The 71,630-nt window shown below is 39.6% G+C and overlaps 4 protein-coding genes across 6 annotated transcripts in view; 3 read left to right on the top strand and 1 right to left on the bottom strand.

Annotated features, from left to right (window-relative positions):
* The first annotated feature begins 20,317 nt into the window (after positions 1-20,317).
* On the top strand, positions 20,318-24,137 carry ppifb (peptidylprolyl isomerase Fb). The gene is made up of 6 exons (XM_046069218.1): positions 20,318-20,591; positions 20,815-20,845; positions 21,166-21,254; positions 21,340-21,436; positions 22,703-22,778; positions 23,640-24,137. The coding sequence occupies exons 1-6, from the start codon at positions 20,439-20,441 to the stop codon at positions 23,773-23,775; spliced, it is 582 nt and encodes a 193-aa protein (XP_045925174.1). The 5' UTR covers positions 20,318-20,438; the 3' UTR covers positions 23,776-24,137.
* Positions 24,138-24,714: 577 nt separating this feature from the next.
* LOC123983092 (zinc finger CCHC domain-containing protein 24-like) lies at positions 24,715-39,045 on the bottom strand. The gene is made up of 4 exons (XM_046069217.1): positions 38,647-39,045; positions 37,264-37,464; positions 27,677-27,841; positions 24,715-26,365 (listed from the first exon to the last, which is right to left on the bottom strand). Exons 1-4 carry the CDS (start codon positions 38,857-38,859, stop codon positions 26,252-26,254), a joined length of 693 nt encoding a protein of 230 aa, XP_045925173.1. The 5' UTR covers positions 38,860-39,045; the 3' UTR covers positions 24,715-26,251.
* Positions 39,046-41,178: 2,133 nt separating this feature from the next.
* anxa11b (annexin A11b) lies at positions 41,179-49,394 on the top strand. 2 transcript variants are annotated; one of them, XM_046069390.1, is made up of 15 exons: positions 41,179-41,319; positions 43,282-43,663; positions 43,751-43,788; positions 43,965-44,108; positions 44,216-44,303; positions 44,442-44,536; positions 44,640-44,753; positions 45,000-45,090; positions 45,556-45,635; positions 46,199-46,255; positions 46,376-46,469; positions 46,623-46,718; positions 47,183-47,241; positions 48,010-48,132; positions 48,251-49,394. In XM_046069390.1, exons 2-15 carry the CDS (start codon positions 43,291-43,293, stop codon positions 48,308-48,310), a joined length of 1,512 nt encoding a protein of 503 aa, XP_045925346.1. In that variant the 5' UTR covers positions 41,179-41,319; positions 43,282-43,290; the 3' UTR covers positions 48,311-49,394. The 2 variants fall into 2 exon arrangements, with proteins under 2 accessions (XP_045925346.1, XP_045925345.1); XM_046069389.1 differs by lacking the exon at positions 41,179-41,319 and adding an exon at positions 42,124-42,147.
* Positions 49,395-53,552: 4,158 nt separating this feature from the next.
* The window catches only part of LOC123982903 (disks large homolog 5-like), a 32,467-nt gene continuing 14,389 nt past the window's right edge, over positions 53,553-71,630 (top strand). Inside the window, exons 1-16 of one of the 2 annotated variants that reach the window (XM_046068861.1) lie at positions 53,553-54,315; positions 59,829-59,897; positions 60,597-60,750; positions 61,105-61,248; positions 63,802-63,985; positions 65,663-65,919; positions 66,268-66,580; positions 67,207-67,437; positions 68,717-68,901; positions 69,049-69,174; positions 69,419-69,551; positions 69,644-69,768; positions 70,212-70,387; positions 70,524-70,627; positions 71,040-71,132; positions 71,443-71,630. The exon at positions 71,443-71,630 is cut by the window's right edge and continues 775 nt beyond it. In XM_046068861.1, coding sequence (XP_045924817.1) covers positions 54,018-54,315; positions 59,829-59,897; positions 60,597-60,750; positions 61,105-61,248; positions 63,802-63,985; positions 65,663-65,919; positions 66,268-66,580; positions 67,207-67,437; positions 68,717-68,901; positions 69,049-69,174; positions 69,419-69,551; positions 69,644-69,768; positions 70,212-70,387; positions 70,524-70,627; positions 71,040-71,132; positions 71,443-71,630 — 2,780 coding nt within the window. In that variant the 5' untranslated portion in view covers positions 53,553-54,017. Of the gene's footprint in view, positions 54,316-59,828; positions 59,898-60,581; positions 60,751-61,104; positions 61,249-63,801; positions 63,986-65,662; positions 65,920-66,267; positions 66,581-67,206; positions 67,438-68,716; positions 68,902-69,048; positions 69,175-69,418; positions 69,552-69,643; positions 69,769-70,211; positions 70,388-70,523; positions 70,628-71,039; positions 71,133-71,442 lie in introns of both variants that reach the window. The other variant, XM_046068860.1, reaches the window with a different exon arrangement.

The raw sequence follows: 71,630 nt of genomic DNA, 5'->3' as shown, positions 1-71,630 counted from the left end.
GCTGTTGTAACGACAGTCGTCATGGTCGTTAGAACCACTCGTGGCCAAGTCTGAACGACCATCGTTGGCATCTTCGGCTTCGCTGCTGTCGCTGAACAGAACCACGATGAACCAGCGGTATCGACGATCTTAGCCAACGATCCCACAGAGGTTAAACAGCTGAGTTTCCCTTCCAGTCAGTCAGAACTGAAGACGTCTCTTGGATGAGGGATGAAACGTCTTCTAGTTTTTCTTCTACAATGTCCAGTTGGCCATGACCTCAACCTTCGTTGGATAACTATGACCTGGATGACTGAGAACCTTCACAGACATTGTTGTGTATGTATTGTGCCATGCACTATTAGTATTTCTACAATAGTCAAAAACACTTTAGAAGCAGACATTACTGTTTTTTAGTTAAAGACTACAGGAAGAATGTGAATGCTGCTTAGAGGCGTGGGCTTTTCGCCTTTTCAAGATGTTCTTGTGTTTGGTATTGGGAAATCTATATTTGTTAGTGACACTTGGTTGGATATAAGGGTGATTGGCCAGGCCATTACCTGGTTGGAGAGAACAGCCTCCTTTACCTGGCAGATTCTCCCTGTGCAAGTGGCTGACCAGCTGATTTACACAGTAATGTGGAGGAGACCCAACCATGTAGACACTCTTGTTCTGTCTTTGACTCTGGGCAAAACATTAATGAGCCCCACAATACATTTTAGATTAAAAAACAGCCTATTTCTATTCCTCTCTCTCAACTAACATCAAAATATTTTGCACCATTTGCTAATTTATTTCATTAATTTCACTCCAGAAGAAGTCAATTGTGGAAAAACTAACTGTAATATTGAAAACATTGCATGTGCAAATGTACACTAAGATTATGTATGTGAGGTCAATGTTTTCTGGGTTTGAAATTCATTACAGTGCTCACACTAAGCATCCATTCCAGCGTCCATACTCTGTCTTGAGTGCATGTTAACATGCGGCCAGGCAAGTAGGCAAGTGATGGTAGTCACTTAACCCCCATTTGCTCCAGTGGTGCTGCTCAGTGACCAACAGATTAGACTTGCACTGGGTTTCTGGATGTGAATGTGTGTAACTGTGTGAGTGAGAACAGGCTGTTCCTGAAAAAGAACATCCATGCACAGTAAACAAACCCTGAATAAATCAGTTAAAAAATAATCACCATGTAGTCCACCACACCAGTTCAGTTGTTTTCAGTAATGCACCTAGAGTAAGAGTTTGCCAACCAACTTAAAGGGCCCTATTTAAACGATCTATAGCGCTTGGTCTAAAGTGCATTTAGGGAATATCCAACTCCACATTTACTCCACATTATACAGCGCATAATCTGGACCCAAAGTAAGGCCAGTGCTTTGCCCTGGGTGTAAGATTGGGCCCGAAGGCACTGAACTCCACACATTCCTTGACATGACTGATGTAATCTGAATTCAACCTAAAACTCTGAATTTATATGCAGTGGTATTTATATGGGCATGGTTAGGAAAAACAATGATTTGTATTTTTGGAAAAGCAACTATGAATATGATTAACACATGACAGCATAACAGAAAACAAATGAAATACAGTATATTAACTTAAACAGCTGTTCCTACAATCACATAGGTGTACTCATGCACAATTAATCAGAAATAATCTTTAAAAAATAATCTTTGAGGTTGATTGTTGCTCTTGTTCTCATTGCATCAATTTTACTTTAGCAATGTAACTCTAACAAACCACTGTTTAATCTTCACAGATATCGGTTATATTAGTTTAAAATGAAAATATTGGTATTTCTTACAAATTGAATAAGGCTGAAAACAAGATCATGTCACATTATAGGACAGCAGGATAATTTGCTTTAAGAAAAAATCTGCAAGGTTATAAGGTAGCAAACAATATTTCAAAAAAAGCTTCTCTCTGGCATGTAAAAATAAGAAAAACAAACACTGAAGGTAAGAGGAGGATTTTTATTCTTCCAAGGGCTTAAAGCTAAAATGTATCTGTCCTTCCCCTAAATGTTTAATGTTTTCTTCATCAGGAAACAGTCTAAAATATTCTGAATAATGTGAACCCCTAATTTCTTTTTTGACATTTTACATATCTGAAATTACCTCACCACGCTGGCAGTTTCACAGAAGACTAGAAGACATCCAAGAAAATCTTGCATGTCCTCTGCAGACCAGATAATCCAGAGCAGAAACAAAAACATAAAAAGAGAAATAAAGAATGATGAGCTATGGTAAAATGGTGGGTAATCAGGGTATTGTCAGGAGAAGAAGAAGGGGGCAATTTCTCTGAGAGTTGATTCAGTGTTTTGGGGCTTTTGGCTGGTATCCAGGACTGTCTCTACTTGCAGGATATGTGCTCTAGATATTTGCTACTGTCTGACTGTGAGCAGGGCAACGCAGAGGTGGGTTCATGCTCCCGCTTTACAGCCCTCATATTGCCAAATTGGAATGCGATGTGTGTGTCCTTTCTGCATCTCTGGCAACTGCAGTTGTATCTGTCACTGTTTGTGAGTTTGAGTTGGCGGATTGCGCTACGTGCATGAGACTGACTGTCTCTGTGTGTGTGTGTGTGTGTGTGTGTGTGTGTGTGTGTGTGTGTGTGTGTGTGTGTGTGAGTGTGTGTGTGTGTATGTGTGTGTGTGTCTTAGTTTTACAAATCCTATCTACCAGCTGCAGAAGGGAAGTATTCCTCCCTGTTGAGGTTTGAACCACCTGATCTCAGCAAGAGATGACACCCAACATGTCCGGGAGATATTCTTAATGACTGGAAGTTGTTCTCTCCACATGAAGAGCCCTCCTCTACCTCACTTGAGGAAGGGGATACACTTGATCTTCTTACTTCCTGTGACGGCTCTCTGCTGTCATTGAGCTGTTGCATTGACTCCCACAATGGCTTCCCAATAATGCCAGCACACTGCCATCCAAGAGGGACCCCTGTTTTGGTTTAGTCAATCATCCCTTATCTTCCCCCTGTGGTGCCTTAGCCCCCCCTTCTTCCCCCAGGAAATAATGGGGTCCACGGTTCAGTGGTGTCTGCAAACACACCATCCATCATGACGCCGTGCTGAGCTATATTGTCTGCACTTACCCAGCACGTGATGTGTTAGTGTTATTATGGCTTATGCAAACACTCACAGCACTCTGGCTGCTCATTGCAACATTGCTTCTGAGTTTGAATGAATTCTGCTCACACTCATACATAATTTTAATTTCCTCACTTTTCCAGATTTTTTTCTAGCTGATCTGATTTTCAGTCTTGCTTTTCTGCGATTGTGGACGACCGATATGGGTTTTTCAATGGCAGATGCTGATATATAACGGGGCAGCCAGTGGCGGATATATAATGCATATATAAAATGCATATATCACAACAAAGAAAAGTCATGTATATTTCCATTATCCGGTCATAGTACAATATAATATACATGGTTATCTTAGCCAGTAAAATTTTGTTTTAGATCGAAGTAGAAAAACAGTTCGTCAGAAGTGACGTCATTCTACTCCATTATTCTCTACAGTATAACAACATATATTTAACACTAACCCATAATGGATTTAGATTAGATTTGCTGCCATTTAGGATGGGAGAAACGCATTAATGTTTAGAAAAGACAATGGTGACTGATGAAATCTAGGGTTCAAAACTAACTTTTTCACCACCTTCCCAAAACTCACAAGGGGGAGCGGTAACATCGTTCAACAGCCACACTGGCAAGGCTGCCTGCAGATGGGTCCACAGACACTTCTGGGTTGCAACTGGAAGCAATGCCGGTTATCTCAAAATGCCAGATATTGGTCGAACTACAGAACTGGTCAGGACCCTCAACTGCTGACAGGATAACCACATTACATTTTTTGTAATTGACATTTAAACAATTTAATTAGCATTTGATTTTACTTTGAGTTTACTTACTTTACGAAAAATAAAACTTGAAAGTGTAATAATGAGACTAGGGTCCATGGCACATGATGGAGAGTAGGGCACATGCGGCAAAAGTCTTTTCTGAAATATGTCATTGGCCAAGTTACTATATTTCCTTTCAGACATGAGGTGGAGAATATCTAAACTCCAAATGCTGGGTAGCTCAATGAATGACAGTGCATCATATTTGGTGTGATGCATTTGCATTATATTTAGATTGTATTTTTTGGATTAAAATTTTAAGATGAAAAGTAGTTAGTAAAAATAGATGTCAGTGGAGTTTAATGTACAATAAAGTAACATATAACATCGCATAACTTACAATTACCACAAAGTGTACTTAAGTACAGTCCTTGACTACATGTACAATTCTTAATTTCTCTTCACCACTGAACTGTTCCTGCAGGTGTGTCATAGTAAAACCCATAGCCCGGGCCTAGTCATTGTCCTGTATCCAATGCTTTTATTCTGAAGCAACACTCCTTTTGGTCATGTATCGCTCATGCTGTTAGATACACTCAACACAAAGACAGGGTTCTGGTATTAAAAATCACTTTTTGACCTAAAAGACAATGCACATTGTGTGTTTCTGTCACATTTAATTAAAGACAATTTGGCCAGATGATGTTCGTTCAGCACCCCAGGAGCTGAAACTTCAGCTGCGACTTTTTGTGAATTACAATTAAGACAAAAAGGTCAATGCACACCTAACCGTGACCTTACATCTTCACATTTGACTGACTGATGAGTCAGTTTACTGTTGTAGTCATCTTTGGGTTCTCTAAGTCATTGTACAGGAGGTCCACCTTTCAAACAGCAGCCGCCTCAAGGAGGTGATATATCAGTGTTCAGCGTGGTAATCAGTTTCAGCTGCATGGTCCAACATCTTATGTAAGACTTGTTTAGTACTTTTTCAGAGACGCTATCTTACACACTTAACACTGTAATGGGCTTTCTCCATCCCCTTTAAAAAGACACACTGCTTCTGTGGTGTGGCCTATTCTATTCAAGTTATCCTCTGTTATGACCAGACAGAGACTGAGAATACGGAGAGACAGAGACGAAGATGGGGGAAGCGTGTTGAATAGCTGCAGGCTGCGGGTGTGATATTTTTCTGGCTTGTAAAAGTTAATTGAAATTGTCTGTGGGAATGTGGTGCGACACCAGGTTGAGCAGCGCAGCCAAGGCATCCAGCACTGAGCTGACAGCCGTCACTGTGACTGTGGCAGTGGTTAGATTACCTGACCAACCGAGGTGTGGGCTCTCACACACTATCTTTAGTGTGTTACATTTAGACACACTATCTTGTGTCACTGGGTAGGACATTTAGCCATAATTGCTCTGATTCAGTGTGTGTGTGTGTGTGTGAGAGAGAGAGAGAGAAAGAGAGAAAGTGACAGAGAAAGAGATCAGACATACAGAATTATCAAAGAGAACGGCACAATAGTTTTGATGGTGAAAGTTATTTTTCTTCATTACCCTAAATTATCAGCATCGTCACAGAGTTCAGTTTGTTTACACGTTACACGCTATCTATGCGGAATGCTTCAAGTTTAAACCCAGTTTAATCCCAGCAGTCCCAGCAAGTCAAATGTTCAAAGTCAAGTCAAAACCTGAGCACTGCTCATGCTTTGTGTGTGTGTGTGTGTGTGTTTACACAGGGATGTATGTTTTACCCCCTCATGTGGAGAAATTAGTGATTTTTAAACGTCACAGCATTTATTTACCAGAAATATAATTTGGCCGTTTTTATACTGTGTTGCTGTTTATCCAATTTTCCTTCACATTTAATTCATTGTTTCAGGTTTTAGTATTTGTTTACTAATGTTTGTGTGTGTGCGCGCGCACGCGTTACTCCATTCTCCAGCACTGAGAGGTGCATTGCTGGGTGGCAGATCAGCCTCTTGCAGCTGCTTATCTGGCCCAGGTGGGTCACGGCTGATACCTGCCTGAGCAACGCAGAGCAGCTAACCTGGAAATTGATGTTTCACATCAGCGACCACCTCTCCCTGCTCCATTGCAGGGACACTGTAGGAGTGAGGACGGGAAATGCTTACGTGTGTGTCTGTCTGTTTGTGTATGTTGCTTGCATGTGTGTCTGTGTGAATGCATTTTTTTTGTTTCTCTGTGCCCCTTTGAAGATGTACACGCATGCGGCAATTGCAGATATGTTGTTGCTGTTACACAGATCTCTACTCCTCAGAGAGTGCTTTTATACATAAAAAAAACGACTTTCCGAATTACAGAGAAGATGGAAGAAATTAGAGGAAACAAATGAGAAAATGAAATGTCAAATAAAACTCTTAATGGTCTTTGAAAAGCAGAAGGTTACCGGTCTCAAAGACCACTAGAGATGATTTCAAAGCTTTAAAAAACATCTCTTCCTGGGACATGCATAATGTTCTCAATATTGCTTGGAAAACGAGTTCCTGCTGAGAGAAAGAACCTGTGTTCAGAGCACTTTAATCACCATATTTTGCACAGCCCGGTTGTTGCCAGCCGTTGACAATTCACATGCAACCCATTTCCTAATTTGTGTACGATCACTGGCCAGAATACCTGAATATATTCTTCTTTTCCTTTGCATTATCAAGTGCTGGGATGTAACTTGTGGCAGTACAGCAGTACAGCACTACAGCGTTTCCAAATTTTTGTGTGTTTTATATACCACAAAGCCTGATCAGTTCCAGAACAGCAAATTTGCTAAACCCTGTTGGAATGACATGCTGGATCAGCTTATATTAGACGCCTGCAGTGTAATATTGGTCGTCTGAGGCTGGTGTGCATTCCATGAAGAAAGGTTATATCGTCCTTGTCTTGAAAGCTGACATTTGTTCTCATAAAGGCCAGGGTGCCGGTGCCAGATAGGATTAATTGACAACTGGGGTGCCTGCACTATGTCTCCCATTTACACACCAGTCTCTAGCTGAACTGTGGTTGCTTTTGTTTACTGGTGTCTGGATCTCCTTGTCTTCTCCACTGGTAGAGAATAATCCCGCTCATTTACTCCCTCTCACCCTGGTTACTGCTCTGGGTACGTCACCATGCAGTGCGAGGTGATGTAACTCTTGCCTTTTAAGTGTAGAAACATATGTTGTAAATTTAGTGTTTGCACTTACTATCTTTTTGATACCTAAGTATGTGTCAGTCTTCTAAATCTGTGCATGTTAGGTGCAGTGATAGGCAGAGAAGGCGTCTGTGCTTTGTGTACATTCATATGTGTTTATGTGTGTGATTTCGCACACTTGTGGAACAGACAGAGTGTGGTATAGTTTAACTTCTCTCTCTTATCTCACAGCCGAGAAGGTGTTTGACATTTAACAGGCCTCCTTAGAAGAGCGGATCTTTCTGTTTTTTAAGGAATAAGGAAAGCTTGTCTGTGGTCTCTGAATCTTTTCTGCTGTCTGCCATTGTGCATGTGAGATACTGCCGTTTTTCGAATGATTTATTTTCCATTCCATTTTTTGCATTCACACTCACACAAATTAACATACAAAATACCTAGTTGCTTTTATTGTACCTATACCCAAACTTGTCATGGTTCTTTGGTGATGGTGATGAGAGTGCTGCATGTCAGCTTAAGGAGCTGCTTTTCAGTTGAAGGAGAGAGAGGGTTTGTGCAGGACAGTGCAAAAGTGGGTGAGTGAGGGAGGGAGAGATGAGTCCAAAACTGATCAACCGGAGCAGCTGTCATTGCCCAGCTCTCCTACTCACCTCCCCTGTTTTTTCTGCTCCTCCCGTCACTCTGTCCCTCTCTCCAGATTGACCAAGGAGGTCAATTGCCAATTTGCCAGTGCCAATGTCTTTGTCAGGAAACAATATTAATATTGGCTAATTAGGACCTGAAGCTAATGAGCGCTACAGATAATGAGTTCATTTATAATCCATAAAACAAGTGTGGCGTGTTATGGGATAAAAAAAAGCTGTAATGACTGCAGTCGGACATCAGATTTAGGCAGCAGCATAGCGAACAATCTGGACACACGCACACACCATGCGCTTTAGCTCACTCACCTTCTCTCTCTCTTTCTCACACAGCACACACACACACTTAGACTCTGGCATGTCTGCATTGCAGTCCTCTGCTGGTCAGCTTGAGTACATTTTAAGCTGAGGTTTTCGGACAGTGACCATCCTTCCCCCTTAATTCTTCTTCTTGTATCTTATCTCTCTGTCCTCTCTCTCTCTCTCTCTCTCTCTCTCTCTCTCTCTCTCTCTCTCTCTCTACCCCAGTATCTACTTGTCTCTCTCTCTCTCTCCTTGCCATCTTCCATCTGTCTCATGGAAAACAGTGGAGCACCCCTGGTAAAGGCAAAGGAAATAGACAAGTAGTGAGAATGTCAAAGAAAGGGAAGGAGATGGGATAAGGAATGGGAGGAGGGAAAAATCGCAAAGGGGAGGGAAACATGAAAGGAGGAAGGTAGAAAAGGTAGGAGGAATGGGCATAGGGAATATGGGCAAAAGAGAGAGGGAGAAAAGGATGGATGCAAGGAAAGAAGCCGGATAATTGGATGGGGAACTGGCAAAAACTGTGGATGTGAAAATGTGGATGTGGAAAGTGAAACACACGGAGAGATGGGAATAGATATTTGCAAGGGGGGAGATGAGAGTGAGAGGGGCTTCACAGCAGATGGACATACGAGAGCTAGGGAGAGAATGATGAGGAAGATAGAGATGCTCTAGGGACTCTACCCATATAGATAAAGTCCAGCTGGCCTTGGACTGGCCTGGCAAATCAGCCAGCTATGGTGAGCTGAGCTGGACCAGACCAGGATCAGACATGCTAGTGTAGCGTCTGGGACACAGTGCAATTCTACAACTATACCATATGGACTGGTGAGAAAACACTATTACAGATATCTTCCAGTGGAGATCAGCAAGCCTGCATGCCACCACTAAGTTATCTATAAAAAGGAACAGGAAATGAAGTAGCAGCTACGGCTTGATGCTAGTCTACGTCCACTTGTCAGTGGCAAGTGGATCTTGCTGTTAAACTTTACTTCTTGCTTGGCCAAGTTGTCAAATCAATTTTAATGCTGACTCTGAATGACATGTGAGGAAAATTTAGGAAGGTATCAAGACTTACACATTTTGCCCCATAAATGAGATTGTACCAGCCATGTGGTGTCGTCTGAGATGTTCCTGCACATCTGCTGATTGAGAACTGGCTGCTGCAACAACAGCAAGTCAATTCAAATAAATCAAAGCTAGCCAGTGTATTTGTAAAGTTTTTCTGCTCGCCCAAAAAAACAAGTGTTAAAAAACAAACCTTAGCGCAAGCATCAAAGGAACAAAGTGTTGCTGAAGAACAATGGAGTGAGAGAGACAGAGAGAGAGAGAAAAAAGAAATTGAACTGAACTTAACTGCCTATAGCTGATTTTAACAGTAATAACTATTTAGGAAGTCCTGATACTGGCATTGCCATTGGAGCCATTTTGCTGCAGAAGTAGTGCATATAGACAGTACACTTAATGCTACTTGCAGTGTTTGTTAAGTCAGTCCACCCAATGAGAGTTCAGACTTCAGTGAACTCTCAGTAATGAGATTATCTGACATGAAATGTTGTGGCTTTAAATATTGATGGACTAACACATTCTGAAATAGCTCTTGTAACTAATAATATAGTCAGTCAGTATAACATAATAAATGTTTAAGTTGTGTTAAGGGAATTCTTCCCCCTCCCTCCTATGACTTTTTCAGCTGATTTGCATAGGGTGACAAGCACTACTACTACTACTCCTTCAACTACTATTATTACAACTACAGTTACCATTAGGCATGTAGTGCTAAGAACACAAATCAAACACAAGGAGATTTTGGAGGTATAAACATGCTAGCAAACATTAGTAATAACAAACCTGTTAAATAGAAGATACATCTGAAGGTATAGTCACATTATGTAAATTGCCCCTTTGCCTGGCAGATACAGCCATTTTTAGGGTTCAAACTGCGAAGCCGTAGAACCCTTCTATGTTTGTCTGTTTTAGTTATTATTATTATTATTATTATTATTATTATTATTATTATTATTATTATTATTTGATGTCTGCCCCACCGGCTCAAATTTCTGTGAGCTGGAATGAGCTAGAAACATAAAACAAAAAACGCAAATCAGGCTACAAATTGCAAAATGTTTGTTCAATCAACACAAAACTTTCAGGATATGTCTACATAAGCACCTCACACATACACTGCTCATTCAAATCGACCACTAGGAGGCGCTATAAATACATAATAACTGGACGTGGAATTAATCAAACCAAGCTATAGATCAGAAAATGCTTGTCCAGTCGTTACAAAACTTACTGGATGTGTTTCATAACAATGTTAAACCACATGTATGATATTTTTTTGAAGTCACTACTGTAAAAATGGTTTGAACCTGCGAATCGCCACTTGCAGCTATATTCTTCTTTATGGATTCCTCGTCCGAAACAGGGAAACCACCATTGGTGTCATTTACACTAGGGACGCTGGGGACATGACCCACTACTTTTTGAAATGGCTGATTTTGTCCCCACCACTTTTTTAAAGCATAATTTATTAAAAAATGTTGTGAAATGTAGCTTGCAGTTAAATAACAAATGAAAATGCCTTTAGAAAGGTTTATTTGCACATCAAGAAAACACGAAATGCGATTAAAATGTAGTAGAAACAAATGTGCATTGTCCAAAAAAAACAAGCGACTCATTATAAAATGACCCAAAATGTGAACTTTAACAACTTCTTGACACAGTTTCTTTTTGGTTAAGTTTTCCGTTCTCTCCCTGTGAACATGAAAAAAGAGGAGAGAAGACTAAACCAGGGCTACATACTGTATGTGTTGCCTCAGCAGGGATGATATTACATGAGAAAAGTTGATCTACAGGAGAAACAGATCTGAAAGCAGCACAGAATGCCTGAGAGCTGCGCTGACTTAGTTTCTGTTATATTTATATATTTTGAAATGTGATATACCACCTGAATTTTGTGTTTCCACCATAAATAGGTGCAGAAACTTTCACCAGAATCCAGGAAATTAAGTCTTTATTGATCAAAATTTCCTGGTGGATGTTCCCTCAGATCCCCCGCTCCTTTATCTTGATATCTTTAAAACACGGTTTAAGGATCTTTTCGTCTCGTTCTCGTGAACCTAATATTGCGTATCGTGATGTCTCGCGAGCCAAGTGTGTCTTCACACCCCTAATCTGAGCCCCTATGTCCCCACCACTTTTCAACACATAGTGACGCCCATGGAAACCACTGCCCTTTTTTTCTCAGGCGATACTCCACACTCTCTCTTCAAAAATCACCCAGGACTGGAGGTCAACTCTTAGTTGCCAAAGCCTCATTCTTGATCCCCATCTACATCCTCAGGGCTGAAAGAAACAACATCAGCCCTATATTTCAGTAACACCTGGGCCAAATGATAAACATGTAAACAGGAGAGAAAAGGGGAAAGGCCAAAAGGGAGAGGCTTTGGTTTCAGTCTATGTGTGTGTGTGTGGCGTCGCAGTGAAGGTGGCATGTTCCATTACCCGACCATGATTTAGCTCACTCTCAGGTAATAGTCAGCCCTGGTGAGGTCAGCAGAGGGCCAGTGTAGGAGAGAGGGAGTGTAGGGAGGATGAAAGAGAGAGGTAAATAACAGAATAAGAATGGGATTAAAAACTGAGGTGAGGACCAACACTGGATGAAAAGAACTGGGCAGGCGTTACGAAGTGCCAGTGTTGATGGACATCTTGGCATGCTTGGCAGGAGTGGTGCAGTTTGGGACGGGCGTTTGCTTTTGTGACAACGACAGGCCAGACTGGCTCAGCCGTCACTCCAGCAGCCTCAGTAGCACACAGCCACCTGTCCACTCCTATCAGCGCTGCCTGTGTCCCTCTGTCTGGCCTCCACAAGCAGGACGGAGCGTGACGACAGGATGACAAAAACGAAAGAGGGTAGAGTTGGGGAACAGCAAGACCGTGATGGGATGGAATAGAAAATAGCAAGAGCAAAGAGCTTTCATGTGTGATCGGAGAGAGTGAACGGAACTGTGTGTGAATTTGCGGTGACAGGTCTGCCTCTCCTCAGCAGTGCGTGGGATGACTGTCCACTAATGTCCTTCACTGTCCTCCGACTTTCGCAGTGTGATTGGTTAGTCACAGCCTTGTCATTCGGTGTTTTCATCACTTCACCATTTGGGTGTATTAGACAGCCAATCCTGGACATCCAATCATATGCCTCGTCCTCCCCAGTTCACTTTTGATTGAACTGAATCCCTCTCATTGTATGCAGGGCAAATTAATGATTCATATCTGGACAGCAAAGTCCAGATATTGAATATAATTAAATATATTCTGATAACCAAATGTACCGATGTATTTCACACAGTACAAACACTAACATTTGTTCTGCAATATTTATTATAATATTAAAATATACCTTTACTTCATTATATTATGTATTCATAGTATAGTCTCAGGTGACGTACATCACTGTAGAAATCCTTTCTGCAATATATGCTTTGTTCTGTTTTTCACAAGGTTAAAGCACAATGAGGTTTTTGATTTTAAGCTGCAGATACGCAAAGCATTTTTTTTAACATCTTGCTCCTAACTTTTGATTTTTAAGTCACACCATGAGTCATAGCCTAGTTTCTACTGAAGACAGCCATGCATAGTACATATACTATTCTATACTCCCACTCTCGCTCACATCAACAAAAGATTTGCTTGTCCGCAAGATGCTTTGACTTAACATTTATATCAGATGACCATCAGGAAATGATTGTGTATGCTCATGTGACTACATCTAAATGTGTGTATATCTGTTTTCCTACATATATCAGTCTTTTTAACAACTAAAAAATGTGTTTAAGTGTCTATATATGTATATACAGTCTGTTCACTTAAAAGCTGTGTTTATATACAAACAGATTTAGGATGTGTGGTCTGGGAGGTGTGTATTTCTCTCAGGAATGGCTAAAGGAAAGGCACAGGGTGTTCGCCTCCCATCCGTAACAGATTTAGTCATAAATCTGTTGGATTAATACACAGCTTCCCAAGGACCCTCGTGGTGTGTGTTGTTGAAACACAGGAGTCACTTAAAGCCAGACTCCAGGCACTATTTGTCTTCGGCTCTCTTCCCCATCACGGTTATTGATGTCACAAGCACACAAATGCGCGTGCAAACACAAACACACAAAAGAGAGAAGGCAAGTGAAAAATAGGGGAAAAGTAAATGAGGAAAATTAGATAGAATTTGGTAAATGTCTTGTTTCAAAGCAGCTATTAAAATTTAAGGATTTCTGTGCTAAATTAGCTTTTTCCAACAGTCAAATATAACCTCCTTTGAAGAACTCCAGTTGTAACTCATACCCATTATTTAATCATTAAATTGTATTCGTCTGTAGCAGTTGTTTCAATTTTGGAATGTGTTGCATTTGTTTATTCGTAGCACGAAAGGCTTGCAAACATAATCAGTGAGTTTTTTCTTTCTTTCCATCTTTTTTGTCTTTTTTTTTATTGGTAGCTGTCTAAATTGACCACCCTGGGGAAAAGGCTTTACTGTCACTCTCCATGTCTGTCTTCATCTTACGGGGAAATAAACTATCTGCATGCATTGTCTTTTCCGCTATTAAAGATGCCCCCTGAACACATACACATCTCTTTGTATGGAAATAAAGGTCCAAGCACTCACTTTCTGGCCACCGCACTATTGTCATTCCAGGTAGATCTGCTTAGTTTATTTCCACATCCAACTGGCTTCCCAGAAGGAGCTTGAATCTCTGAACATTAACGCAGCACACAGCACCGTGGGCAGAGACAGCGGTGATGGGTTCATTTCAACTAATTTCCATCTTATTTCTGAAGAAAAAGAAGAGAGTTTAATTTATCGTGTGTTTGACTGGCGGTGAGGGTGCAAGCTAAAGCATGTGCCCCCCAAGAGGTTTTTTAAAAGGATGAGCCTGAAACAGTGTTAAATCCCCTGATGGAATCTGACTCACAAATTGCCCACTAGGTGCTTCATATGAGCCAGATAACTGACACAGTCGGTATGACCGCAGAGGATTTTGGCTTGGAGTCAGCCTAATCAATACAAATATGCAGCATATAGTTCCACTCTTCAATCATTAAAGTTAACACCTACCTTTTGTCTTAACAGTCTGAGGTAAATGCATATTTTGGTGATTGCTGTAATGACCACAGTTAACAGCTATAATCCTGTTTCTCATTTTAACAAAAGTAAAGTTGTTTTTCTGCATGAGTGTGTCCTATTCTCTACCAGTTCATAACTGTATAGATAGTGCTTTGATTCAAACAGATGCCGACACACACTTTTTGTAATGCTGGTGTGCAAGAAACAGACCCACTTTGTTATAATGGCACACAGTCAATTAGCAGGACGGGGTTTTGCACGCTCCCTCTTTAGAGGAAAACACTGTAGGTTAGAGTCACAATCTCATAATCACATGTGACGGATGTGGAGGCTTTCCTTTACGGGTTTTCTCTATAGAGTGCACTGTTCAGTTTGTCTTCACTGTACTGAATGAGCTCATGCTGCCAGTTAGCTGAAGACAGTATTTTCCTGTGTGAATTTTTGATGTGAGTGATTGATGTGAGGCAACGTGGCTTCAACTTGGTGTTGCTGATGTGTTTGAAGGCTCCCTTGTCAGTGGATAGACGTGTGGTAACATGAGTGGCATCGCACTGACTCATCAGCCTAGTGATTGCATGACTTCAACCCTGAGGCTCACTGGCCGTGCCTCGAGTCAATTCATCAAATATTTATACAAAGCAGGTAAAGATTAAGATTCTCTCTGCTTTTCCTCCGCAGTGTGTCATCTCTCCAAATGGAGAGACTCTTGAGGTGGTTTCATCTTTCCTGCTTTGGTAGATAGCGTTCCAAACATTGCCCATATATCCATTAAATCTCCGTGCTCCATAAAATTCAAAGCTATAATTCATAACATGCCTGAAATTGCAGTGCTGACAGTGCCTGTCCCACTGAATCAGCGCTCAGATGAACGAGAGGTCTAGAGATGTCACCAACATAATAAACAGGGCTTTGGCCTATAGCCCCTTTTCTTTCTCAAGCCTGAGGCCCCAGGGCAGGGCCGACCCTAGTCCCTGTCTAACACTCGCGAGTCCTATTGATCCAGCAGGGATTGATGTCCTCCAGTGGCTGATTTAGTGTACCCACTGGTCCTCGTGCCTTTCCTAAAAGGTTGGGCTGGGTAAAACATGCGGCTGCTGTTGTGTGTAAGTTAGCAAGTCTTCCGACTTTTCTTCTCCTCCTCCCCATCACTTTCAGTCTCCTGCCTCTCCAGGCTGTGCCATTGTGTATGTTTTATGGCAGTGCATTTTTCAGCCCTGCCAGAGTGAAGCAACAATGCTTTGTCTTAATGCAGAAGTCCTACTTTAACTTTGGGAGAAGTAAATGGAGTCTATTTGTTACTTTCTTCTACACATCTCACCTCCTCTGCACTTTTTTAAAGTCATTCTGCTATGTTTCCTTTATTGTGTACATGCTCTCCATCTCTAACCATTTAAACCACAAAGCTTCTCATTTTTAAAACTTCAAAACCATTTTGATAAAACCACATACAGTATGTATTCTATAGTTTTTTCCTTCTGTGAAATATTTAGGATCACAATTATTAAAGCTGCATAAGAACATCAGTTGGAAAATGTACTAATGTATTCTTTCACATGTATTCAATTAATTTAGAAATATTTGGTATTTTTGGAAACTAGCACAACTTGAGTCTGGGGTTTTTAGAGGCTAAATAAAATTGTGCATGTATTCTGGCATCCTGCTTATCACAGAGCGAGTTATGAAGGCTTCCCTTCACTTTTGCATTTAACCCATGGGAGGAAACACATGTCTCTAAATCTACCAGGTCAGTATGATGGGCAAGTGCTCCTGGTGGGCCCCCATATGTCTTTAGCTTACCTTAGTTTGTTGTATTTACTTCTGCTTTGGTTGTTCTGGTTTGACCTTACAGTCTGAATACAGAAGGAGAAGAGGGTTCAGTATTTTAGTTTGGGGAGCGAGTAAGAGGTTCAGGGGACAATGGGAGAGAGAAAGGTGAGGTAGAGAAATGATTCTTCCAGCCCATCGCTCTTGTCATGGGAGCAGTGTTGCAGAGTAGGGGAGAAGGGGAGGGGCAATGTTAATGTGCACTGTATCATTCATAACAGTAATACTGGCATCACTTGGTGCTAAATAGCATCATTTGTCAGGGAAAGGGCCTGGTGCCACAGTGTTACAGATAAGCACTAGTAGGATACCTACGCTATACGCGTTTGTTTTAACTAAATATTGATTTTCAACACTTTGTGCCCTTACCTTTCTTCTGAAAAGTCTTCTTTTCTAGAAGACCTAACCCTAAAACTAAAATGTACCTCAACCAAACTAATCCTAACTTCAGTTGTGAAATTCAATTAAGCCTTAACCCCAAATAAATCCCAGTAAGAGGCAACAAAATGTTGTTCAAAATGATTTTCCTCAGCTCTCTATACTTGCTCTTAATCTGAGCAGAGAATCTAACCCATATGCTTAATTGGTTGGTTTTAGTTCAAATCTTTTTTCCAGAGTAGGAGTTAATCTTCCACAAGACTGTGGCTCTCATACACTTAGTCTCAAATCATTCATTTGTTATCCTTCACTCGAGTGTATGTCTACCCACATGGAGCATACAATTCCTCCACAGTCGAGAGGGCAGGAAGGAGGAGAAAAAAATCAGCTATTATTGATGACTATGAGGTAAAATGCGTAATTTGCACTGTCTTCAACCAAATTATAACTCATATTGAAAGCAGCTGAATTTGCATAAATCTCATTAGACGCAATGAGAGGGGTTCATAAATCGTGATATTAATTAGTCATTTTTGCCACCCTTTCATAGGAAAATGGGGTGTATTAATAAAACGAGAGGGGTGTGTGATTGTGAAGCCTAATTGGTCGTTGTGTTAAGCATTTTGGTGCACAAGTGACAGGCTTGATTTAGTTTGGCTTCACTGCTGTTGTCTGACCGAGTACCTGCAGGGAGGGAGAGAGGATGAGTGAGTGTGTGTGTGTGTGTGTGTGTGCGTTTCTATTAGTGTGATAGGAGGTAATATTGATTTCAAAGATATAGGGGAGGACAAATACAGTTTATCCATCACTGCTGTCCAAGAAGTGGTTTCTTAAAGCAGTATTGGTGCAGACCTTTTGCCACATTTGTTTTCCATTTCACTTTTTGAGAAGAGTGCTGTTCAGTATGCAAATGTATTATTTTTTAAGAAATGCTATTTTACTGTAAATATCATTGTGAATATTTTTGTATCATCTTGATAATGTTTGTCCGTTGATCATTAGTCGTCCAACCTAACCACGTATGCTCCCAAACTCCCATCTAACCACTGACTTTGTTTGTAACCAGCATACGACACCTGTCTCGCCTTCCCAATGTGGGGAAGTCAGTCCAAATGTCTCATAAGCTATTTCCTGCAGGTCATTGTGCTTTCTAGTCACTTTCCTCCCAGTGCACTCTGTCTCACACCTGTCATTTGTAGACAGGTGTCCCATTTTTATGTGCGCCCTCCCCCCTTCTATGTATCAGCTCAAGGTGATTGCATAATTTCAGTTTCCAGATGTCAAGCTCAGTTTTCTTTCACGCTCAGATGTATTTGACTGAAAATGATCAATGTTGTCTATTAATGAATTTGCATTAACATTTTATCAGTGATACTGAACAGTAACGGTTTTAAAAGATGTGGTATCCGTTGGCTTTGAGTGTAATTAGTGGGCTATGTGAATACCATAATTGTTGCTAATTGTCAATACACAGTGGTATTTTAAAGATATATCACAACCATATTTTAAAGAAATCCATAATATTGTTTATATTTTTGTTATAGAAAATGTGGCTTTTTTAAAAGCACGAGACCATATACATTTTTATCCCGTTTTGTTTTGGTAAATTATTTTGTACTGGTTTTCTTATTAATCTGTAAGGCTAGAAATCCAATTTCTTTCAACCGTAGCATTGTGCTGATTTAACCGCCCTGGTTTTATGTAAACATTATTTTCAAGAAATATTATTTGTTCCATTTCGGCACACTGACATGTTGTTTCATATTTATGTCACAAAGAGACATCTAATCAAATAATTCCTTTTTTTTAAAGACACACTGCCACATTTTTATTTATACTATCTGAATTGAAACTTTTGATCAATCCCATGGAAGTCGTTATTATTTCATATTTTGTTCTCACTTTCAAGTGAGCAACTGTGGTGTATAAGGTAGCACCTCAAATCTGTAGTTGCACAATCACAATAAATGGCCATTTCTCTGGGGGAGGTTGTTTATTTAAAATTTAAAAAATTCAAAAAACATACAGAGAGGAAGGGCACGTTCATCATTCTGGCCTGGAAAGGATGTTGAGGGCAAGGCTAGATCAAACGTCCCAAGGATGCCTGTATATATGTAAATGAATATAGAGACGTGAACAGAAATGTATTCATTTTTCCCTGGGAATGTGCATTGTTTCTTCAGAATAATAAAAAGCTTGCAACCCCTCTACTGGAAGTGGCTGAATATGGAAAATGAAACTTGTTAGTTAGTGTCTGTGGGTATCTCTCAGCATTTTGTTCCCCTTCTGTAATATAATTTCACCTCTTTTTGTTCGGGGAACTGGGACAGCTACGTTTTACATGTAATATTTAGCTTAAGTGTTCTAGTCTGTCACCTGCACACTTGGAGGTGCTAAAGCTAAAAAAGGAAGAAGAGGAAAAAAAACAAGGTTACAAAGAAAATCGTTTGGAGGGGTGGGAGAAAGTTGATGGGCGGGACGGGTCCAGAAGATTGTAACCGAATCCGTAGTTTGTACAATTTTTGATATCATGAGCAGTTGGAAAAATGATACAATCTAAGGTGATTCATGCAATGTGGCCATTGTCTCTATTGTGTACATTGTATGTACAATCATTTCATATTCTAAACTGGTCAGAAAATAAAGGAACTAATTGTGATTTTTAGTCTTGCAGAACTGTATGTAGTTAGACGATGTGACAACCTAATATTTATCTAATAAATATGTATTCAGATGATACCTGTATGTCACTGTGGTCTTGTCTTTTGTGTGTTTGCATCGTAGTCTGACAATTAGGCCTGCTAATCCAAGCTGTTTATCCAAGCAGACGGTGTAAATTATGGGTATCAGATTTGACTCACATTTTGATTAATATGTGGAAATGATGTGAGCCCATATTAACACAACAAAATAATGGAGACAAGATTCGTACATCTGCTCATAGGAACGACACTGAGCAATTATTATGCAATCTATCAAGAAGGAAATGAGAAAATAAAAGTAGAAATGAAAAAGCAAAGCGGTGAGAAAAATTCCTCTTCTGCAGAAATGGATGGAGCAGAAATTAGTATAATCACTATATTCAGAATATAATAGGACTCAGTGGAGCCACGCTAGCATGGGTAGTGACACCAGCATCACCAACGCAAAAAATAATAATTTCTTACTTAAATAACTTTTCATAGTATCACAATATTTTAGTTGAACTGAGACACTTACACTTATTTTTATATTTATGTCAGAATGTTCACCCAAGCCCACAGTGTACAAATCCATCCAACCATTAGTTTAAAGACTAGATTAGAATGTTAGGCAAGCACCTACAGTTTTATTATTTATATATATATATATATATATATATATATATTTCTATATTTATTTATGTCGACTGTATGTTTGTCTACGTGTAGCACCTTATCACTACAGCAAATTCCTCGTATGTGTAAAACACTACTTGGCAATAAAGCTCCTTCTGATTCTGATTCTGATTGTGCTCCTAAGTTTGCATACCCTGGCAGAAATTTTGGCATTGATTTTGAAAATATGACTCATCATGCTAAATCTTTGATTTAACAATAGTGATCATATGAAGACATTTCTTTTAACATAGTTGTTTGGCTCCTTTTTAAATAATAATGATAACAGAAATCACCCAAATGGCAAATGTACATAAGTACAATTAATTTCATACATTTCATTAGATAAGAAAATAAAACAGCAAAAGTTGTGTTTGCGTGTGTTAAGACAAAATAAAATAATAATAATAAAAAAATATATAAAATAAAAATTCCGTAAAAATAAATATTTAAAAAAGTAAATAAATAAAACAGTAAGTAAATTTAAATAAAATGAATAGATAAAACTATATGCGTGTGTGTATATTAATAGGGAAAGAAATATACGTCTTTAGGTATGTGATACTTATATTTTGATGACATATATTTTTGAAATAGGTTCAATCTTTATACAGAAGTATGTACTAGTGACAAATTATGTGTAACCCTCATAGACATATAAAAGGTAATAATAGATTATTGCTTGAAATCACGTTTAGGCTCGCGAGATTTTAATCCTTACCGCTCGGACTGTACTTCCGGTTAGGCAAGAAAAACTTCCTTGTCTCTCACATGTACGCCTGACATTTGCCGACAGCTGATTCGAGGGAATAAACTGAGCCGCATTACTTTGGAAAATGTTGCTTTTTTCAAACAGGATAAAAGTGTGTTCTCTGGCGTTTACCGCCGCGCGTTTGTGCAGCAGCGGCCCCGCAGCTGCTAACAACAACCCCACGGTTTACTTTGACATTGCTGCAGAAAACCAGCCTCTCGGCAGGGTAACCTTTGAGGTGAGGAGATATAAAACATAATCTACCGGTATATGGCTTGTACTTTCTGTTTGTCACTGTTTTCTTTTGAATGAGTAATAAAACAACAGATGCGACGTTAACACACTTCGTCCCGGGTCCTTTCCGTAAGTTTTAACGTTAACTGACAGTCGTTGAGTCTCGGTTTTCCGGAAAACATCTTGTTCACAAAGTCACCCTGAGGCTTTTCATTCTTCTGTTGCAGCTCAACGCCGACATTGTACCAAAAACGGCAGGTAACTTATGATTGTTTCATATAATGTCATTTCATATCCAGCAGAGGAATTTAACATTAACTCAAGTACTGTACAAACCCGAGATAACTTTACTTCGTGTGCTGGAGTAACGTTATTTCCATTTTATATAACTCCATACTTCAACTGCACTACGTTTGTTGTACAAATTTTACATTTCACGTCATAATTTTCTCCACACCCTTCCAGTTCAGTGAAAACCAACTATATCCAAATAACAAACAATGCCCTGGTGCTCCAGCATCATATTTAAGGACATCCCCTGACCTGTAGTGGAATCTGACACTAAATCTTTCTCGTAGAGAACTTCAGAGCGCTGTGCACAGGGGAACATGGCTTTGGTTACAAGGGATCAGTTTTCCACAGGGTGATCCCTCAGTTCATGTGCCAGGTAAGGTTTCCTCTTTTTCCTTTTTTGTGTCCTTTTGTTGTCAGGCATGCTGTTGCATTGTAATTACAGTGTTAAGTGTTTTCAGGGTGGGGATTTCACTAACCACAATGGGACTGGAGGGAAGTCTATCTATGGATTGAAGTTTGCTGATGAGAACTTCAAGCTGAAGCACACTGGACCTGGTAATCATCCCATTCTGTTTGTACACTCCTGCGAATGAAGGAGAAAGCTGTCTGGTTTGTTAATTAAATGGCTTCCACGGCTTCATTTTGAGGAATGGCAGTTTTCAGAGGTGTATTCCAGACGGGTCAGCTAATTTGATTCTTTTTCTTTGGATATCAGGGAATTTCAAGAAATATTACAAGCATATCATGATTAGAGTGAGTCAGTTTGTATTCCAGCCATCCATCAGCGGAGTTACATACAATACATCACTACTAAGAGTAAAATGAGATTTAACAGCACAGTGGGATACACAGGGCAGTGTTTCACAAATACAATAATGCATCTGTTCTTTTATATTCCTTGTGCTGCTATGTTGACCTAAATTTCCTCTACGGGGGTTTAATAAAGTAATATCTTATCTTACACAGGACAATGCAAACGCATTATAAAGCAGTTGAGAAACTGCAGTAGGCGTGGAAGACAGATAAGCTGGTGTTTTTTAGCAAGTCATCTCTACAGCAAAGAAATTAGGCTAAGCTCACACCCTCATTTCAAGCCACTCTCCCAAAATACATCTAGGGCAAAGAGCACACAGGTAGGCCTGCCTGTCTATTTGCTTATTACAGTCCTGCAACAGCCACAGATACTGGACCTTTTTCATTTTGGTGTCTGGGCATTATTGGTTGGTCTCAGGATGTAGAGAGAATTTCAACAAATATAACGAAAAATGCTTCTGAAACAAATTGCCTATCCCAGCTTTAAATACTGAGAATAATAAAAGTCATGGATGCTGTGGGTGCTCTGTTATAACTTTGCAAGATGGTAACGCAAATTTTAATTTAATGGAAATAAACACAATGCATACTGTTCTTTATTGTACAATAGATCGCCTTATTCATTTCCACCACTGGGTGGCAGCATCATGCAATGTTTGAACTAGCTGTTGTAAAGGAACTCAGTGAAGTTTTAGATGATGGATACAATATGTTTCTTTCAATTGGCCTTTTTCACAGCAGACATTTGACTTGTTTTAATGGGAAAAGCACATGTGTTACTAATAGCAATGACTTAGTAATATATAAGTGTCTCAGTAAGGTGTCAGTGAACTAGCATACACAATACCAGTAACGTAAAACTGAAGCAGCTAAATGGAATTCAGCCATCATTAATTGTGATATTTACGCCAGTGCCACGTCAAAAGTTCCTTTGTAGCTCTGCAGGCATATTTTGTTACTTTAAGTTAAATATTAAAAATAATAGAAACTTTTTTTCCTGCATTGTAGGTATCTTGTCCATGGCCAATGCTGGACCCAACACCAACGGCTCCCAGTTCTTCATTTGCACCACTAAAACAGAATGGTATGTGTTGACAAGCACAACATTATAAGGGTGGATGTCACTGTAGTCATTCTGTTACATTTCACCATTATTGGCCTTATTTAAAGTGTATTACTGGCTGGCTTGTGAAGACATGTGCACAGAGCTCAGATTGTATGCTGTGTGGAAAAGTGAAGAGACAAATGTGCAGTGAGCAAGACTGAACAAGAACAGACACATTAATACTTAACCTAAAGCTTTCTGAATTGTAATGAGATAATTACTCCCACACAACATAGAAAAGGAAAGGAGCTACTCTGGGACCATTTTAGATATTTTAGGTTGAGTATCATTGCCTTTTAGCATATTGCAATCCTAGTGCAGGATGCAGCAATTTACACAGGATCCAAACATAAAAGCACTCAGAATTCGGCAGCTGAATCTTTATAGTCCAGGTATCAGCAAGTAGTTACAAAAAAAATGTATTTTACACACAAATAAACACACTTTAAAATAGTAATCTGTCCCAGAGATTCCATCCAGTTGAATAGCTTTTGTAAACCGTCCAAACTTAAACCTCTGCTACATTTGGAAGGCGTTTGTTATTGTAGCCTTTTTAATACTTTTTTTTTTTTTTAGTAGTGTTCAGTTATTGTTAAAATGCTGTTTCAGAGGTTTTTTTCTACCCTGCTGGGAATAAAATTCTTGGTGGAAGCAATGAATTCTTTTAATGTTTTGGCATGATAGCAAAAAAAAATGTGAATGATTGCCTAAGATAGCACAATCGTGGCAGAACTAGTGGCATCACCCAACATAAAGCCTCACATCAAACCCAGTTGGGTGCATCATGGATTGTCTCACTTTCAGGGACAGCGATAATAAACCCCTTCTTTGTTCATGTAGGCTGGATGGCAGGCATGTTGTCTTTGGCAGCGTGAAGGAGGGACTGGACGTGGTCAAGAAAGTGGAGTCTTTCGGTTCACGGTCTGGGCGAACCTCCAAGAGGATCACTATCACAGACTGTGGAGAGCTCAAGTAGACTCCATGTGAGCAGTGGTCACGGTCGTAGTCTCATCTCCTGCTGTAATTTCAAAGTGAGAATCTGACTGAAAGAGGCTCATTCTTCATTCATGGCGCAGATTGCTATGTGTTGTTCTGACAATTCATTATTGCAGAGTCAAACTCTTTTCTATTGGTACTTGAAATCTTTGTTAGTCTTTAGTCTGGTAGCAACTAATGCACTCAACTGTGCCATGCCATAAAATGTGAACTTGTATCATAGGGTGGATGGGTAACGATTTCTTATGTATTTGAAGCTGAGCTATTCATTCATTAAGATGCATTGAAATTAGTTTGGAAAAGATGCATTTATTTGTAAAAAATAAACTAAAATAAAGTTTGTTTTTGCTGTCTGTTTTTATGCACACATTTAGATATTAAAGGAAAAGTATTACAAAAGTACTTTAAACCTGTAATATGTGAATTTTGTTTTGGACCAGTTTTTGCTTTGGGCAGCGGAAACAAGTTGCGAACTTTGACATATCAGCTTTAAAGTTGAGATGGCAAATTTGCTTAATTACACATCTAGCAGCTATGAAGCACCATTATCATTATCCTATGCCCCATGAAATGAAAGTACTCCTTTTAGTTCTGGTTTTAGTCTCTTAACATCTCCTGCAGCTCTTAACCTGCTAAATGCTCCACTATGTTCACCAGCTATATTGTGAAGTGTGTCCGTCTGGTGTTTGGTGCTGACTAGGTAGTGAACAGTGGATCTTTTTCACTGAAAGCAGCTGCCTGTTGCAGCTGAAAATGACATGAGAGAGGTGAGAGTAAACCAAAACAGTGAGCAGCTAAGGGGGGCTGCAGCTTCAGGTGAAATTCTCCCTAAGAGCAACCCCGTGTTAGATTTGTTAGTATTAAAATATGATTATAGGCACTTTAAGAAAAAAATTTGCACTTCAACAGCTGAAAAAGGTGTTTTTAGAGTGGTTTATTGGGAGAAAGGGAATTTTTTATCACCAGCTGTGGAATGAGATCAGTGTCGCGTCTTTCTTCCTTCCGCCTCCTGTTGTCAGCCTCAGTTGACTAATGATCTTATTCCATTAAGTATGTATAATATCTATAATAAGCAGGGAAATGTTTCTTTCTTGGGGTCAGCTTGGATTTTGCTGCATGTATTGTTTTGTCTCACAGCATATTATAGGTTCTGCCAGCAGTGAGAGGGGTGATGAAGCCAAATCTGATTTTCCTGTGCCATAAGTACATTTTACCAGATGCTTAAAAAAATATTAAGAGACGCTGGAATTCTGTTATATGTTGTGGGGAGATACAAATGTGTAACATCTGGATCTGTTAATGTTGAAGAGAGATTCTATCACCATACAGCCCTGTGGGGACTTTCCCAGCCCCGTGATCTTATGTGCTCATATTGTTACTAGGGACAAAAAGAAATTCTGCAGAACAGCGGAGAAACCCTCAATAACATGTTCAAATACATTTGAATACAAAACCATTTTAAGAGATCAAGGGATCAGTCTCACAGATCTTTTAAACTAAGGCACATTAAATGGCATTTCACACATCTTAAACAGTTTTAAGTCAGGGTTTTCCTGTTTCATATTAATTTATCACAATTTCATTGAAATACAAAAAGCCTATAAGGAACATGCACATGCAACCCTCCACTTAATCCTTCATGATCTTTGGTATATTCAGAGTTTTATTCCTTTTTGTCTCGTGTTACATGTGAGACATTAAGACCTATGACCCATAAAAAAGCACTTTGGTGAGTCTTTCATAGAACTGGGTGCCAAAATATAACTGCTGTCATTTAGTCTTTTTTTTTCAGGTAGTGAAAATGTTTCTGCCATATTGCATTGGTTTACAGTTTTGTAAAACTTTTGAATGACAAACTAAAATGTGTCTTCAGAAATACAGGCACACATCATATAAAGAATAAATGTTAGTTGGCTAATATATTCCTTCACAAAGTGTAATAATCAAATTAAAAATATATTCAAAAATTATGTACCCTCCAGTACAGATAATACAGATAAAATGCAGATATACATTAATACTGCATATCCTTCTTAGTAAAGACTTGTTGCATATTTTATACAGAAAAAATAATTTCATTTAAGTTATTTCTGGAATATACAAACATGTAAAAGAGAATCTTCATCTGGAAACTTCACTCGTGATTTTTGTCGGACCCGAGTGAAGACAGACACAGAGCTAAAGTTTCTTAATTCACAGTTGGTAAGATTCTTAAGATTCATAGTTAAGACTTCAAATGAATATTCACATAACTGAGTAAATGCAAAGTACTTGTCTCCACTGAGAGAAAAAAATGAGCCTCTTATAGTGAGAGTCACAGTGTCAGAGGGAATATTTCATGAGAATACACCATTAGATGCATTGCAGTACAATAAAGTTAATTACGGTGTATTGTTTAGTAATTAAAATATAACCGTCCCTTTTTGATAAAACTTTGGAGAGGCGAGTAGAGTGTGTTATTGCACGCGGCGGCAGTAGTAGCCGAGGACTTTGCACTTTTCACACAAGTGTTGCGGATGTTCTTTGCTCTGGTCCGACACATCTAACCCATCCGGTTTCTCAAGGGGTCTCTGGAACAAAGAAACAGAGTATAACTTTACTGTGTCACAGATACCATGGTGGAGGAGTTTACATTATACAACTATACACACATTATACATGATGTTTTATTTTAAGACAGACTCTTCTATTTGTTGTACTCTATTTTCAAAATGGGTCTACACACAAAGTAAATAGAACTCAATATATTTCTACTGGAGGGGTTTGGGCTTGTTCTTAATATTATGGTCACAGATGTGCAACACACTAGAAAAAATTCCGAGTGCGTATCAACACTGCACAATCCTCTAAATTTTCATATAATTTTAATTCACATTTGGCAAATACTGTCAGTTTTGATGTATCTCATTAATTATCAGGACCCAGAGCTGCACCAACATAAACATAGAGTTTTAGTTTGGTTTAGGGACAATCATGGCGGCTGGTTGATGGTGGCCATGATTTTTGGATCACCTTTAGATGAAATGCTATAAAATGCTTGATAGATCACTCACAGCTGATATTTGCATGTGTCATCTAAGTATGACTGTGATTGCAGAATGAGTTCCAGGAGTTAGGGAGTTTATGTCAAATAGGCCCCGCCTACAAGAATTTGGCAACCAATAATAGGAAAATGGTACGTGATATCAAAAAATGTAGTTGTATACAATTTGGTGAAGATTGGTTGGAATTTACATGAAAATGCCTTTACATGGTCCTTTCTAAGTGGACACATGGTGGCACTATTTGCTCCAAAAACTAACCGCTTTTGGCTCCACTGACATCAGGTCACATGTTTTTGAGATAACTAGCGATCTAAATAACAAATAACAAATAAACACAATTGGACAGAGTGTCAAACTTGGCAGATGTAACTGATAAACGGCAAGACATTTCAGAATTAACCTTTTGGTTGAATGTTTCAATCTAGAGATAAAATCAAATTATAAGTATATATATATCAAAGTATATTTAAATGCATGTTTAGGTATTTTTGCAGATAAAAATATTTTACCTGCAACAGTATTCCTGTTCTAGAGTTACACATAATTTAATTTCCACACTTAAACTGGTTAGTTCTGGGCCATGGGAGAAAACAAAAAGCAGCTCTTGGCCTCTAGGGTCAAACTACAAGGATATGTACTGTAACAATGTGCGGCCACAAAGCAGTTTACTTTTGTTTACTGCTATGTTGTGTGCATGGAAGCAGTGTTTTCCTGTGAGTATTGTGTAGGTTAACTCAAAACAGTGAGGAGGGCCAGTTCAAAATGTTTTGAGTCTGTATGTAAGACTTCATCTGGTGGCCCCCTGGTAGCTCAGCTGTAGTTCAGATGTGCCATTACCTGCTTATGAGGGTAAACGTTTATGTGGCACTTGATACATTCTTGTCCCATGTTGGCCCAGGAGTTCCCACTCATCCATTTCCTCTTGCATTTAGGGCATTTATATTCACCAAAGCACCTCTTCTTTCCCTGATACGGGGTCAAGCCTTCACCTTTGGGTCGAGCCTGAACAGAAATATACAGTACACAACATTTTTTACGTTATTGGCGCTTTTAGCTTACTACATTACATACATGCATAAAAATGAGACAGTTCTCATTGTGTAAGCCTCGACAGCTTTGCAAACATTTTGGCTTTTGCCTCTCACCACCTTTAACTGGAGGAGACTGACTGACCTAGTTGGTTTCTTTGGACAGCAGCCAATTCAAAGCTCTGCATGATTAGAACAGGAAGTGATAGCAGCCCTGTTGGTGGTCAAGAAAGTCGAGTTTGTGGAATAGTTTTGTCTCAGGAATGAGATGATTATTTATGGTTTCTGTCAATATAAGTTAAAAAGCTAATTTGCTTTGATGCTTGATTAATACTTATGGTCCTGGAAGAGTGAGCTTTACATTTCAAAGGAACCTTTCCTATTTTATCTAAACTATAAGTGTAGAAATTTAGAAGAGTCCTTATATTGTGGAAGAAAAACATTGTAATGGATTATTTCAAGGAAGTTGGGATATACTGTAATGGTTAAGTGTAATTTATTTCTTGGACAGATAAAAGAAGTCTCAGCTTTCTCATTAGAAATGAACTCCCTCCCTCCAGCTGTGTTCCAGAGGGACCATAAAGGAGGCCACAGCCCGTGGGGGGACCAATGGGAGAGGCCTCTCTGCTATAGGACAAATACCTCAGGCTCTCAGTCATCCCTCCAAGCTGGCCTCGACCCACCAATCAGGACACAAAGATCTTAGCGGGGAGGAAATAAAACCCAGATGAACTCTGCACTTGTATAACATGACAAAATCCTAAATCCATCACAAAGAAATCATCTTGACAAGACTGGTTTAAATTAGAAGCACCTCTGCCTCTAAAAAAGTAGGGCAAGTCAAAATTAAGAATCTGCAGCACCAGAGGAGTGCATGTCAAGCCTTGTTTTGATTTCACAGTGGGAACACATGTCAGGTTCAGAACTTGCCTAGCTCATTTTATTCATTTCCAGGACTACGTCTGTTTAAGAAAACACATTTAAGGTTCCAACAGCCAAGTCTCAAACTGTTAAGGCCATTATGGAGCATTTTGAGGCCTGTGTTTGCATCATTGAGCCACCATGAGGCACTGTGGGAGGTCACTTTTGATGGCAGACCTCTTTCTCAAGCGCCTACATAGAGAGCAGGGAGAGCATCATCTTCCTGAGGGAGGAAACAGCTTTCACTCTGCAAAGCAAGCAAAACAAACTCTACCTAAAGTCTGGAGCCCACAGGGAAGCAAAGGGCACTGCACACTCCGGAGTTTCCACCGGTCCCATCAAAGATGTGACACTAACAAATGAAAATCACACTTCTGACCCAACAGTGAACAGACACTCTTATGGAAACCCGGAAGGTTTGAGAGAATGCAGAAAAAAATGCACAAATCAATCAACAAGCCCTTTACACACACGACACAACCAGTTTATTTAAAACACCTGAGCATATTTTTCAATCTTTCTTGAAGATGCAATTGGACAGTTAATACTGAATCTTTTAAAAATAAATATTATTTGAACTAACATACTGTGTTTAGAACTGCGACAGGTACTCCACAACAAATGTTCTAATATGATAAGGGATGAGCAATATGGCTGAGATTAATATCTCAATATTAATATCAATATCACAACATAGCTAATGCATGCAAAATGGTATGTAAAGCAATAAAAATGAACCATGTTCCACTATTCATATATAGGCTACAACATATACTATTACATGATAAGATCATATCGTCGCAACACTAGCCAACTAAAAAAGGTACAACACTCCTGCAGCCAAAAGTGGAAAATATATTCAAACTAGACTAAGAGTCAACAGCAATGCTAGAACCTGTCAGAGGCTACCTAGGCACACTAGTACTTTCAGCTAAATGTGAACATGCTGATGTGTAGTAATTATAATGATGATGGTAACCATGGTCACCATCGCTAATTAGCACTAAACACAAAGAACAGCTGAGACTGAAGGGAATGTCATTTGTTTTACAGGTATTTGGTAATGTATTACCTAAAGAAATAACGTTTTTGACCTGATGATGGTGCTACATGAAAAGTTAAGGGATAACAAAAAGTTATTATAATTCATCAGGGGGGGAATGTGAATGTCTGTACCAAATTTAAAGCCAATACATCTGATAGTTGTCAGGATTTCACTTAAACCCCAAATATCAGCCTCACAATGTGTGTTGTTTTTTTACTAAAATTTTCCATTTCTGTCCCCCCTTTCTGTCACGGTAAAAAAGCTGTTGCAAAAACTGTTATGTGCATTAGAACACATCCCACCCTAAAAGCCATAACTTCAGATGTGTAACTTAAATCCGCCCCAGAGTGCACAGAGCGATGTAAAGCCAGATTTTGAAGGCTGCAGCAGATAAGCTTGGCCCAGATCCTTACAGCCTGGTGAGAGAGGCCCAGGAGGTTGGCTGCCTCCCTCTGCCATCATCTGGAAACCATCAGGATAAACAATGGACTACTCCAAATCCCCCCCCCCTCACACACACACACTCTCCCCCACTTGCATACCCCCGTGAGACATTCATCCCGGGGAACACAGCAACACCAAGCCTATCAGATACCATGTGGTCAATTACTCCACACTAACAAACCCACAGCGCTCTCTCTCCCTCACTGCTGGATTTAATTTGTATGAGACCTCCACAGCATCAGGAATAAGCCCAGCTGTTACCAAAGCAAAACAGCACATGAACGCCTGGACTGAAAGCCACAGCAATGGGTTCCTATATTTGAAAGACTCCTGTGATACTTTTCATTATCTCATGAAATCAATTATCTCCAGGAGGGTTTAAAGCAACAAACTGATGACTTCCCATTTTCATTAAAGAGAGAGTATTAGAATAGCTTTTTTTTTTTTTTTTTTTTATCAGAGACACATTATTATTGCATTTAAAGAGAGGTCAAAAACGATTAGTTGAGTAATGCTAGTTATTTTTGAGGCAGAAATGCCAAACATTCCCTGGTTCCTGCTTTTACAATGTGAGGAGGACCTACTGCTTTTTTGTTGCCATATTTCCAAATATGACGTCTATTGATCTTAAAAGTGGCCGAGGAAGACTACGGTGTGGATATGTTTTGAATTAAGAGACTCAGAAGGCTGTCTTTATCATAATGTGATGTTATTTGTATGTATGTTTGAATCAAATGATTGTATACATGCAGAAATTAATCAGAATACATTAGTAAATTTGGATCTGTTCACAGTTGTCATGAAGCAAATACCAACCCTAAATAAGCATATTCAGCAAATCCAACCCTTTGGAAGAAAACTGTCCATGTAATAAATAAGTAAATGTGTAATTTCCTTTCATTGACACCTTGAATCTTGAATTCATATCTTCAGAAATCGGACTTCCTGACTTCTGCATCTTTATCTGAAGTATTATTTGAAGTATAACTTTGACACGCTGTTGTAAAGATCATGTCACTGTATATGATGTTATGCCTTCCACACAGCCTTTCTGTAAATCTTGCACATCTGAAATACTGAATGGATTAACCTTAACCCTCTCCAAAACAAATATGATTAGAAAAAACGATAAGAGGCCAAAAAACAAATGATTGGTTTTTCATTTTCCTACATGGCTCTCCAGATTTTCAGTCTTCTATTAAAAGCCCATTGCTCAGAGCATGCAGAGCATTTAAACTAGCAGAATAACTTCTTCACACACACTCATTCATAGACATACTTTTCAGCATCTATTTGACACACAGCACTGCTTTCACAGATGGATGATTATCTACCCCCATCCAGAGTCTGACTGAGCTCTAGTCCTGGCTGTGGCCAGGTTGACCACATACACAGCTGTAAACTGGTGTTGTGTTTCACAATGGGTGAATGACAGGTGCAGGTGGGCTGGCAGACAAACAATACATGCAACAGCAAAATACTTCAAAAGTTCATAACATAGCTGAGAGTGAGAGTCAAGAAGACTGCTTTGTGGGTAGTAAACTTTGGTGGGTTGTTCTGTCAAAGTGATTCTCAGGTTCCCGGGAGGTTGCTAACAAGCCAACAATGACTTTGTTTTCATTTTCATTGTCATCTAGCCCGTGTTGCACTGTAAGAATGATTCTCTCACTGCTGTCAATGGGGGAAACACAAGAACAAAGTCACACTTTGAAGTGTCAGCCAAACATCTCTTATTGAAGTTTAGTAGGAATAACATAATTTCACAGCATCTGTTAATGAGTGAATTGCCGTCTACCTTCATACCCTTTATACCACCCTTTTCTCAACCACATGTACACTACTTGCTAGCAATTAATGTGAAATCCCATTATGGATGTAAGTCCTTCAAAAACATTTTCTGTGATTGGTCCTCCCTCACAATAATTGTGCAATGTTAACAGTAGGGCTGATCCTGTAGGCAAACAAGTTAGAAAATTTACTTTTTCTAATCCCAAAATTTGTTATAGTATCCCCAAATGTACTTGTCCCCACATTATGTAATTTCATTTAAGTTAAAATAAAAACATTTTATAATAGTATAGTCTTTTATAACCAACAACTATAAAAGGAGACAACACAGTAGATACATACTATAAACACAAAACAAGCATAAGTGCAATTACAACTCCATGTCAGCTGAATAGACTCTAACTTGAAGATCATGTCATATAATTTAATGTTCCAGAACAGCTACTAAATGGTGATACTGTTTTGGCAGTTGCTGTTTCCAAAGTCAAGAATGAACTTTGAACATTGGGAACGTAACAAGGTAAAAATAACGTATGACTAAAAATTGATATTTAGAGCCACAGACAAGGAAACTTATCATTTCACCTTCATTTCCCTTTCCTTTCCCTCATATGTCACTGAAACTGGGGAAAACTGTAATCTACAATGACCAAATCCTCCAGCAAGACAAACGTGATTTTATTTTAATCTTACAACATGCAACCACACAAAAAACGGACCTCCACCGCATTCTTCTATATATTCATGAGCTTTGAGCGGATGACAGCCACTGTCAAAGGGAGTCTATCTACCCCACATTCCACGGTTTCCTCTATCTTGCTCATCCTCCTCAACAGATGATCCGGCCAAAAGCAACAGACAGCATACTGAGGACAGATAAGACAGTTATCAGCAGTGAAAACAAATGGACCAAAGCAACAGTAAATCCGACAGTGTTGCTTGAAATTCACCAGTTACACCTTCTGCAATGAACTGTGCCCCTCCACCTGAAGTACAGTGTCCAGCCAAAAAACACTGATATCATGCCATCTCAAGATAACAAAATTCCAATGCAGTCCAAAATAGGATACACTAATGTATTTGTTTGTGGATATGGTATGTCAGGAGGACATAGACATTTTATTAAATGTTGATTTCTGGTCAGTCAGCAAATTATTGTTCATGCTAATACATTTCAGATCTTTCCTCACTGTTGAGACAAAGCTGGTCACTTAATCCTATACCTGCAATTACTGATTTTTTTGGCAGGTTTGGCAAACTGTTGCTTATTTACACATCCAACAGTTATGGGGAAATATGATTTATTTGGTAATTATTCAATATTCACTCTCTTTTAGCTCTGTTTTTTGGTCTCTACTGAGGGGAATGTCTCTCACTTTAGCTGCTAAACGTTCCACTATAAGTTCACCAGCTAGTTGCTTTCTGTGTCTGTCTGCCTTTTGGAGTTGAGCAGGTAGTGTACAGTGGATTTTTAGAGTGTTTACACTGAACAAAAGCTTCCTACTGCTACCACAAACATCACTATCACAGCGGCAAACATTAAAGTTGCGGGTTGGACAGCTCAACAAGTTCAGAACGATTCACGCTCATGTCTTTCCCCTGTAAATATGAAGCTAGTGCCAGCAGCCAGCTAGTGTAGCTTAGCACAAAGACTGGAAACAGGGGGAAACGCCTAGCCAGATTCACTCCAATGGTAACAAAATCTGCTGACTAACTCCTCTAAAGCTCACTAATATACTATGAAAGATGTGTAAAAATGACTAATCACCATTTTAGGGGGGTTAGGTGTCAGACTATGAAACTTTTCCTGTAATTATAAGCAATCAAATAGAGGATAATTTATCATGGGATTAAATGCTGGTTACATTTAAAAATATCAGCCTTCAAAGACCAAAATATAAATCAAGGAATTTCTAAGCCTTGCAAGTATCAAAAGTTCCTCTGTCCTAAGTAATTATCAGCAGGCTTCCCCTCCATTCAAACATGATTAAACTGTAACTGTACAGACATACACCCACTTCCTGCACTACCCACTGTTTCCAAAAACACACTCTGGATGCAGACATCTCTGGGCAGCTGCTTGCTGGCCCTTTAAACGAGTGTCCGGCAGCCGCTCCTCTGCATCAACAGAGACAGAGAGAGACGGAGATGATTGCAGACAAGCAGAGCTGAGTGAACAATACAGCCTGACTTCCTGACCTTTGGTTCCACAGCCCCTCTGCAGAAACAATGCCCTCCTTATTTAGCCAAGGCTCTTCCCACCATACACCCATTTACTGTCAGCACACTGTCACTTGTGTATTCCCTTTACAGTAACCTTGTTCAGCTACTTAACTGGCATGGGGTCATTAAAATGTTGTGACCCTGGGTTGAGGTGTAAAAGGTGTTAAAATTGTAACACATTTGGTCATATGGTTGAAAAGAGGACAGATGGTTTTACAACTGAAAATACTCATTTAGTGGCAAGTTGGAAATTAGGTAATTTTTCTGCAATCCAACATACAGTTAGACATAGTGTACAGTGTGTATTTCAGTTGTCTAGAGCTGCAAATGCCTCAGATTCCCGCCAACAAGCACCAAAAACAGTTTGTTCATTAGTTACAGCTTCAGAGGAACCTTCAGCTCAGCTTCAGCTGAAGAGGCCTTTTGTCATGTCAACGGCTCCATGATCATTGCTTTGGATCTGAAATATTAGCAACACATGATAAAATCTGACATCATCTTTGTAAAGCAGAGTGGGAGTGGCAGAGAGCCAGCCATCTGAAATGGTTTCCAGATTTTGCACATTTTAGGAGGTGTGGCCGCGAAGAATAATCGTAAATATCTCTCTGAGTAATCCTTTCGACATCTTAACCTTCTAGTGAAGCAAGTAACCAAACTCTCCACTATGCTGTCATGTTTGCAGCTTACATCCCGAGCACAGCATGGGTAGCATATCAAATGCCTTTCTGTACGGCTGCAACCCAAATGCAAGGGCCCCACCTTAGCTGGCGTTTTTAATAATTTTTCATCACCTGAGGCTTCCACTGAGGTACAACGTGTTCTTTTATCACAGAAGTAGACTTTTAGAGTTGACTTGGGCCCCATTCCACCAAGAGAAAGGCTGTTAAAGGCCCCACACACCCACTTCCTGTGTGCTTCTTCTCTCATCTTACTGAGCCATGACACTCTTTGATTCCTGTCCACTGCAGCTCCAGTGCAAACCAGTGAGCTATGAAAGCCTGCAACAGACAGTCCAAAGAAACTCACTACTGCTAAAAGGAGTTTTGTATCACTATACTTCATTAAAGAGAAACATGCTGGTATTTTAAGGATATATAAAGCTTCTCTCCCTGTAAGGTTATACATGAAAGACACTCAACTTAAAGACTACTCAAAAATAAGTGGCATTGTGTTGCTTTTACAGTTTGCAAGTGGTTGAGAGTTTCTTTCAAACGTTCGAACATCGGGGGGAAATTTCTGAAACAGATGAACTGACCAGGTGTGCACAGATGTGAAGTAAAAGTTAAGAGCTTTAAGCTCACTGCAAATGATTTTCTCTACATTCCTGACATTCCCCCATGGTCTGTGTTCAAGGCTTAAGTGCACCACTCTCCTCTGTGTTGGCAGTGATGGAGGCGACAAGCTTTCAGAGACGAGACTAGAATAGAGATTGGAATATTTTGTAAATATGCTTATTGGACAATTAGACGAAAAGATTGATACCACGCATACGCCTGTGCGGTAAATATGGAAGCTAGCTAGCTTGTTTTTGCATTTAATTTGTATAAAAATATTGATTACAGCCGCAATAAAATAATTGGGAAATACACGTTTTCACTTTCTTGCCAAGAGTTAAATGAGAAGATCAATAACACTCTTGTGTCTGTCTTCAGACACAAGCTTCAGCCAGGGGGCAGTTAGCTTAGCTTAGCATAAAGACTGGAAACGGAGGGCAACAAATAGCCTGGCTCTGTACAAAGGTAACATAGTGAGCCTACTATCACCTCTAAAGCTCACTAATTGCCACTCTTTATCTCGTTTCTTTAATCCATACAAAAGTCAAAACTGACAAGTTACTATTTTGGAGGGGTTATGTGTTTCCCACGGTTTCCAGACTTTATGCAGAAGCTAAGCTATGCGGCTCCAGCAACATATTTACCGTACAGATGTAAGAGTGGTATCAGTCTTTTCAGTTAACTCTCAGGAAGATGGCAAATAAGTATGTTTTCCAAAATGTCCAAGCTTACACTGTGGGAATTCAACATACACCACAGAGAAACGTGGCTACCTGTGTTCTAGATTAAATATTTTATATGTTGTAGCCAATTGATTGAGCTGTTGCACCTACAACTACTCAGGTTTTAGAAGTTAGCCCCCTATAATGACATTTGGCAGTCTAAAACATTATGCACATCTTTACTGACATATTCATTGGGATTGTTATCTTAAGAGAGTTAGGGCACAAATAAAAAAGTGGAATTTACAGAAAAGAGCTAAATTGCTAGAAGATCACTCAGTATCATTATCTGTGGAATTATCTGAGAATGTTGCAGCATTCACACTGGGAATCCTAGAAGAGGAAGTGACTCCTTTATATGATTGACCAGTAAATGTTATCCAGCTATTTGAATTTCTACTTTTTACTACCTTGCTTCTTGGACATCATCCTGTCCATCAGTCATTTGATTATTTCTATTAAACCTAACAAATGTCAGGCATTTCCCTCCGAACATGATCAATGGGGAACCGTAGTTGCGTATAAAGTAGTGGTAATATTTCTCTCGTGTTTGGAGTAGAGGTCGTGCCTAGTTCCACAGAGAAACCTATCATCTTTCATTAAGGCCAGCTCCGAGATCCAATCTGGCATCTGCTGCTCATTACTAAGCTGCGGTGGTACATCTAACTCAAATATGTGCTGAGGAATCTATTTCACACTGAAAAAGAATACAAATATTTTATTCTAACTTTTAATACCATGACATTTTAGTCTGCCTACAACTAGAAGGAACCATGCGGATTTAAACTGAGAATCAGATCAAGTAGGTCACCATATTCACTTAATGATTTTCTCCTTTTCAGACAGAACTCCATATGTTATTTGAAACACATTGATGCTTTTGATAGACAGCTCAAATGGCCCACACACTGTTTCAGTTTAGGCTGCTACCTGTGTGGATCTGCACCTGACTGATGTGCAGCATCACTGACGGGCTCACCTGAGGGCAGTCTTTGATGTAGTGTCCTTTGTTGAAGCAAAGGTGGCACAGGTAGTTGGGCGGCGGCCTTTTGCTGGGTTTGCGTGTGTCGGGGGACAGGGAGAGGTCTGAGAAATGGTCCGCCAGAGAGCTCAGGCCATCCACAATATTGTTGAGGGACCCGTAGGGCGAGGAGCTCTTGTAGAAATTGTTGTTCAAGGCCTGTCAGAGACACCCAAAGACCAAGAGGATACACGGAACCACGTCAATGTAAACATTGAAATATACAGTAGATATCTCCACACAATAAAGTAGGGCAGCAGCTAACACTTAGTTCATGACTGATTTCCATTCTTTAATGTTGAATGTATTAAACGATGAGTCAGTTGTTGATTGATTGATGTTCTGTTTTTCAATAGCATCTCTCATTTCACAAAAACACTGAAGATTATTGTTGTGACTGTACGATGAAAGAGCATTTGAGCCTGGATGTCTGTCCATCACCCTGATTGATTCTCCTGTTTGATTCTCAGACAGTAGCCGACATTATTTCATTTCTGCAGATGTGCTGCCTTTACTGCATTTATGGGCCGATAGTGTCCGTTTCCTCGTCAGAACAAAATGCCTTTGTCATGCATTCTTCTAACTTGTTCTGTTGGCTCGGCACAATCAGCATCATTGTGCCAGTGGAGAAGACGGGTGCTATGGCACCGCAGGGCAAGCATGAAGAACAGCCTGCAGCCACTGGCTGTTTACTCTGAGGGCACCACAAAAAGAGAATTGTGACCTGAATGCGTGTGTACAATGCAGTGGGTAATGTTCTGCATGAGACATCAAACCACTGCATGTCTGTGGCATGTGTGCAATTACAGTATATTATTTGAATTGTTGTAAAATGTTATTATCCTAGTTAAAGTACAGCACATTTTTAATTTTTAATGCCAATATTTTAACCAAAACTCGCTTTTTAATTATTGACGCGACAGTATTAAATTAAGTCACACCAAACCCCATGGAGCTAACACTGCATACTCCTCTGACCAAGCAGAGGCTGGCCAGGGTGAACTCTAACATTTTTAAAACCTTGTGAGAGCTCTTTCTCAATCTGCCATTCCTCCAACTGCACACTGACACCAGAACAGTCTGAACACACTCAGGCACTATACCAGGGTACAAAACACATATTCATATGCTACCCACTCACCACAGTGCGACCCAATGAAGGCATGCAGGTGAGGTTTACTGTATGGGCAACAAAAACAACCTGGGGTGAAATATGTGAGTGCAATATTCATGGACATTTTAAGAGAGAGGTTTCTGACATGCAACAAAAAAGAAATATTAACAAAGTGTTAATCATTACTATGAGAGCGGTATGACAGCATAACATTACATGGATTCTACCTCACTCCTCAGCTGGAAGAAGTTGTTGAGATAGTTGGAGCTCAGATCAGCTGCGCAACGCTTGGACATGTTCATGTCCTGAGAAGAAGCGTCCGACTCGGCTTTGAACGCATCATAGGAGCCGCTCTGCGTATCTTGCAAAGACATGTAGACCCAGTTGAGCAGCTGTGCAGGTTGGTACACAGGGGTACCAGTCTCTATAGCAGACATCATATTGTTTTAAGGGAATGAGCCTCTTGGAACAGCACCGTCAGAACCACCGGATTTTCTGGACCAACCAACTTCTTTCAGTCATCCCCCTGCTTCGGCTGGATGGGCGTGACCCTTGTGTTCACCCGAGGAGCCCTGGAGGACCCCAGTAACCGGACAACAGTCAAGGGGGAGAGCGCAGTGGAAGCATGAAGCGCAACAGCCTGAATGCCAGTGGGAAGCTAGAAGCAGCGCTCTGGCCAGGACTCTGGGTTGCGTCACAGCGAATAGGAGGTCCAACATGAGTTTGCATCCTTCTGCTTAACTTTTCTTTACATATAGCCTATAGCAACAGAAGATATCTGAGAGGGACCCTCATTGTACAGTACTCTACTAGGATCTAAAACTATGAGTTATAGCCTAATGGAGGGGAAAAGTGAAAATAATATAGGCCTGTGTTTTTTATGTTAGACATATGATTTAGTTTTAATGAGTTATTTGTTTTAGGAAAGCACTGAATTACGTTAAATATTTACCAAATATTTTCCGATAAGAACGGAATAGTAGGCTACTTTATAGACCATTTTTAATTTTTTTTGTTATGTAGCCTGTAAGCTATTGCCAAAAACGGATGTAGGCCTACAATGTTATGTTTTAACCCCTTAACGCCGATTGTCGCAAATTCGCATCACCTCTTCCTTTCAGAGCTGAGATAGCATATTCCCCCAATGCCTGTTTGCGCATATTTAATAGCCTACGTACCTGGGAACCTTTGGCAAGCACTGGTTTCTCGTTTATGGCTGTTGTCGCTAATTTGCATCATCATTTTTATTTTATTTTATTGTAAATAAATTCAGGCATCAAAGGCATGAACGGTTTGTTTATTTTGGTTTTGATTGCAGTGATACAGTAAAGGGATAGGCCTACATAGCCTACAATGGTGTTTCCTTCATTAGATTTAGTATGCCTCACAAACAACAGTAAAGTAAAAACAACAACAAAAAAAAAACAAGATTTAAAAAATGATTTTAAAGTTTTTGAAATCCCACATTTCATCGTGCTCAGTTAGACAGACAGCTGGGTTACTGAGCCTGACCATATACTGTATGAGTCCGCCATGCACGTCTTGACCACAAGTAGACTGCTGCCATCTAGTGTTTCTTTGTTGATATTGAAACATAATTCTCAAATTTCAGGAACAACTACATATGAGCACTTCTGATATGCCATTGGCTAAATTGGAGCCGAGGTTTTTAACCCACCGAGCTCTTCTGTGGGTTTACCATCCAGTGTCTAATAGCTTACTGAAGCTCATCTCCCTGCCCCAGCCCTATCTTTGGGCCCACACACAAATGACAAATATTTTAATGCCGTCAAGTCAGGGACTATAACATTAAAACAAATGGTTTATTATAATTTAATGATTTGTGTTGTTTAAAGAAATATTTTAGTCACGTGAGCCAGTGCTTTAGTATTAAAATCAATAAATGTGGATCACTATCACCATGTAGCCTACAAGCCGACTCTGCTGCTTTGTTTCTACCACTACTGCATAGTTAAAGTGAAATAAATGTCACCAGTTGGTCTGTGCCAACAGAAAAAATGCAATTTAATTCAGATCATTTGAACGTATTGGCAAATACTATATGATCTCAATAAAATGCTTACTATGAGTGATGGGGTTCTTTATTATGAACATAGCCTGCTATTTTTGGGGGTCAATGATGGAACAGTTTTGGTTTACAGAGATTTATTGTTTAATTTGTGCTCCACTTAATGGTTTGAAGTGGATGGGTCTCTGAATTTTGAAATATTTGAATGGAAATATGATGACAGTTGGGGTTTGCTTAGGCCTATGTTGCCAGGTTACTGTCAATCAATTAAACCCGTTTTGACTGCTAAACTTTTAATGAATAATAACAGTTAAGCTACAGAAAAAAAGGTTAAAGCCCCCGTTCCATTTATCATGATTTGCTTATTGTTCACATGAACGTTTGACCCTATGTAGCCTATTATATATAGGCTATTATATAAAATATTAACATATTCATAGATTCTGGATTGTTCAATAAGGGAGAAGCATATGTGAACATTTTAGTGGAAACCCCATCAGACAAATTTAAGTTTCACAAAAAAAAATTTATTTAAGCAACATTTTCCACCAGTATCCACATTGTTGTTCCTGTCATAGCACCATGGAAATATTGCGTTAAATGACATAACAAACAAATCTAATTAGCTAATCGCTTTGGACAACTATTCCAGGCGCCATGCGGTGAAAATAACACGCCACATACCGATGAGTCAACATCAGCCCCTCTGACTGTCGACAACAACCGAGCAAAGGTTGTTAGAGCTCCGAAACATATATGCAAATAGAATTCAAGGCGGAAACAATGCTGAGGACCAACCCACTCACTCACTCCTGACCACTCTCTCTCTGCTGCTCTCTCTCTTCCTGGATTTGAAGTCCGTATCTTTTAAGTAAGTAAACTCAATCTTTCGTTTTGAAATATTAGTCCCGCGTTACAGACGACAACGAATTTCACCAGAGTACTTTAATAATTTTAGCGTTATCTGTTAAGTTAACTTAGATTGTTTCTCTGCTTGAAGAATGCAGGAAAACAGCCTCGCCCAATTAAACAGACACAGTCTGCATTGAGCTGTTTAGCTATTACGTTGCTCAACAGCAACAAAAAGGGGACTTCCTTCATTTAAAAAGTACTAAAATGGTTTACTGATACTTTTAACGTGTTAATCGTCTCTACCAGTATGTGCTCAGATTGGATGCTAAATGCTAAACAGAAACTTCGTCCGAGTGTTATGTAACCGGACCGCACCGTAGGGACAAGCTCAAGTGGGACATCACAGAAGATGTTAGGAGTAAAATAAAACATTGGGTTGATGGCAGATGGGCTTTTCTTATTGCGCCATGTTACTGTAGACGGATATAGCAGTACTGTAAATTGTTAGCGTTATTGCTAGTTGCGAGTTGGGAAATCACAGGCCTGTGATGCTTAGTCAGATTAGGGGCTTTGCTGCTTTCCAGATACTTAATCTTCGTTAAAAATAAGCAGGGTGTGTAAATATGCACATACTGGCGCTTGTGTTCCACCCATAAGCTGTGTAAAACAGGTTCCACCGGCACATGCCGTTTCTTAATGGCAAGTGCTGCTTGAAAGTGGTAGGCCACTGTCAGACTTCCACACCTGAACTGCCCTCTGATGAAGAAGCGGAAGAAAGAACTGAACTCTGTCAAAAACTGTTAGCACACTTAGCATCTGGTGTTGCAAATATAGGCAGATGGAAGTGGTGAGTTTCTGTGGTCAAACTGCCTGTGATAGTTAACGTTTGGCTTACTACTCCAAGAACAATGTCAAGGACTTAAATTCCCTTTTACAAGTTCCTGTATGTTGTAATGGAAACACAGTAAAATATCAAATTTCCATCCCTTGTAATCATTCTTTGTTCACTCAAGTATATACAGCATTACAAAAAGATCATCAGGTCATAGAAAGTCATTATGATTTAATCTACACCAGTTTAAGAGAGAAAACAAATCTGGGTCCTTCCTGTCATCACAGTTCTGCTGTTGCAACAGTGGTTTGTTCTCCTGTTCATGGAGTGTGATCATTTGAATAGATACACATTTATCAATAGCTCCTACAATCAAACCTCCGGCACATGGAATAATGCAACATCCACAGAGAGCTAACAGTGCTACAGCAATCATTAGACCTGCTAGAATGGGCATCACCAAGGCCTTTTATTTAGCAAATACAGAATCAGACCAGTCAAACATGTTAGTGTCCACCTCAGAGTTCTCTGCAAGTTCTTCTGGTAGGGAACGCAGTCCTTCCAGCACTCAGGTCACCGAACCATATGGAGCTGTATGGTTTGGTACAAACGTACAAGTTATTAAACATTAGCCAAGCAGCCCAGCCTCTTTGGGCGCTTCTCTTGCCTCTAACACTGCTTTTTTGATGTCAGTGCCTGTGTGTAGTTCACTGTGTTCTGTTGTGCTGGCTTTTGTGCATCATGCCTATGATCTAAGAACTGCAACAATGTGTTACCACATCTGAAGCATGGTGCTTTAATAAATTAGACAAATGAAGAAACACCAGTTATTTCTTGTTTGCAGTTTGGATGCATGTCACACACATGCTGTGGTATTTATAATCCTTATATTGACAATTGACTGTCCATCATAAACTTCACACCCGATAGTTCCTGGGCAGCTTAAAGGCATTACTGCGGGAGCAGGGACATTTTAGGGTGCAGGATGGCCCAGGAACTACATTTAAACCTAAATTGACATCAAACAAATTTATTGTTCCTGTGTGCCTTTTTAAAAGGTTCCTGAAAAAAGGTTCCGCAGTCAAAAATGAGCCATATAATTGCTGTCATACATCATAGTAACAAGCCATAACTTCATGTCACCTCCAGTTTCTAAAGATGAGCTACCCAGGATACCCTCCTCAGTCTGGCGGCTACCCACCCCAGGCAGGCGGCTACCCACCCCAGGCAGGCGGCTACCCACCCCAGGCAGGCGGCTACCCACCCCAGGCAGGCGGCTACCCACCCCAAGCAGGCGGCTACCCACCAGCAGCAGGCGGTTACCCACCAGCAGCAGGCGGCTACCCTCCTGCAGCAGGTGGCTACCCCCCACAGGCAGGCGGATTCCCACCCCAGGCTGGCGGCTATCCTCCTGCAGCGGGCGGCTACCCTCCAGCAGCAGGGGGCTACCCTCCAGCAGCAGGGGGCTACCCTCCTCAGGCTGGTGGCTACCCTCCCCCAGCAGGAGGCTATCCCTCCATGCCACCAGCAGGTGAGGCTCCACGCACATATATTTAAATCAGATTTGTTCTTCTAAATGAATTTCCTTTTGAGTGTTATATCAATATTTTCTTTGCAGGTGGAGGCTGGGGTGCAGCACCAGGCGGCTACGGAGCGGTAATAAATTCTTATCTGCATTGCCACGTCATTAACATTAACATATGGACTGACTTAAGCTAAATCTCTTGTTTGCTTAAATCACCTTATCTCCACCAGTCCTACTTGAATCTTATTTGCTCTATACGACATTTGTCACGATGGACTTAGCACTTACAGCTGTCCTGTGTTTGCAGCCAGGAGGGGCTCAGCAGGGATACCCAGGGGGCCCCACCCCAGGCCAGCCCATGCCAAGTTACCCTGGAGCCCCTGCGACTAACCCCTCGATGCCTGGGTATGGAGGTGGAGTTCTGTCCAACCCTCAGGCACCTGCCATTTCTGTAGGAAAAAAAGGACTTCTCTGAAACTATGTTCCAATGCACATACAGCTAAAACACCTTTGTAGTTGGGTCGTCTAATGTTTTTATTGCTAATGTTTTATTTACAGAAAGGTTTCAGGGGCACTATTAAAGACTTTCCAGGGGCTGATCCACTGAGGGATGTTGAAGTTCTTCGAAAAGCTATGAAGGGTTTTGGTCAGTAAATGGTGTTCATTTGAATATGCTAAACCCATCTACATTGATGCATATGTATTTGCTCACCCTCCCCTCTTTTTTTTATTAAAAAATTTACAAATCATCAACATCAATATATTCTAAAAATATTTTGAACAGGTACCGATGAAAAAGCCATTATTGAACTTCTGGGAAATCGTAGCAACAAGCAGAGGGTTCCAATGGTAGCAGCCTATAAAACAACTTATGGGAAGGTATGTTTTCCAAAATTATGTTACAGATTTTTGAAATTTCTGTAATTTGTTATCTCTCATTGACCCTGTATTGTATTTTGTTTTGTGTTTTTTTCCTCTTAAGGATTTGAACCATGATCTGAAGTCTGAGCTCACAGGAAACTTTGAGAAACTGGTTCTTGCCATGATGAAGAGCCCTGCACACTTTGATGCATGTGAACTCAGAGAGGCTATAAAGGTCGGAACCTCCATTTATTGTATCAGTAGATGCTTCAGTTTTATTTAATTTTATTTAATAGTATGATAAGCTCAAAAAAGCAGTCTTCTAAACACAAGTGAAGGCCTGACAAGTTGAGACTTAAGTCATGGCTGATGACCACTGAATGTTCACCACTCTATGAAGCAGGTGTGTTTTTCAATGTCTTGGTAAGGCTTTTCTATCTATATATATTTTTTTTATTATTTCATTTTTTTTATTTTTTAGGGCGCAGGAACTGATGAAGCTTGTCTTATTGAGATTCTTTCATCACGCTCCAATGCAGAAATTAATGAAATCACCAGAATCTACAAAGCTGGTGAGTTCTGATCCGGACATTTATATTTTTAATCCAAATGTTTGTTTGAAAAAAGATTGGGCCCTGTCTCATCTCTTTCAATTACTTTGTTTTTTGCCCAGTTTAGGGTTAGGGTTAGTTATTAAGTTAAGTTTTTTTAGCATCATAAAAATAAACAACTGGATTGCTTTTGTGGCATTAAAACATTGATTAGATCTAAGTCAAAAAATGTATATATTGTAGACATACAGCTTGTATTTGACTTTATGTATTTCTTATGTTATCATTATTCAGAATACAATTTTGGCTCTTGTTTTGTGTTTTAGTATTTAAAAAACCTGCAAATCAGTTAAAAAGATACAAAACATAAAGGCTACCCTTGTATTTGTACTTGTATAATAGATGGTGGAAAAAGTGACATCAAAACACAATGCAAATGGTATGCAAATACATGTATTTTTCTAAAAAGCCGCACCTTCCTTCCAGAGTACGGGAAGAGCCTGGAGGACTCCATCAGCAGCGACACCTCCGGTCACTTCCGCAGACTCCTGGTCTCCCTCTGTCAGGTAGCTGCTGCACCTTGTACACCCGATTTTATAAGGAGGGGGGTACTAAGAGCAGTATTCAGTAGTTTTACAAAACCTTAGGCCTACGTTAACGCCATTCTCTCCCGACAAGTCCAAGCATCAGTGACAGCAGCTGCCGGAGTTTCTTTCTGTAAGTTTCACGTTGCTGTGCTGCTTCAGCAGATGCTTCAATAAATTAAATGTAGAACTGTTCGCGGTTGAAAGCTTTGTTTACAATATACGACAATGTTCTTTGCATCTTAAGACTGTGACACAATAATGGCAGTAGCTACTTACAGCTGTGGAATGAACGCCTCTCTCCCTCATTCTCCATTCTTCTTTTAGTTTTTGGTGGACACAATAAAGTCATGTGCCGCTTTCACGTCAAGGATGGTGCTTTCAGTAACGCAGCATTACTTGGATTAGTAACTGTAATAATATTACTGTTTTAGAAAAGTAATTAGTTACACTACTAGTTACTGGGGAAAGTAATATTATTATAGTAACACGTTACTGCCCAACACTGGTTTTCAAGCAAACACAACATGTCTTACTCTATCTAGGGAAACCGTGACGAAAGAGAGACTGTTGATATCGCCCTGGCCAAACAGGATGCTCAGGTACAGCTTATGAGTTTGTTTTGGTGTTGTAACATTCTTGGAAAATAATTAGCTAGCCTAATCATGTTTTTAAAATGTCTTTAAAAAAAATTTATTTGTGTGTGTCTGCATGGGCAACAGAAACTGTATGCTGCTGGGGAAAATAAAGTAGGAACTGATGAGTCTCAGTTCAATGCCATCCTGTGTGCTCGGAGCAAGCCTCACCTTCGAGCAGGTGTGTAATTTCAACATTGTTCTTACATCTCTTGAGATTCACCATATGGCTTCTGCATTTCCAGTGTCCTAGCTGCACATGTTGACCTTATCACTACACATTTCTTCAAATATTATGTCTGTAACGATTCCCCTGTGATTTTGTCTTTATTAGTCTTCCACGAGTACCAGCAGATGAGTGGGAGAGACATTGAGAAGAGTATCTGCAGGGAAATGTCTGGCAATCTGGAGTCTGGCATGGTGGCTGTGGGTACGTTTTCCGGGTCTCTCTTTTTTATTTTATTTTATTTAGTTTTTTTTCCCAAACCTCAACCAAACCAAAGTGGCTTTCCAAAAAACATGCTGAAGCTTTAAGTATATATTGAAGTCATTCATGAAGATGACTTTCCTGGAAGGATTAAACATATCTTCCAGATGCAAACAGGCTGCTGTTTGACTGGAATACCTTTTTAGGATCACGCTTGACTGATAACTGATCAAACGCAAATGATGCACCTCTCTCAAGATTTGTCATTTTTAAAAATAGAACATTTACAGCAGTTTACAGCTGTATCAAAATACACTGATTGATACACAATAATCTTGGGTGGGCAGTCATTTTAGTGTATCATGTTGCTGTAGCACCATCACATTTTGTACACATGTGCAACCATATGGTCTGGTTTTGCAGATTCATACAAGACTCACCTATTTACATTTGCTCCTTCCTTCTAGTGAAATGCATCAAGAACACCCCTGCCTACTTTGCAGAGAGGCTCAACAAGGCCATGAAGGTACACCTCACATTTTCACAATAAAGGGTTGTGCAGACTACAGCGTCAGCCGTTGGCCATGCTGTTCACACAACACAACTTGCCGTCTTATGACGGGACTCTTGAAGTCATTGTGATGTTCACACTACGTGACTGATGGGTGACAGGGGGTCACACACTACACGAGCTGACAACGGCTGTCACCCAACGCTGGTCTCCAAACCACACTTTGTCAAGAAAACACGTGAATTGTGAAACGGGAAATGACGCAAACCTACACACGAAACAGCTGTTGTTTGTTATTATAAAGACAAAGATGAGGTGAGAGAATGGATTAGCACACGCAGGTAGCAGGGATTGTCTGGGCTGCAGAGAGCTGGAGGTGAGTAAAAAGTGTTTTGCGGTGAATATTTAGCTGCCTGCTCTGCTAGCTGTCTGCTCTCATTGGCTGGACGTGGATGTCGAGTCGGCCAACTCCTCCAGATATTTGCCATGCTAGATATCTGGTTGGCATAGGTGATGTGTCAGAAAGTTGTCAGGGAGCCGTTTTGATGCGTCGTTGAGTAGTTCACACAATGACTGGCGACCGCAGATCAACCACTGATTTATCCCCGATCACAGCCTGATGGTCGCCAAGCTTGCAGACCGGCAAATCGGGCTTAAAATCATGTAGTGTGAACTAGGCTTACCGATCACAAACTAACTGTTTCCTGCACTGGTTTCGTCGTGGGGGGGTGGGAGATTTCACTGCTGCAGTCACTGAAGTGCCACATTGTGATGTGTTAACAGGGAGCAGGGACCAAGGACACAACCCTCATCCGCATCATGGTGTCCCGCTCTGAGGTGGATATGTTGGACATCAGACAGGATTATGTGAGGGCGTACGGAAAGTCACTGTACACTGACATCTCAGTAAGTCCCACTAATCACGTTATTATGGCATTCACAGTTTGCCTTACTTTTTTCCTTTTCATGTGATACATTTGTGAGATCATTTGAAATTCATATAGATTTTTGCTTTGTTTCTCAGGGTGATACCTCAGGTGATTACCAGAAGCTGCTGTTGAAGCTGTGTGGAGGTAACGACTAAAAGGAAAAGAAGACGACCCTTCATAAGGACAACATGTCCACACTGAAACAATGTTATAGGACCTTATATCACGACTGATGCATGCAGTTAAAGTTAGTTGTCCTATGACAAGCCAATCATTATTACTTTTGTATTCTTTTCAGTGACATGATTAGTTTTGCTACTGTTGCAGTATATGATTGCCAAATAGTAAATATATATTGAGTATTTTTTAAAGATGCAGTGGATAGCTTAGTCATTATTGGGTAAACAGTGAGGTAAAAAGTATGTGCCTGAAAATTTATACCACACTATATAACTATATTATAGAATAGTATTTAAAATGTCCAACAAACTGCAAAACTTCAAGTCTGCTTCAGTTTGTAATCATCTTAAAGAAAACGGTCACAATTAAAATTCGGGTAATTTTTGAATGAAAGAAATGAAGATCTGCAAAAATCTCCTATCTTTAAAGTGTCCATGTTAGCTAACTATGTTAGCTTTTACTTTTCACTATCTTTATATCAGCATTACTCTGTTTTTTTTTTTGTTGTTGTTCTTAAAACATACAACTTTCCAATCATTGTTCTGAACAATGATTGGAAAGGTTAATGATGAACAATCAGGCAACATTGTCTGTAAATGATTTTCATCAGCCTTTTTTCCTGTATGCTGAGAAGCCAAAGCCTAAAGACAGATTTTTGTGCCTTTTCTCAGGGCTGCTGTGTAAACTGTTCAGAGTGAGTCGATGTTCCACTGTGGTTTATGTTACCATCAATCAATAATCTTATGACAGCAGAAATGTAATCCTTCAATATTTTATAACATTTCTTTCAATATCCTTTACTGGTTTATATGTTTTACTGCCAGTAGGGGGCTCTTCGTTCACATCAAGTGTCATTTCTGATGTCAGTGTGATCGTTTCACCTGCTGACTTAGTCTTGATTTGAATATCTATTGCATTAACTCTACTTTGCAACCATACTTATGTTGAACTTCAATGCATGTCTTTTTAACTCTCTAACATTTTGCCATTTGATAGTCACGGTCTCCTGAGATTCGAGACTTGAACAGCCACTTATATCAATAAAAAAAAAAAACTCAACATTTGGGCATATCTGGATTGTCTTTGTGAAATGGCATGAAACATTGACTGTGGATTTTCTGCTTTGAGCCGGCACACAATGAGCAATTTGCATTTCAAAGCGAGTTTCATTTTCCCTACCTTGGTATGGATTATGACGAGCAAGTCAACCTGCCACACACACACAAACTGCAAGTTCTGTTAAAAGGCGCGAGTAATGCGGTTTACATAAGTTCTGTGCGTGAGCCTTACTGTATAATCTGAGGGGAGAAAATGTCCAGGTTTGCTTTGCAGCTCGAGTGATATGGCACAGAGAGCTTTTCTCAAGGCTATAAATAGTGTCCATATTGGAGACACGGATGCCCTAAAGTCTTCTTTCTGTTGTGCTGAATAGCCTCAAAGTGCAGCCTGAAGTGGGGCTGTAATGGGGAGACAAATTACTTTACTGAGCCTCACTTCTCTACACCTTTCTCATTTCACTATTTCTCATACACACTCAAAATGAAAAGCTCCCGCCAGCCGCAGGACAAAAAAGGATGAATATTTGATATTGGTATTTGTGTGTTTTCTCTCTAACCAAGACTGTTATACCTCCTGAAATATGGGTCAAAAGGAAATCAGGGGGCCTCCCATTCGGCCCGCTTTTACTTTCAGAGACAAAACAGAACACTTCCCCGATCCTGATTTCTAGAAAAAGTGCTTTAATTATTAACATGTGGACGTGATAGCAGGATGCTGCACCCCTTTCTGGGATGTGGTCACACACATGCAGGGATACTCTTATTGGAGATGTCAGACACGTGTGCACATGGGAGCTGTGTCAATCAACAGTATCTGTCCTCGTCATCAGTACTGGTGGAAGGTGAGAGCTGTGAAGGTCAGCTTTTGATTAGCTGTTAGCCCTCACACTTTCCATCACACACCCAGAGCGCTCTACGACTCTTAAATGACAATTTAAAGGATTAACTTTTGAATTTTGAATCATTCTTTGCAAGAAAATGTTACTACAATCTCACAAAATTAAAACAAATGATGTTTTAAAATACTTATTTTATATAAGTAATTTCTTTTATATGGTAATTTTGACTGATCATTTGAACTAACACATTAAAGAAGAAAAATATTACATTGTAGGTAGATATAATCTAAAATGAAAAATATAATTCTATGAATCGATTGAGATTAGTCCACGTTTTACCTTAAATCACATCCCCATCACTGGCCTCTAATGTTAATACTGTCTTTTGGACAATCAGTAAAAGTAAGTATTGACCAAATTGTTGCTTTGCAGTGGATTTTCTCCAGCTGTCCAAAGAGGAATATGCGGTTAAGTGACATTTGGTTGCCAGGGACATAATCCCGCTTTAAACTTCATGAGTGCATATAAACAAATTACAAAACCAAGGATTAGATGAACAACACATAATGAGATGTAGCAGCAGATATCACTATCCAGCCTGCAGAGCTGCAGCCTGCACAGCTCGAGGTTCATCCTCGGATATTTGACAAAAAAAGGAGAATAAAACCCGTCCAACCTGTTCGTTTTATTTGTGTATGCATTCTGCGTACTTGTAGCTGAAGAGTCTTTGAAGAGCAGCACACTATCTGCCAAAAGTCAACATGCTACTCTTAAAATGGCTTCCACTTAATGTTTTTCGCTGCAAAATAACAGCATAAGTTTGAAGTTTTAAGAATGCAAAAGCCTTTGTTTCCATCTTGTGTGATGGTTTTAGGAATTTACATAATTCCTAAACATTCCAACTAGTTTTCTTGATGAGCGCCAAATGGATTTTCCCTGCAGGAAAAAGAAATTAGCTGAGTTGTTACATAACCACCTACATTGTTAAAGCTGTTCTAAACTTAAGTGGGAAAATGCATAGGCACACTGTGTACGTATTAGGCTTTAAAGCCAGGCCCTGTGCTCTCTATCCAGCTCCAAATGAGAGTAACAATCCTCATAAATGCAAAACACTGAAGCCACTTAATTAAAGCAAAGTATTGTCAGCAATTATGGTAAATGAGCTCAATGTAGAATATCCACATTCGGTACCTCTACAGTCTGTACTGGCAGATATAGATAATCTTATATATGATTTCATTGTTTGCTTTTAGTTCAATTGTTTTTTAAGGATATTTGTCTGTCTCCTTTGAGATTTGATGGATTATGTGGAGCAGAAGAAAGCTCACAGAGCAGCAGTGGCAGATCTGTCAGGGAAACAGATGAGGAACAGGCAATTATAAGATCTGGAAGTATACAATCGGCTCTGAAAGGAGATTAAATCATAAAATGAAAGCAATTACATTTCCCTTTTAAATAGACTATCAAGAGGGCATAAAGTATGTGGTGTATCAATAACTGGATTCATGTAACAGATGAGGTTTTGGGAAGCAAAGACCAAATCAATAAATGCATGATTTGCAATGCTGTAATATTTACGCAATTTCTTAACATTTTTCACCCATAAAATCACCAACTGAAAGGAAACACTGTATTTTTGAGAATTTACTGTGGTAAATTATTTAGGATTATACTTTGATACCATGGGACTTCAACATGCAAGATGGTATGATAACGACCATGCACATTTAGTACCTGTAAGATATAAGAGATAAAGGGGATATAATATAGTACAACAAAGTCACTCTAAGCCATAATCAATATACAGACTTTAAGTCCCTGTAAGTAACTTCTCTATATTACAAATGTCCATCAAAAAGTGCCATACATTCAGTCAACCAGTCTATCAGAGTATCATTAATCATTAGAAGAACATACTGTAAGGAGAATATAGGATCATTAGGCTATATGAGAGCAGTGATTCACAACCTGTTTGGCTCGTGGCCCCCTAAAATGAAGCCAAGTCTACTTGTGACCCCGCATTAAAGATTATGGTTTTAGTAGGGACATGAATTGTGATCAGTTTAACCAAAGAAAGATTGCTTTCTTATAAAGTATTTTTAAGGGCTCGAAGAGGTAAAAGACTCCAGTAAATAGAGAAAAGTCACACAAAAAAATAGTCCACATTGGCTTAAGGATTGAGTTTGACATTAGTTGAATGTTGATATTTAAATGTAACTAATCTTAGGCCAAGGAAATAAAATAAAAATAAAATTATTCACTATTACCCCACCACAATTTTATCCCTGGCATTGTAAACGAAGATTAACAGCATTAGACCATATTTTAGGGAAGTAGCATTTAAATACATATAATTGTATCCACATGACATAGAAAAATAAATACATAAAGTAGGAAATAAGTCTTTAAACACACTTCTGAACACAGTGCATTAACTCAAGTACTGTAAGGACAAATTTGATGTAGTTTCATGCTATTTTATAATTTTACTACACAACAGTTAAGAGGGAAATAGTGTACTTTTTACTCCACTTTATTTATTGAACAGCTTTGGTTACTAGTTACTTTATAAAACATACAGCGAGCTTATTAAATAGCCTATGATGCGATAAAGAATTGTTAAAATTAGCTCACCTCACCTCAACCAAGTAAAATGTAATTTACAAATTAATGTCTCAATAACAATATTTAAAAAAGTTTAATGTACATTTAGCACATGATACTATTTTTTTTATTTTTAAACTTAATGCAGGACATTTACTTGTTATGGAGTTTTTCCACCACTGACTGAACAACACAAACCCTATACTCCTTTAGTTAAGTAAAAGTAGCAATGCCACATTGTAAAAACACTCCATTACAAGTCAAAGTCAGGCATTCAACTTTTTACTTAAGTAGAAGTATTAACATCAACATATACTTTCATTTCAGAATAATGTAGACGACACTATATTATTGATTTACAATTGTTGATGCATTAATAGGATGCACATTAGGCTACTTTAATGTTGCAGCTGGTAAAGGTAGAGCTTATTCTGCCTTGTAGCTTGTGAATTTTATCAGATCAACAAAGTCTTAAATGCATCCATAAAAGTATCATAATTTGTTTGTGTGAAGCAGCATTAAATGGAAATACTGAAAAGTAAAAGTAGGCTACCTCAAATTGCACTTAGTTACTTTGCACCACTGTTGGTAAGTATATTAGCCTATATCTTGTAATATGTTTCTTAATGGGGATTATAGCGACTAGGAGCCAGGTGCGTAGACCTACAAACAAAGCCCCGCCCACGTTTACCTTAAACGTCCATTGCACGGAAATATGATTGGCACAGCGCTACAGCTGCTTGAACGGTGAGACATGGCGGAGTTTGCAGTCTGACAGAGAGGGCTCTTGAAGAGTTATTTCTTCTTCTTCGCACTTTTCAACATGTCGAAAGAACTTGATTTCTGGACAACAATGTCTTCGTAACGTCTGCTGAGCGGAGCTTAAAGAGGCAGAGACGTCTTATTTTCGGGAAGAACGGAGCGGCGGTTGGGAAAATGTGTTGTCATCTTCGTGTAGTCAACAGCCTTGGGCAACAAATATGGCTACTTCTTGTGTATCCTTCGATTCGGGTTGAAAACCGTCCCAACTGGGCCGAGCCGGGTAGTTTTGGGGAGTCGCCACAGTAGTTGTAAGTTAAGCCAGTAGTCACACGACGTGAAGTTGACTACCAGAAAAAAGATCAAGGAGCTGAATTTGTCCCGAATCTGATTTGGTTTAAACTGAAAAGGAAGGAGGAGAGATGGAGCCCAAACATAGAGAGTTGTTGGAGAAATGTTACCAGAACTTGGTGGAGTCGATAACAGATGCGGACCGAGTTGTGGATGTTTTGGCTCACTGCGGGACCCTGAGCCAGTCTGAACGCTACGAGCTGGGGCACAACTGCTCCTCAAACTCGGAAAAAGTGGACCTTCTCCTGAAGATACTGATAAGTAAGGACAGGGACCATTTCGCAGAGTTTTGCACGGCCCTGGAGAAGACTCACCCTCACCTACACTCTGTGCTGCTGAATGGCATCGAGCCAGCGGATCATACAACTGGTAAGAGCCAATCCCAGAGTTAATTATTTTATAACATGGGCATAAACAATGAAATAGGAAAAGGCAGATGTTACAAAGTAGATTGACATGGAAACACCTATAGCTTTATTACTGTGCGTGAGAGGACACGTGTTCTTTATTTTGGTTACGATCCAGTCTGTTTTCGATCCATGATCTAACTAACATTAGGGGTATTGACCATATGACAACCTGATGAAGGGCATGCCTTTTCCTTTGGGCAAGAATGACTGAGCGCGAGAGAGTGCTACACAATCATGTGACTTGATGTTTATTCACACTCGCAATATTGTGCTTGTGTCCTTTGCCATGCCATTAAAAGCAAAGCCTGCCAGCCTTTTGTGAAAGATTAAATGGACCTAAAACGACATAAACAATCAATGTAGCAGGGCTGTGTGTGTGTGTGTGTGTGTGTGTGTGAGTGTGAGAGAGTGAATGGACCCACTGTCAAAGTCAAAAGAATGAGTGAACAAGTAAATGTGTGTTAATGCACTCAGTGCAGTGACTTACTTTAGAGTGTCATGTAGGAGAACATATAGTGGAGAAATAAACATGTCAGTTTCACCTAACAAATTTTTTCATTATCAATGAACCTGTTTGTGATTATTAATTTAATAACTGTTTTGGGCTGTATAATGTCAGAAAATATCAAAGTGTCCATCAGAAATTCCAGAGCAGAAGTTGAACTCTTCAGATTGCTTGTAAGGTCAGTAACTAACAGTAGTTTTCATTATTGATTAGTCTGCTGATTGTTTCCTTCTTCTATATTTTCTGTTCACATAAGACACTTACAAGAATTTTACAGCTGGACTAGGGGATGTTTGACATGTTTGCTTAAAAAAATAAATCCAATATCCTAGTAGTTGCTGAATAATTAAATGTAGATCAACTAATTAATTTCAATTTCAGCCCTATGCAGTACACAGCTTTTGTAGTAAAATTTAGCCTGTTTAGAATAACCTTTTTTACATGATCAGAAAGTTTTATGGGAAAATCCATAGAGACAAACATGGCATGCGTTAAATACTACTACTGTAACATAAAAATGATCCCGGTGAGTTTACACTGTATTGTGTATCACTTTGTTTTAGTGGTAAAACTGAGAAATGGAGAGATTACACATTGACATTACATTTAATGTTTTACAAATTCCACCTTCATCATTTCACCCTCATAGAATCTACTGGATTTTGTTTCTTAACATAAAACCAAACATCTTGCAGATGATTCAGTGATAATATGGGACATATCAGCCTACTGTCTTTATTCCTTTGGCATGTATTTATTCTTCTCTGCAGTTCATTCAGTGTAATAATTTTGGCGTGTTTGCTCACAGACATATGTAGCTTCTCTACACCTGGTGATCAATCTATGTTTTTCGTCCTCGTAGCTAAATCCTAAAGCTACAGAAATAATGATGCTGATAAATGTGTCATCAAATTGAGGCTAAGCCAAACCGGTCATGGTTTATGGCCCGAAACTTGTCAATATCACTGTGCAATAAATCCTTCATTCATATGTAGTCCATAATACATGTAATATTCAGCCCGCTGGTTCACTGTCCTTGCTCAGCACCTCTACTCTACCTTTGCAAAAAAACCCCAAAACATTTGCATTGCCTATTACTTTTTATCACTCTGGGCTATCGTGTCATACTCGGTGAGCTGAATAGTGAGGTGTTAATTATGCATTTATTCTATCTTCATTATTTATAAGAGAGCTGAAGCTGCAGAGTGAGTGACTCCAATTTTTATAAGCTTTTTCATTTTTGCGCTGCATTTCACAATCGTGCACCGAGTCTAGAAGTGAGTACTGATAGGCTCCCTGCTGCTGAAGAGGTTTGTACATGTACTGGGCTGATCTAAGTAGCCTGGTGTAGTCTGCAGCTCCCTGTTGGTAATCACACATGAAATAAAAAGGATCTGAGCTGCTTTTTCCTACTAGGCAGACAGGTTCCTCCACTGCACAGTCCAGAGAAATGCCTAGTAGCTTGTTGCAGCCTATGTTTTAAACTAATGTGCACCATCAGCAGCCAGATCTCCCCAGTCACCCAGAATCCCAGAGGGTCAGAGAGCTAGATCATCTTTGATTTCAAAACAGGGTTAATGAGCGGCATCTTTGTTTGTTAACCCCAGCAGGAGCTCAAATGTAAACAACAGAGATACTAAAAGTAGCCTAATGAAATGATCACTGAGCTGCAAGAATTGTGTGATGTGAACATGATGCGTGCCTATACAGTACTTTTAAAAGGTGTGTATCCCTGAGGGCTTGTTTGTTTTTTAGTAAACAAAGATATTCTACGGTGTTATATAACCATAGCTTCAGGGCTTGACAGTAGCAAGCTTTTGTTTAAAGATGGTTCTAACCTTTACTTGAAGAACAGTAACATGACGGCAGCATATCATGCGGGTGCATATGGTGGCTAGCGTGTTCACTTGTTTGTGCCATGCCACTGGGAAATAAGGCTGTATGTTAGGTAGGTAGCAGAAGAGTAAAATCCTAGATTTTGTTGGTTTCCTTTTATAATTCCTTCATTCCTAATAAGGGGAAAATAAATTTCGAGTATCCACCATTTTTTCCTCCAATGGATCTTAGCTATAACCACAGACAATTACTATTACCATGGATGGAACAGGCATTTTATTGCTCAAACCATTTACTTTTTGCTGTTTCATACCCATGATTTAGCCTCATTAGGCTATAGATAGTTGTAGATTTCAAAGTGCATATCTTATTAAGGACTCATGTAAGAAAACAAGTCTACAGCCATGCTAGCGACTCTGAGATTATTTTAATGCTCATGACATGTTAAAGAATCCAAACAGTATATTAGATAAAGAAATTGAAATTTGGTGGCACTAGTTTCATTCTGTGGGCGCTGTGTAGGGGTGGGCAATCTGGCAAAAAACGTCCACAATCTATTTAGCCGCAATCAAAATCCACTAATAACATTTAGGCTACCCCCCTATAGGCCTTTCGCCTATAGCCAGACTTAAATAGCCTATGAATTTCTCCATTTGCACCATTAAAACACAATATTGAATTCAAGATACTACACAGGTTTCAAAATGGTACTTAAAACCTTTAATAGTTCAACTTGAAGTTGTTTACAGAAGCCAAAAGATTACATGATCATAAAATTACACTTTTCAAGTAAAGCCTGACCAATATGGGATTTTTAAGACCAATACCGATTTTGAAATTTGAACACTTTTAAATTCCAATATATCGGCCAGTATTCTTTTTATTTTATTTTCATAAACACATAACATAAACAAATATATCTGTCATTTGTGATGTGTATATGATGACATAATGCACACATAATGCAGTTTAAAAACATACTTTTTTTTTTTTTGTTATAAATAGTAGAAAATGAACAAAAGTTACTCATATCGGCCATTAATATTGACATGCTGATTTATCGGTCTGCTTCTATTTTCAAGTTCTCACATCTCAATTACATTGCTTACAAAACGTCACCCAAGGTAGAGCCACTTGATTTCGCTGTCAGACCTGAGTAAGAACATGAGCCCATCTTCATGTAAAAGGCACAGTGTTCAGAGTGTTTCTCGTTCATTATAAGTGCAGCAGACTGCCAGATGTGATTTTTAGATAACAGCACTCCGTGTTGGTGCTCCTGTTTTTTTTTTTTTTTGTATCTTTTTGAGAGAAAAGTTTTAACGTAGTGCACCACGTTGCTGTGACTTTAGAAAAGTGATCTACCTAAATGAGATACTTGAGAGGTGAGGGTCAGACCCGCAGCGAGGTCCAGGTCACATGACTTCCATGGAGCAGAAAAGTGAGTGAGCTATGGCACAGTGAACCTTGCCCATTGAGACACTCTCTGCTCAAACAGAATCATGGGAAACTTAAGCTAGAGCGAGGACAAAGAGAGCTTGATCCATGGGATGCCACGGTTCCTGAGGCACATCAGTCTTTCTTTTTCTTTTTTTTTTTTTGTCCTTTGCTGGGAAAAAAAGAGGGGTGAGCCATGTTAGCTGGGCTCCTTCCAGTCTTAATCAAACTTATAGTCTTCTTTTTAGCTAGTGGGAACAGAGCCAGCCAGGGATTGATTTAGAGTACTGAGACGTTGGTAAATAGAATCGTTTGTCATGCTCCCGCTCCGAGACGGGCACTAGACTTTACATCAGCGGTGGAAGTTGCTGATTTAGCTGAACTATAAGCTGCTCATCCCACGTTAGATCTCAGTAAATGTGCACTGCTGGCTGTCTGATCAAGACTCGTGCAGTCTGTTTAACATTTTAGCGTCATTTTGAAAGATCCCTCTTTTTATGACATATTTAAAGCAGGGAATGTGTGGGGGGTTGCTTATTAGATTCACATTTGAAAACAGGATTAAACAGTTGTGTGTCAAAGCAATTCAACCAACAAAACATTAATAGACAACAATTTAAACAATCTGTTAATTGTTTAAGTCAATTGGACATCACTTGTTTTCACCTGCTAAAATGTGAGCATTTGCTGTTCCTACTGGGGATAGGACAGAACTTTGAACACTTGACCTTGGGCTCTGGGAAATTGTGTGAATATTTCAAACCACAGCCCAATCAATACTGGATATCTGAGGCCAATGCCTGAGACTTCTGTTACATAAACATATTGATAGTGGTCCTTTTTTAATTGTGATTAACAGTGAATAAAACTGTGATGTTTTGAAATGCTGAAATAATGAATCGATTAATACATGGGCAACTATTTTGACAAGCAAAATACCAAACGCACACTTGTTTCAACTTCTCCAGTGTGAGGGCTTGCTGTGTTTCTTTGTCTCTGGTCATAGAAAACTTTGGTTTTAGTGCTGTTGGTCTGACAAAACAACACATTTGATGTTATCATCCTTGAGGTTAGGTAATTATGATGGACTATTTTCTCAAAAACATTTGCCATCACATTATGAAAGACGCTATAAACACATAATCTGATTAATTAAAACATATTCAAAAGTTTTACCATTGATGAAAACAATTTAGTTTCAGGCTTTCAGATTCTTTCCAGGAGTTACTTTTTTTTTATTTTGCTGGTTTTCCAAATAAAACAATCTTTGTCCATAATAGTTACAGTGTTGTACTGAGGCTTCCTTTCTGTACAGTTAATTATGAATCACTGTAGGCTATAAAAGAAGGGGCTTTCACGGGGGGGGGGGGGTGCTGTGTGATGTTGTCAGAGGAGATAAAAGGAGAAGCTCTGAGGCTGCAGCCTCTTTGGGGCCCTGGCTAGTCAGTATTCAGGCTCCCTGCTCAACTGATAATTAGCCACACTCTGCTGTCAGCCCACAGGCCCGTCATCCCAAGTTGGGGAAAGTCCCACCTTATTATGCCTCCAGCTGGCCCTTTTTCAGTAAAGGCCCCTGAATGTAACCTAAGCCACAGTGCCTTGATGTACTGTACAATGCTGGAGATTATCATCTTACCATAATGCAGACACGGTCGAGTACACTCACAGCTGACTTTAATGTTTTGTTTGCTTCGCAGGGTCCACTTACAGCATCTTGTCGACCATGCCGTCTGACTCGGAAAGCAGCAGCTCTCTCAGCAGCTTAGGTGAGTGTGGTGCTTATGGAGGTGTCAGGTACAGCAGTGTCAACAAAACAAATGTTATCGAAAAAACACACTGAATATGTTCAAAGGAACCAACCTTACTCTGCAGATAATATTGGCTAAAATAAGTCATTGGTTTCTGCCTGTTTTGACTCTGAGCACATGCAAGTGATTACACAGATGTGAGAAGGATTTAGAAACCCTCTACCCCCACCCCCCCGCCACAGACACACACACAGACCTGGTTCATTTAGTCATTCTCTGTGAGAGAGAGGATTTGACTGGTCAATGCCACAGAAAGGGAAACTTTGATTTGTATCAGAGAGGGGATTTTTGTGTGGTATATTCACAAGTATTGAGGTTAATGAGTACAATAATGTGAGCAATGATACAGTAAGATAATGGTTAAGGGGTGTCCCCTAACTAACTGTAAATGAATGTGTAGGTTTTTGGTCCAGTAGCTGTAACAAAGAGCTCTTGTCATTGGTTAATATTTATACCAAGTAAGTTCAATCTTGGATTGTTGAGCCTTTAAAAAGTTTTTTAAAAAAGCACACCTCTCTAATACACTTCAATATATCAGCTTGTGTGAGCATTTTAAAGAAAATCAACGGAGTTGCAGTAATATCCCCATCATTTGAGCTTTGTGAATGGCACATGCCACCAGTGACATGCTGACTCACACAGGTACGCCCGGTCAAGCCTCCTCCCCTCCGCCAGCCCACATGGACAGCCAGCAGGTGAACGAGAAGATGGAGACGGTTCTGTTCCAGCTCAGACATGTGACCCGCGAGAGGGACGAACTACGTAAACGGCTAGCTCTCTCTTCACCCGGAACCACCTTCGATGACTGCAGGTACTGCTCGGATCTCATGCACTGAAGTGCCTGTTTTTTCAAAACAAACATGAATAGAAATGACCAGCACTCTGTAAATAGAGGCATTTTGCCTTGTTCAGCTTTTAAAGGCAACAAAAAAAAACATACAAGTGAGCTAAGGTGTTAACGTGATGCAAAATTGTTTTCAAATCTTCTCAACTCTGTAAAACAAGGGTTAAGCATACAACTTTAATGATTCCTCTCTTCTCCCGTGTTCCCATAAGCACAAAGTTTGTATGATTGTCTTGCTCTTGCTTCTCTCATCCTCCCATGTCGCTATCTTAACACTTGATTTTGATGCATCACAATTTTGTCTCCCTTCTTGTGAAATAGACCAAACTCGAAAGCAGGTCATGACTACGAGCGTCTGAAGCTGCAGTGCATTAAGGCGATGGCAGACCTGCAATCCCTGCAGAACCAGCACAGCACCACCCTGAAGAGGTGTGAGGAGGCTGTGAAGAAAGCAGACTTCTACCAGTAAGTGGAAAACCTACTACAAGGGCCATTTTTGTAAATTTTTTAACAGCTGGCGCATTTGTGCTCTATGCATTCGCGCTCAGCCCGCAGGGTTTTAGCTGGTATTCAGTTCTTCCTCTGCCATATTCACAGCAGATTGCATAGAACAGATTTTATTTCTGCGAGAGTAATAGGGATGAAGCCTTTATACCAGTCCAAAAGCTGATGAGTTAAGCCTTGAAAAAATCCTCGCAGCCTTCATCAATTTAATTTCATCTTTTAAAAAAAGACTGTTTTCATTCTTCTTAGCAGCATAAATCCAGAGTAGTCTTTTCAGACCCAAGGTTGGAGCAGAGACTGAATTACTTCTCTATAAGTAATGCCATTGAAGAGTTTATGCCAGAGCATGCTCTGTAATAATCATCATCATCATCATCATCATCATTTGAACCCTGTGTGCATGGCACGGCATCTGTGCCATGAGGATAATGCTAAGAACAGAGCATTTGTTGTCCTGTGAAATAAGCTGTGCTGAGTTGACGAGGAGGGGAGGCTGGTCCATTTGTGTGATTCAGTGCTGCCATACTGTCTCCAAAGTGTAGGGAACCAACATCTGGCCCCAATGCAAATGGACAGATGAAGGATTATTGCCATGTTTAAGCCTCTCCTTCTGAACCCTGTTTGCACATCAGAGAAAGCATTTATTTATTACTATTCCATCTGCCTCTGCGCTTATCCATTCACGTTAAACACCCTCCTCTGTGATTGAGAAATAATTTTGTGCTAAGATCAATAAGTCACTTAACACGTTGACTAGCATTAGCACTCAGTAATCATGTAAGGTTTTATTAGTCCTTATAGTAATTCATGTTTGTACTGCTACCAGTTAAGCAGTATTACATAAGAGGCTTTTTACTCTTAATATCAGCATGAAACTAATTAGCATCTCCGAAGCGTCAAAATACCTATTGAGACAATACTCAAAATACTACCATGTAATTATTTTATTCCATAGTACCTAAGTTCTATGTATGTGGGTGCATGAGATAGTACTTTTATACTATAAAGAGTTCCCTTGGAATCCAGAGTGAGGTTGAACTTGTGTACAGTTTTTACATTTTTTTTTAATATTTGGTTTGATTTTTTTATTTAAGGTAGGAAATAAAACGGTGAATTAAAGCGTTGTACTAGAAGGACACATAAGACATGTAACTTAGCATGAAGTCAGTATCTTAAAAAGTTGTTGTCATGGCCTTGAGCAGAACACATCTAAAAATAAGCACCATGCACAGAACAAGGGAGTGCAAAATATTGGCTCAGAAAATTCTGAAGGACCCTTCCCATATTCTGCACTCTAAATACGATGTTTTAACTTAGAGCTAGCAGATGTAAAGTAACCGCTATAAGCTGTCCTTCATCCCAACTTTCATAGCGCTCCTAAATAAACTTATCTGCTCGGAACAAGATGGCTTGGAGCACTTCTGGCACTTTATTTATTTATTTTATTTTTAAATATAGTTTAATATTGTTTGATCGCTTGCACTAATGTTTTTTATCAACCGGGTCTTATATGAGTTTCTCTTTTTTAATATAGAATTGTGGCGGTTGTACTTTTAGTGTCTGTTATACTGTTTTCTGCTTTACGTGCTCAAGTGCAATTGAATATTATAATTCTGAGGTTTCATATCACTCAGGTTCTACTTACCTTGTAATCAGTGATTGACAGGGGCAGGGTCATAGATGCGTGTGCAGTGTAATGTAAATGTATGATGTATGTGATTGTAAGTCCATATGTGTTACTGGTGTTTACTGCAGCCTCATGTGGCACTGATGCCCAAGACAAATTTCCCTCAGGGGACAATAAAGTTGATCTTAATCTTAATATTGTCCTTTTAATTTGTAGAAATTATGGAGGGTTATTTCTGAGTAGTGCTGAAATGAGTAGTTGATTTAAAAGAAATTACAGTCATCAACAACAATTTTCTCAATCAGTCAATCACTTAAGTAGTTTATCAATCATTGTGAATTAAATATCTCAGGGTTTTGAACTTTTTAATATGATTTTTTGTTTTTTGTGATAACATATCAGTCAGTATCGATAATTATCATGATAAATGTCATTATTTCTTTCATATTTTAAAGGCTGTTTTTGCTCCTAAGTGGAAGCTAAAGAAACCAGGCAGTTATTTGTGTTTTAAACTCTTCTTTATGGTTAGAACTTGACAAGCACTTGGCAAACAGTGGATGATTTCACTAATCTGAGGTAGAACATTCAAAACAATTGTAATAATCTTTTATCAACAAATATGCATGAATAAAATTAGGATAAATATTTTTTTCAGTTCTTTTTCCTCAACAAAGTAAATGCCTTACTAGAAAAAATAAGTGCTGATTCATTTGTGATTCAAATGAATTAAATCAAACATTTATTGAACATTTTTTACATTGTTACTGAGGAAAATTATATCACGATAAGTCTCATTATCGCCCAGTGCCCAGTGCTGTAATGCTGATTTTTAAACATGGCTGGCAATGCCCACGGTCTGATGGTACTCTGCTGTGGTATCTCTTCAGCACGCTGCATAGCCGGCTGTCGAGCGAGCATGCCCAGCTGAAAGAGGAGCTGGAGGCGGTGAGACAAGACAACATCCAGCTGGTCAGGGAGCACAACCACCTGAAGCAGGCCTGCGAGGACCTGAGGAGGCTGCATGACAATGACCAGAGAGAGGTGGCTGACATGAGGATGCTGCACCAGCAGGTATCTGTGGCCTGTCGCATCATGCCTATACAGCTACTGATGAGAATACATACATTCACAAAATTAAACCGTCACATACTGTCTTTACACACTGTAGTACTCGCACACTCATTCCCATCTCCGACAGTCCGTGAGATTCAATCATTTGTTTGTTGACATTTGAGACAGAAATCAATGTATTTCTCTCTCTGTGACCATTACTTCCAATACGAAGACATCATTCAGAGAAATGGGGTCAGACAAGCTCGTCCTCCCATGTCTCCATGGATCAAAACATTCGTTCATATTAGACAAATGACTTAGCTTGCGTCTTTTACTATTTCTCTGTCTGACATGTTTTCCGACAGCAGTCAGAAGGTCAGATCATTAAATGATTGCAAAACCTGACATGACCGTGGGCAGTGTCTTACATGGCTCTTTGATAGCAAGGATACATGCCTTATTGTCCTCAGAGCTCATGTTATTATCAGGTAAACTCATTTTTAGCTTCAGTCAAATTAGGAATCAAATTAGCTCAGCGATGTCGGTCCTGTTTATTGTGTAGTTGTTACTTACTTTAGTTTCTCTTGTGTGAAATGTGTCCTGGTTTTTCCTTTGTCCTGTTATTTGCGCTCTGTCCATAATATTGTGTGCTACAGGAATTTACTATGAAAAAAGAAAATATCTGGAAGGATATGTGATGTAGGTCTGCTTACCTGGTCTACACCAAATATTACACTGTTGCTCATTCACTGGGCAGTTTCGGTGGCTCACAAGATTGCTATTTGTGTCTCTTTCTGTATATATAATAGGAGGATAGCTGATTTATTTATTTAATGGGGAACTGCCAAAATCTATGCGAGTGGGACAAAATCTGAGCATTTTGTGAGTATTAGGCAAAGTACTGCGCTTGTGTGACCATGGCTATGTAATTATATTGCATAATTGTGTACATTGTTTCCTGATTGTTTTTGTTTTTAGATTTATCGTGTTGGAATTTGTACTTTTTTTTTTTTAAATTTTTTTATTTTTTTTTGGTAGTTGACAGTATAGAGGCAGGAAGGAAACATTAGCAAAGTGGGGGAGGGTATGACACACAACGAAGGTCCCTAACCGAACTCAAACTCGGGACATTGTGGTGATATTAACCACTTACCACCAGAATGCCCAGGATCGCTTCCTTGACAGTTCCTGTGATAAGCACATGGATTGAGTAAATGTAACTGTAGTTTAGCTTATGAATTAACACTAATCACATGTGTACTCCTGTGTTTGGCGCAGTTAGTTTGTGGAGTGAAAGTAAACTGGACCAGAGTCTGACTGGAAGCAGAACAAAGTTGCAGTTGTTTGGTCCACACGACAGTTCAAATGACAGCTACCAGACTAAACAAACCCTGTTTGTGTTACAGCAAGGAAACTTTTCTCATATACTTTCATCCAGAGCACCAAGAGGCCGTTTTAACTTTTCTGAAAGCACAAGTGAAGCACTGCCATTTCTGTATGTGTTACAGGTCAAGCTTTAAGCTATTCAGAATCCAGCTTGCTACCTCAGCACACAGTTGAGGGCCTAAAGCTTTAGTTGATTTCTTAAGAGATGACGTTACTTTTCTGACACTGTTAACTTATTTAATACCACAAGTAGATGAAAGGATTGTACCCTTCTAATTGAGTGAGGCACCTGTATGCTGTTGTTTCCAGGTGATGAGAGAGGGATCATCTGATGTCCTCAACAAGCTGTATGACACAGCTGTGGACAAGTTGGAGGCCATAAAAAGTGACTACGAGGCTCTGAGGAAGCGCTACAACGAGAAGACGGCTGGTCACAACGCAGACCTGAGTCGTCTGGACCGGGCTGAGGAGGAGAACCACCGGCTGCAGAAACAGCTGGACATGCTGCTGAAGCAGAGGGATGCTGCCATCCACTATCAGCAGCAGTGCTCCTCATCTATCAGAAGGTAAAGCCGGAAATGTAACAGACACATAAATTTGGCAGTACTAGAAGCCGCACACACAGACTCAGCAGCTGTAAAATGATTAACAGCAGGTGCTGCAAACTTCTACAAATCTACAAAGTGCTTAAAACATTCTTAATCCAAGGCAGATGAAGTTTTGCAGATGGGCAGATGCTTTCCCATTTTAACTTTTCCTTCGTGATGCTGAAATTGCGAGTCAGGGCACTTGCTGTTTTTGCCTGCCTCTGTTTTTTTTTTTTTTTTTTAATTGGTTATGTCTTCAGAAAATATTAATCTGCAAAGGGTGACTGTTTAGAAAGCACAACCGAATACATTCCCTATGTGGTACAGGTTTGACAACACGCAGCAAGAACTGTCCAAGGCCACAGCCCAGAACAAGGAGCTGCAGCGAGAGATGGAGCGACTGCAGTCAGAGGCCACGCGGCTGAAGACCCAGCAGCTCAAGGTGGCGAAAGACTGTGAGAAATGCAAGGAGGAGCGCGACTCTGTGATCAACGAATACCGTCTGATCATGAGCGAGCGGGACCAGGTGATCAAAGAGGTGGACAGGCTTCAGACTGGGCTGGAGATGGCAGAGGCGAAGCTGAAGAACACTTCCTCAGAGAAACGGGTGGCCAGCGAGGAGCTGGAGGCTCTCCGACAGGTAACAGCTCTCTCAGTCCCATACTAAGAATTAAATCAGGTTGAACATTTAAGAATGAGGAGAACAGTAAGTAACTGTCAGTTTGGATCATGGGCTCATGGACTGTAAAACATTAATTTCATGACCATTGCTTCAAATGTACAATCCTACTTTTTGTGCTCTTTGTGTATGTTGATGATGAGTGACTTTTTGAATAATGTGTTTCAAATGTATCGGCTGTAGTTAAGCTGCTTATAGCTACGGTCATCATTTATTTTGTCAACACCCAGAACTTATTTAGCATGCACAAAAAGTAATCATGGTATTGGTAAGGCTACAATTTAGTTTAAATCGCCAACCTTTTAAAAGATTCAAAATGGACAACACAAATTGGTAAAAACAAAAAAAAAAGTGAGAATCATCAGTTCTTCACCTAAAAGTGTTAGTGGTAAGATTTGATTGATCCCAAGGGGGCCCTGCAAGCAGGCCAAACACAATGATACAGATATGGTACAGAAACAATACAAAATGAAACTATATTTTTAAAAAAACCTGCTTTGGACTTTTTTGCGGATTGGAACAGAAGAGTATGGACTCACTCTTGATCTCTATCATCCACTTGTGACATGTGTTTGTGTGATGTGAAGGAGCTGGCCTCAGCACTGGTGGACAGGGACCGGGCCATCTGTGAAAAGAATGAGCTGTTGGAGAAATACTGCCACGAGGTGAAGGACAAGGCAGAGGCCCAGAAAGAGTTGAGCCAGGCCTGCAAGGACATTGAGACGGTGCGCGAGGAGAGGGACGTGGCCCGCAAGGAGAGGACAGAGGCCATCATCCAGAGGGACCAGCTGCTGCGAGAGTATTACCAGGCCAGACAGGTAGACAGACAGAATGGAGATTTATCGTTGCAAGTGGAGGGATTGATTTATTTCTCTGACAATAATCTCTTCATCCCATCTCATATAGTAGTAGTAAGTGTTTTTTTATTTTTTTTTTATTTTTTTTTTTTCAGCAGCTGGCAGATTTCCACACATTGATTGTGTTGAGAAATGTGTGTATCACCCATCACTATGTTTCACTATGATTAAATGCAATGAAAGTGCTGAGATTCCTTCATTAGGGAATTACTTTGAAAAGTCTCTTTGACTTTGAGGTGCGCAAGAAAACTGTACTGCATCAGAAATGGATAATAAAGCCAAACAAGTACAGTTAAATGGAATTAATTTAACAATGGACTTCATTAATGCTGTCACTACTTGACAGTCTCCCTGCTGTGCGGTTATTTAGAGTGAGAGAGACCGAGAGAGCGTGTGTCACAGATACACCAGTAGGCCCTCAGAGGATATACATTTAATATACTATATCTGACCCACTTTAAAACACACTAACTATTTCAATCTATGACTGTTACACCTCAAACTACCTTTACAAGACATCACAGTTGGAAATATTATTTTAGCTGTTTATGGTTAACCATGATGAAAAATTTCATCTTTGAGTCAGTTTCTCTAAACTCACCGTGTTCTAATACGTTAGCATTAAGCCTTCATACTGCAATAAAAATGAGCTTCATTGGTGTGGATGTGTTGCTACACACAAATTAAAAATGATCCTGGAAGTCCAGTTTAATGCAAGAAAATACAGCAAGGGGTCTAAAGAAGAATTATACCCTTCATCTTATAAAGTAAATGCACCAGGATTGTGTGTCTGCGTGGATTTGATTGGCAAATTAAATGAGTTACCGGATGTTACAATGTGTTGCAGCAAAAGTTTAGCTAGGTTTAACTTCTTGGCAGACAACTCTGCTTATTTTATTGAATTATCTTTTGTAATTTAGCTGGAGCCTCTGCATCACAACCACTGCCGAGCCAGTGATGTGGTCTCATTGAAATTTATTAAGACGCTGCCTTTTTGATACACTGCTAATTTCGGGGTGAACACAGCCTCAAGCCTCCAGCAAAAATATTTGTTTCATGGGAAAAGGTATCTGTATGTATCTCACTAACTGCTTGATTTGATCCTTTTACAAAGTCCTTTTTAAAGTGTGTCTACCAGAGCATCAGGCTTAATCTTAGATTAAAAGTGCCTTTCTGCTCGCCTCCTTTTTACAGTCCTACATTGACCTTCATCACCTTACATTTCCTTCAACTCCTCCAGAAACAAGACTCCGCTACTCTGGACATTGAACGAGCCAACAAGGAGATCGAGATGCTGAGGAAGCACTACGAGGCTATCTCTCAGGAGCTGAAGGAGGCCCTGCAAGAGGCCGAGGTAGCCAAGTGTCGACGAGACTGGGCCTTTCAGGAGAGGGACAAGATAGTGGCAGAGAGGGAGAGCATACGGTAAGGAGCGGGTTCAAAAGACATCAGAGTTTGTCATATGGAAATATGTTAACATTTACGTTGCATGTTAGTGAAAAAAAAACTTAGACGAAAATAGATTTGTTTACATTTTGTGTGACGCCTTATTAAAATGTGTGCATCTGTCAGCACGTTATGTGACAACCTGAGGCGAGAGAGGGACAGAGCTGTGAGTGATCTGGCAGATGCTCTGAGGAATCTGGATGACACGAGGAAACAAAAGAATGACACTGCACGGGAACTCAAAGAGCTAAAGTGAGTAATTTCTTGCCAGGTTTATGCCACCTTCTATTCTATTTTTAGGTTTAGAACTTGAATGTAATTCACCAAGTTTCTACTTGTGTCAGATGCTGTGCTCCTCTGCCCAAATGTAGATTTTATACCAGATCTTTTGTGCCACCCAGTGGAGAAATTATGTCACTGACTAAGCAAAGTTGAGATCACTTCTGAAGTTGACTGTACTTATTTAAGAGCTACACCTTTTTAATGTTTCCTGCAGAGAAAAGATGGAGGACCAGTTAGAAAAGGAAGCGAGGTTTCGTCAGCTAATGGCTCACAGTTCACACGATTCAGCCATTGACACAGACTCGATGGAGTGGGAGACGGAAGTTATAGAATTTGAAAAGCACAGAGTAAGAACCACCTCAAATATTATTTTCTTAACCGAGCCAAATTTGATTTACTATGAATTGTAACTAAATTGATTTTGTTTTGTCTTAATCAGGACATGGATTTGAAAGCACTTGGGTTTGATATTGCTGAAGGGGTAAATGATCCTTATTTACCAGGAGACTGTGGCATATTTGTCAGTAAGGTGGATAAAGGAAGTATTGCTGAAGGAAGATTGAGGTAAATGTCTCCTTGCTTGGCCAGCTCGTTAAATAAAACACATTTTATTAATGCTGGGTGTCATTTAAAAATGTACTAGGTCAGTGGCACCCAAGTTCCGAAAGTAAAAATTTTTAGTTTTTTTTCTTCTTTTTTTAACAAAATAGTTCCAACTGCTCAGTGCCAGTGTGTTAACTTAAAAAAATATCTAAAGTTAGAAATTTTGTGGCTTTAGATGAAGATATATTGCATCAAAAATCACAAGCTTTTTTTTTTGAACAGGCCTAAGAATCTGATGCCACTTCCTTGACACTTTTTCAATATGCAGTACTCCTGACACATTTTCATCTGTTCCCAAGAAGCATTGACATTTGAAATCCAGTCCTACATTATACATATTTTTGTCATTATTTTCTCTTGTAGAATTTGATTCATTGAAGCATCACTCTCCTTTCTCTGTGCAGGGTGAATGATTGGTTGTTGAAAATTAATGATGTGGACCTCACCAATAAGGACAGGAAGCAGGTGATCAAAGTGGTGCTGAGCGGTGAGGGAGTGATCAATATGGTGGTTCGGAGAAGGAAGTCGCTAGGAGGACGGATGATCACTCCGATCCAGATGAACCTGGCTGGACACAAAGGCCAGCTTTAAGAAATACACTTTCAACATGCAACTACTGACATTCCAGTACACAAAATACAGTAGTTACTAATGTTATATAGTGCTGCAAATGTAATGATTAAAGTGTTTTTAACTTTTTCTGTCTTACCTCTCAGATAGTGGCATAGGTCTGGAAAGTGGAGTGTTTGTTGCAACTTTGGCTCCAGGTAGTCCAGCTGCCAGAGACTGCACGCTTACTGTTGGGGATAGACTGTTAGCTGTGAGTATGCTGGCCAAAAATGTGTTGAAGTTACGTGAGAGATGATGCCCATTTAATACTGGGAGACTGAAAATGGGCATAGAGGTTGGCCTCTAGTGCCCTCTACCGGCACAGGCATGTTGTGTTTAATCTAGAACACACTGGAACTTTTGTCTCAAATATTCATAGTATACACTTTTGATAGTTAGTGTACAGGAAACTTATATATGTTTTATACTGTATGTTTTACTATTTTATACTACCAGGAAATTATACAAGGTGTCAACGAATGCCAATCAAACTGCAACACTGAATAGCTTCTGCTACTGTTTAAATTTGGAAAAAGCTAAATGTTTGTCCATGATTTTAGTCTTCTCCTCCAAAAAGTATGACCGCTGGAATGTTTCTAGCCTTGTTTTTTTGTCCATTAAAGATCAATGGAATTGCGCTCGATAACAAGTCGCTCTCTGAATGCGAGTCTCTGCTGAGGAACTGCCGTGATTCTCTCAGCATCTCCCTCATGAAGGTGAAGTCCTCAGATCTACAACCCACCACAAAAACTGCCACTGATCTAGTCCTAGACACAATGATGTAAACTCAACCAAAAAACAAATTACAAATGTGTTGTAAAAAACAAAGGAAAAAATACTTTTAAGACAAGACCATAGTTGCATAAACTATATAATGACCTATTCCTAGATAAAACATCGCTTTCACGTCCTTCTGCAGGCCATTGAGTCTTTGTTTGCAAAGATGATCATTATATGCTTAAATTTTTTGTTAATTAAAAATAAATATAGTAAAATAACTATTTATTTACCTCCCTTCCTCGACAGTTCCTCCCACAGAGCTGTTCTGGCCAGAGTTTATTTGAAAGTTTGAGAGACTCAGAAAAGAGTTCTCGGCTCCAGTCCTGTGAGATCCATGCCAGGAACTGCAGGAACTCCAAGCACAACTGCTCTACACAAACTGACATTTGCAGCTGTGACCTGAGCGAGGGAGGGGATAAAGTGTGTAAGGATAC

Source organism: Micropterus dolomieu, linkage group LG14 (assembly GCF_021292245.1).
Source record: "Micropterus dolomieu isolate WLL.071019.BEF.003 ecotype Adirondacks linkage group LG14, ASM2129224v1, whole genome shotgun sequence".
In the NCBI taxonomy this organism is placed as follows: domain Eukaryota; kingdom Metazoa; phylum Chordata; class Actinopteri; order Centrarchiformes; family Centrarchidae; genus Micropterus; species Micropterus dolomieu.
Note: the sequence above shows the minus strand (reverse complement) of the source record. Positions and strands in the feature narration are given on the sequence as shown.

Coding starts and splice junctions, on each gene's coding strand:
- LOC123983092 (XM_046069217.1), bottom strand. CDS start 38,859: ATGATGTCTGCTATAGAGACTGGTACCCCTGTGTACCAACCTGCACAG. Junction 27,842..37,263: donor ACATCAAAGACTGCCCTCAG/GTGAGCCCGTCA, acceptor ATTTCTGTTCAG/GCTCGACCCAAAGGTGAAGG. Junction 26,366..27,676: donor ACGTTTACCCTCATAAGCAG/GTAATGGCACAT, acceptor TCTTTGTTCCAG/AGACCCCTTGAGAAACCGGA.
- anxa11b (XM_046069389.1), top strand. Junction 44,304..44,441: donor AAAAGCTATGAAGGGTTTTG/GTCAGTAAATGG, acceptor TATTTTGAACAG/GTACCGATGAAAAAGCCATT. Junction 46,719..47,182: donor GTCTGGCATGGTGGCTGTGG/GTACGTTTTCCG, acceptor CCTTCCTTCTAG/TGAAATGCATCAAGAACACC.
- ppifb (XM_046069218.1), top strand. CDS start 20,439: ATGTTGCTTTTTTCAAACAGGATAAAAGTGTGTTCTCTGGCGTTTACC. Junction 20,592..20,814: donor TCGGCAGGGTAACCTTTGAG/GTGAGGAGATAT, acceptor CTTCTGTTGCAG/CTCAACGCCGACATTGTACC. Junction 20,846..21,165: donor CATTGTACCAAAAACGGCAG/GTAACTTATGAT, acceptor TCTTTCTCGTAG/AGAACTTCAGAGCGCTGTGC.